At 35.5% G+C, this 72,089-nt stretch overlaps 4 protein-coding genes across 6 annotated transcripts in view; 1 reads left to right on the top strand and 3 right to left on the bottom strand.

Moving 5' to 3' along the window:
* Positions 1-20,456, bottom strand: part of LOC146160209 (arf-GAP with SH3 domain, ANK repeat and PH domain-containing protein 1-like) — a 22,375-nt gene extending 1,919 nt beyond the window's left edge. The window contains exons 1-26 of one of the 3 annotated variants that reach the window (XM_083385757.1): positions 20,259-20,456; positions 18,994-19,066; positions 17,182-17,324; positions 16,959-17,033; positions 16,707-16,756; positions 15,996-16,071; positions 15,526-15,579; positions 15,366-15,451; positions 14,837-14,912; positions 14,304-14,441; positions 13,925-14,050; positions 13,030-13,117; positions 12,894-12,942; positions 12,309-12,487; positions 11,942-12,075; positions 11,405-11,493; positions 10,363-10,546; positions 9,582-9,798; positions 9,306-9,445; positions 8,424-8,513; positions 7,027-7,276; positions 6,547-6,634; positions 5,794-5,828; positions 3,719-3,827; positions 2,702-2,843; positions 1-225 (exon numbers count right to left, since the gene is read on the bottom strand). The exon at positions 1-225 is cut by the window's left edge and continues 1,919 nt beyond it. In XM_083385757.1, coding sequence (XP_083241883.1) covers positions 151-225; positions 2,702-2,843; positions 3,719-3,827; positions 5,794-5,828; positions 6,547-6,634; positions 7,027-7,276; positions 8,424-8,513; positions 9,306-9,445; positions 9,582-9,798; positions 10,363-10,546; positions 11,405-11,493; positions 11,942-12,075; positions 12,309-12,487; positions 12,894-12,942; positions 13,030-13,117; positions 13,925-14,050; positions 14,304-14,441; positions 14,837-14,912; positions 15,366-15,451; positions 15,526-15,579; positions 15,996-16,071; positions 16,707-16,756; positions 16,959-17,033; positions 17,182-17,324; positions 18,994-19,066; positions 20,259-20,390 — 2,898 coding nt within the window. In that variant the 5' untranslated portion in view covers positions 20,391-20,456 and the 3' untranslated portion in view covers positions 1-150. Of the gene's footprint in view, positions 226-2,701; positions 2,844-3,718; positions 3,828-3,848; positions 5,079-5,154; positions 5,439-5,793; positions 5,829-6,546; positions 6,635-7,026; positions 7,277-8,423; positions 8,514-9,305; positions 9,446-9,581; positions 9,799-10,362; positions 10,547-11,404; positions 11,494-11,941; positions 12,076-12,308; positions 12,488-12,893; positions 12,943-13,029; positions 13,118-13,924; positions 14,051-14,303; positions 14,442-14,836; positions 14,913-15,365; positions 15,452-15,525; positions 15,580-15,995; positions 16,072-16,706; positions 16,757-16,958; positions 17,034-17,181; positions 17,325-18,993; positions 19,067-20,258 lie in introns of those variants that run through there. The other 2 variants (XM_083385755.1, XM_083385758.1) reach the window with 2 other exon arrangements.
* Positions 20,457-39,181: 18,725 nt separating this feature from the next.
* On the bottom strand, positions 39,182-50,858 carry LOC146160208 (serine beta-lactamase-like protein LACTB, mitochondrial). The gene is made up of 9 exons (XM_083383920.1): positions 50,445-50,858; positions 46,027-46,147; positions 43,818-44,008; positions 41,437-41,587; positions 41,100-41,265; positions 40,205-40,343; positions 39,976-40,023; positions 39,554-39,643; positions 39,182-39,474 (listed from the first exon to the last, which is right to left on the bottom strand). Exons 1-9 carry the CDS (start codon positions 50,559-50,561, stop codon positions 39,193-39,195), a joined length of 1,305 nt encoding a protein of 434 aa, XP_083240046.1. The 5' UTR covers positions 50,562-50,858; the 3' UTR covers positions 39,182-39,192.
* Positions 50,859-65,460: 14,602 nt separating this feature from the next.
* LOC146160207 (uncharacterized) lies at positions 65,461-67,837 on the bottom strand. The gene is made up of 3 exons (XM_083384371.1): positions 67,169-67,837; positions 66,323-66,487; positions 65,461-66,076 (listed from the first exon to the last, which is right to left on the bottom strand). Exons 1-3 carry the CDS (start codon positions 67,350-67,352, stop codon positions 65,907-65,909), a joined length of 519 nt encoding a protein of 172 aa, XP_083240497.1. The 5' UTR covers positions 67,353-67,837; the 3' UTR covers positions 65,461-65,906.
* A 1,199-nt stretch (positions 67,838-69,036) lies between these two features.
* Positions 69,037-71,841, top strand: LOC146160206 (uncharacterized). The gene is made up of 3 exons (XM_083384648.1): positions 69,037-69,860; positions 70,879-71,028; positions 71,247-71,841. The coding sequence occupies exons 1-3, from the start codon at positions 69,671-69,673 to the stop codon at positions 71,411-71,413; spliced, it is 507 nt and encodes a 168-aa protein (XP_083240774.1). The 5' UTR covers positions 69,037-69,670; the 3' UTR covers positions 71,414-71,841.
* Positions 71,842-72,089: the final 248 nt, after the last annotated feature.

Here is a 72,089-nt window from a genome sequence, read left to right as displayed (position 1 = left end):
AGCAACAACAACAAGAGGTGGCCGTTTCTCTTTAGTACCTCACAGAACCAGCTGTCGGGCACAGGTCGTCGACGTTTTGCTTTTTTGATATATGTTCGACGTTTCGGGTAGATGCTAGCGCCGTTTAATTCAACGACGTGAGGCTGAATGTCACTCGGACAGGATGTGAACGAAGCTGACCGGGAAAACCCCGGTTCTGTGCGGCTGGTGTTCCACGTGACCGACCTGGTAAAAATAACAAGTAAAACTCATAGTTCAAAACATGAGTAAAAACAGGATCAGACGTTTTGTTTAAAAGGAAAATATATTTCGCCAAGTGGCATCGTCAGTTCCTGTAAGAGTACAAATAAAAAATTTGGATTCTATAAAGATACACCATAATGGTGAAAATAACGTTTCGAGGGTAAAAGGCTGAAATGTGGAGACGCTATAAGACTGTGGCATTTTAAGTGCAAGCATTTTTCTAATTCAGTTACAATTACCTACTATGGAAGCGCATGTTACCAATTTCCTGGTGTGTCGTGGTGCAAGACTTCCTAAAATTATCAGCCTACGATCCCTCTTTAGTTACTTAAACGCGACCCTTAAAGCTCGACATAAAACAATTCTTGCTGCCTTGTTCTGCATAAAAGTAAAATTAATGTGCAACACGTAGGGATTGTGCATACTTTTTATATTTGCATATCAAAAGTCAGAAAATGTTCAATTCATAGAAAATGGAACCATTTGGCTGAAATTAATTTTACTCTGTCCCCTAAAAATATTGTGCGACCACCTGCAGATCTGCTGTGGTGAACACCGTGTTTCACCTTTATAATATTGTATGCAATTTCAAAATACTAGCTTCGCCTTGAGTCTAGGCCACTAATTCTCAAATGTTTTTACTTGACTAAAAATAAAAAAATATATATTCGCGGCATACTTACTACAAAACCCAAATTACCAAAATACTTAACAATCATGGCTTGGATAGATGCCTTAAAATTAACAGTTTTCTAATGGATAGCAGTCATTAAAGTCACGCATGCTTTATCGCATGCGTGATTGTAATACAAACAGGTTATTTCTAAAATAATAAAAGTTTCGCGGTAGAAAGAATCTTCACAGTTTAAGAACCACTTCCCTAGGCGGTCATTTTGTCAGTTTGAAGGTGAAACATATTGATTGAGATAAATAGTAATACGACTAAAACCTGTCAGTTTTCCTAAACTGTATAACCCAGGGATGTCCAACCTGCGGACCGCGGGCCACATTGCGGCCCGTCTAAAACTTTTGTGCGGCCCGCTAGTCATTTTTACACCCTAGTAGTATTTTAATTGTTCAATATTAGCCTAATTAAAATGTACCAGTCAGCTTTTAGGGGCGCACTAATAGTATAGTATGGGTAAAAATATATATATATATAAATCTAAAGGCCCGTTATAACCCTGAAGGCCAATACTTAATCTTGAAACTTAAAAGGTTCTGCGGCCCAATAAATTATTTCAAGTGTCAATGCGGCCCACTATAATAAAATGTTGGACATCCCTGGTATAATATCTAAAACCGCAAACAATTGTGATTTAAACCCTTTTAAAAGCTGTAGCACCACGACGACAAGTTAGGTTTTTCCTACAATTTACTTGTAAGTTTAGTTTAGGTGTAACAGGCCCATTATAGAAAAACAAGTTCATATTTTGTGCGTGCTCAAAAGTGTGTACTGACTAGATGTGTCTGATAATACCGGATCAGACCGGATGCCAAGTGGCAGTAATGGTACTAGTCCGATACTGGGGTAGTATTCGTGCCGATTCGATAACAAAGGTATGTGTATTTCAGCCCTTTACATTTCTACTTGTAAGGTAAAATAATTTGTAAATATGACTTTAAAAATCATGTCTACATAAGATTTCTGACACAAAATGAAATTTCGTTCTAATAACCACGAAAACATTATCTCGAATGTTTCAATCCGACCTATTTTGCAAATTTACTCAAGTAACGACGATGATTGGTACCGGATCGCGATTGTTTGTAGCCAGAATGTCGGGTATTGGAATAAAATATCAAGTATCGGACATCCCTAGCCCCATGCGTATAGGTTAGGGTTGTTCAAAAAGCACTTTTTTGTCGAATTTCAGTTAAGGTTGCGTCTAAAAAACCCCACATACCAAATCTGAGCACTTTTCGTCGCCCTGTAATTATTTTTTACTTTTTTTGCATTGCTTGCAGTGGGATAGCAATAAATAAGCCTGTTTTGCAGTTTAAAAGCGAATAACCATGGTATAAATGTCCCATTTTAAACATTTTCTTAGGTTGTTTTATACAAAAAAATGTTTTTTAGCATGTTTCATAAACTTTATATAAGTAATTGATATAGTTTTGTGAATACTAAATGCACTATTTTATAGATTTGGTGACATGTGTGCCGCATCTACATCATTTTAAAACTAAAAAAATATTTTCCTTAGTTGGCAGAATTTGTTGCCAATATGCTCCTTCGCTATAATCTATAAACCACTGTTGGTAGATCATCAGGCTTAATTAAGCAGCTGAATGGCAATCTTGGTAGAAAGCCTGAACATGTGAAGTTGTTCCCCATAGTTCACGTTTCCCTTTTTTGTTTTACTCAAATAAGGAAACCTTAATCTTTTAGAAAACAACTGAGTAGTATAGGCCAACAAATAATGCGTCGGAAATAAAGCGCGAAGTTGATACTCACCCACCAATCCTGATCCTCCACCCCAGTAACGATAATAATCTCGTTCTCAACGAAGGTCAGCTCGTCACCATTGTCCGCCTCGCAGTCGTAAATTGCTCGCACACGCTTGGGTTTGGAGGCAGAAGGGGGAACAGCCCCGGCTCTGGAAGGCAAAGCGGTTTTCAAACTGGGCACAGTGTTTCATGTGAATAAAACAAAAATAACGTAAATATTGCAGATGGAAGTTAGGAATTTCCAATTCAAATAAAAAATTGCAGCTCATTTAAAGAACTCATATATCTGTGTGAGGACAACTGCCTAATCCAATACACACTTTATGTGGATGAAACAAAATTAACGTAAATAATATTGCAGATGGAAGTTAGAAACGGATAGGAATTTTAGTTTATATTAATATTAAAATTTGCGAGCCAAATAAAAAGCACTCACATACCTGTGTGTGGCAACTGGCTAATCACATTAACAGAAAAACAGTGTTATCTCGAGGCGTATATTGGGTTGTCTGTTAATATTTTTTTCAGTAGTGTTATTAAAGGCCATATCTCCAGTTGTTGGTTTGTCTTACTTTGCATAAATCCGTTTTGTCAGTGCACTACTTAGCTACAAATTGACTTAGGATTTTATTTTGTTTTTGGGCGTGTCTTTGCTTTGTTCGAGCTTTTAGAAACTGAGAGCGCGCTCATCGAAGTAAATTATTTCTATTGATTTATCTAATCAACTGATTTAGTTTTACCAAATTCAGTACTTAGTTGTATCTTCGACTGTGAGGGTAACTGAGGGTGTTTCAGCAGCACTAACACGGAACTTCCGTATACTGGACAAAGACAAACAGGCCAAGGAAAAATCGACCTGGATCGAACAACATAGTTGCCACAAAACATACTGCGTTCACGTAAATCAAACTTAAGTATGTCGAAAATTCTGAGACTGTACCCTTTTTTTCAGCTAAATAGTAATTGTAACCAACAATCGGCAGCATAAACCTTTAAAGAAGAAACTAATGTGACCACAACAAACCTCGGCAGTGGAACGGGAGGAGGCGTTTCGGGCGATCCGGTAGGTGGCGCACCTCCTCGCGGCAGCGACCTGGTTCGGTCCACGATGTCGACGTTGGTCAGTTTGACACCTGAAGCGTTTCGCGACATTGCATTAAAATACAGGCCGATGGTGGAAAAACGAACCAATCAAGCAGCGCTTTTCCCAGTCATTATTTAGGTCGCGGCGTGTATTTTTATCGTGCCTTAAACCAACACAATCCACCAGTTATGTTACAACACTACAAGTAATTGCAGGCGATTGTGTGAAAAGGGATAGGGTTGTGTTACATATTGGCAGAATTAATCCCACCATCTCTTCACCAAAAAGTAAGACTAAAATGATGGCAAAATAAGCAGAAATTTAGTTAATCATGAATATAGGAGGGTGGTGGTTAGTTGTATTCGTCTTGATGTAGATGCACTATACATGGGAAATAACGAATTACGCCGGTTGCAAACAATAATTTCATCCAGACAAGCGCATTTGAAACAGACGCGTGCATGAAAAGCCAATAGGCGTGATGTGACGTGGTGCTATTCGCATGCTGCAGGCTAAATTACGTGGAAGCATGCCGACAAGTAAAATGCGACGGCGAGGAATAATGTAATCACTAATCAGCCAAACAACTTAAGCAACGAGCGCATGCCTGGCTTCAGTGTGCCGCCGATTGCGACGCGTGGACTGGATCCGAACGCGGCGTGCTGATGATGCTGCGATGACGAAATCAATGACGTAGGTCGGTCCGGGTCGACGTGGGACGGAAAGTGGGTCTGGGGGGTCGGGGGCAGGCGTGGTGAACGGGTAGGGGTTGGGTGGGGTTTAGGGGTGCTAATAGGGAGCTGGAAAACGGACAGGTTGTCGTAAGAGTCGCTGCCGGAAAGCGACTTTCGCGGAGAGCAGTCATCGGACGTGTGGAGGATCTCGTCGGACGAATGCGACTTGAGCAGCGGCTTGGGTTTCAGCGCCGGGTAACCCCCGCTCTTGCGCCGCGCAGTCGTGACGTCATTGTTGGGTAGGGTGACGGGGAAGGCAGCCGAAGCGCACCTGGCCATGGGCGAGGTCTGTTGTCGCTGTGCGTCGTTCGAAAGACTGAGACGCGCTGTTTGATGACGCAAGGCGCGTCTTGCCGTAACGAGCTCGACTTCGCTTTTTGGGAAGCCATCTTTGTTCTGGTTCCGCGCAGATGTCTGCGAGTAAGGCTTGGCCCGTTTGGGCGTCGTCTTGATTCTGTTGTTGTTGCTGTTTGTAGGCTTCCACGACAGTGTTTTGGAGCGGGGTTCGGGTGTGGGGTAAGGGTTGTTTCGCGACAGGGGACTGGCGGGTGGGTAAACGGGGGTGTCTGGAGTCAATCAAGCGCGACATGACGGCGTGCAAGTGTGACGATACATGCAAAATAATGAGAAACAGGACACCGATTAGAATCAGACGCCGCCAATTCCTGCCGAAGTGACGCGATTTACAGCAAAACACACACGGCGAGAAACTATAAATAACTAAAAACGCAGAAACGTGCAGTGAGTCTAAGCACGCAATTAGGTTTTTCCAAGCCAGCATGCACGATTGTTTCAACACAAAGCAAATGCTCTCGAGGTTTCTCTGAATAAAGGCGCTAAAGAAGCGAAACAAAATGTGATTATGACGTCACCTCTGCGTCTGGGATTACGTCGCTTAGCTCCGAACGAACCAAAGTGCTTCAAGACTGAAAAAACGTGGACGCCGCTAATTAAACACCTAAGTTTAACTCGATTGCACAAATTAAACCTCGAATTATCTAAAAATCAAGCTTTGTTAGTGTTTAGTTATTGCACACAGGATGTGAAATTTTTGCTTGTCAACATGCCGAAAAACACTAGCACCCTGTTAGTAGGTTAGTTACAAGAGAGTGCAAGTCATTCGTTGCAAGAAGAAATTGAATAGGGCGATTAAATTTGAAAAAGTTTCCTTTTCCAAAACTACAGGCAGGCATTTACAGTATACAGAACAAGTTGCACTATACAACTTAGACATGCAACAACTTTTAATCAAATAGAAGGCATATTGAAAATTCATCCTACCGCTATTCTTCGGTGGAAATTCAGGAGCGTGGTCCCTAAAACAAGATATATATTTATAAATACAGCAACAGGGTTATAAATGATGTCGGTTTACAATAAGACATTATTAATTTTGTTTTGAAATATCGAATTAAAATGTGTTTGACAATTTAATAGTAGTTTTTTAACATAAGAAATGAATGACATTTAAGAGATGCCAGATCTGTAAAAAAACTACATACTTTAGTGCATGGGGTGGGGAACCCTGTTGGCTAAAGGACTTATGAAAGCTACATAGTTTTAATTGTTTTTTTCGTGAGAGCCATATAACATTTTTCAACATGATGAAGTTAACGTTGGCACTTTTAAGAGCATATAAACAAAACCATAAAGTTGAGAAACGGTAAATTTATAAAGTTATTCTGAATGCGAATTATAGGGCTGAATACGATTTTAGTGATAGTGTTACAGACTAGTTGATACTACGTGAGGTTAAACAAGATGGTAGGTTAATCTTAATTTGGCTTTACAAAAGTATCTTAGTTCTACCAAAACAACTCTTCATTCATTGGAAACGCTTTGTTACGTTATGAAAGTTATATTACACCATCATAAAGCCACATTTGGCTCGCAACCCATAGGTTTCCGATTTCTGTTTAAGTGTCACGAAAACATAAACAACACATCTTCGTGTTATAAGGAATTTAAGCAATGACTTGGTGCACCAAATAAATATATTTCGGTATGTGTGTAATCCACAATAAATTCAATTACCTTTTTTGTTCAGATTTTGGATTGGGAGTGTTGTGCGTTGAATTTTGGATATTGGCTTGACCTCGTTGGAATGTTTTCGATGGCAAATCTTGAAGTAAAACATCATAAAACGGATTGATTTTTTAACATTTACAAGCAAATAAATCAAAACATTAATTTTTGGCAGAAATGTTTAGTTTGTTGTTTATAATTGCAGTTATTGTTACAATTATTTCAACGATTTTTCTTTGTAAAGCTGCTTTTTGGTTAAGTGGCTCGGGTTTTCCCAAAAATATGCAAATATTGTATGAAGGGCCAAAAGGAACACCGCGCCATGGAGGAGAAAAGAAAATAAACGATGCTAACTGAAACATTTAGATACATAACCGCCGCTGTTGTTGTTTATGTTTTCATAAAATAGTTTTCGGAAAGATCCACTTTGGTGCCTGGGCTAGGTCGAAACATGGCGCTATTGTAGAAAACAAAAGCAGAAAGGGCCACCTGGTTTAATGGGTAGGGGAGGCGGATGGTTGCTTAATCTCCTGCTACTGGCGTGCTCGGCCAAACTGGACATCGGTTGAACCGTGGAGCTGCGGGACCGCGACAGTGCCCCCTGGTGTGGGGGTATGGCCGGGGGGTTGGATGGAGAGACCCGTGGCGGCGGGGTAGGAGTCTGGTTGCCTGGGTCGACAAAGGCCCGGTTCCGCTCCTTGAATGAGGTCGGGCGGTTCCTGGGCATGTCCGAGTGGCTCTGCACGTGAAATTGAATAGAAAGGCCGTGATATCAATTACTGAAAGCACTACGGATTACTGATACTTGTTTTTTTGCTTGTATAGCAAATATCCGATAGTTAGGTCAAAAGAGCAGATATTGTCTTTAATGTGGTCAATTGGGGGAAAGCTAATTAAACTCAAACGTACAAAGATAATTGTTTGCAGTTGTTAATAAAAAAACTTGAATAACTCTTTTCAAAACGTTTAAAATGATACCTACATCTGTATGGGCTTTGATATTCTTATTACAATATTATTATTATTATTGTCTTACTACAACCTATAAACATTATGCTCCAAAATTTGCTTTGTTTTGTGCAATTTTAATTAAATTTAATTGCTGACTTCCTAACTTGAGTGGTTCACCGTGTTTATGTAATGCTCCTTTAAACACACATTCTCACTGAGTTGATGCATAGAATAAATCATGGCTACATAAAATCTTGCTCTTTAAGTTGATCGCGAATAAAATGCAAAATACAATACTAAGAATTTACTACTACGCGCGACAACATAGTTATGTGCAAACTAAAGTAAAAAATTGTACCAAAATTAGGAATGAATTTTAATTTCGCGCAGATTCTTTCTCGGTTTTTATTTTCTTGGGTTAGCCTAATTTATTTCTAACCAATCTCTACTGGAATAATTCTGTAGTGGGCGTGCTTTTAATTTCACTAGTTATTCATTGTAATCAGTAACTGCATAAAATGATTGTAAGTTAAATAATCCTTTTATATATATCACTCTTAGTTACAAATACTACAAATCACACAACTATTCAAGTTACAATTTGTAAGACCAAGCGCAAAAAAGGTTATTTTTTCGTCGGGAAATAGTTCGGGTTGCTATTGACTAAAGGGGCAATTAAATTTCGTTTACAAAGTGAAACAAAGTCAGCACGCAAAACAAGGTACGAATTTTTACCACAAAAATGAGAGATTTGCTTTAAACTCGGATCTCAATTGTTTTGAGATGAGCATGTATAATTCATTTAACAATGTTCAAATATTGCAATGCACACAAAAACAAACGAACACCGGAGAAGAATAAAATCGCACTTTGCTAGGCCCTGGGGTGCATATAGTTTAAAAGCGTGTATTTGAACAATTTTAAAATCGACTGACCTTTGCAGGGCTTGGAGCCGCTCCCGTATAATGGATTGTAGGAATGGGGCGATCGTCCAAATCGTCATCGCTACCAAAATCGTCTTCGTCCTATATTACAAAACAAAGAAACAAGTCGGTAAATCACGCATGCATCAACATTAAAAAACGCGATTGAATAAATAACAATAAAATATAATAGTTGAAACCGTTTAAAGAGGGATTTTCTAAAAGGGTGAGTTGGACATACAGGGGTAGAGGAACATTTGAAGTTTGCATGAGGGGATTTTGGTAAGCCAACGTAATTCAAAAATTGTTTATTGTAGTGTGTATAATGATGGTTTAAAATTAGTTTTTACGGACAAATATTTTTGAATTTGTTATTAAACAAAACGCATCCTGCGTTTTCAGTCGCATGTCGTTCCGCCAAATGTCTATGTAACGCTGTGTTTAACGCCAAGTAATACGTGTTAACGACTTTGGGAAAGCGGATTTAACCAATGTAAATTCATTAGTGATATGACAAACGCTGTGCAATTTCAAATCATCCTGTATTCAATTTTTTTAAGACATTAATCGTCTTCGTCTCAAGATATAAACCATCAAAAGTTTTTTACTCACTGGCAAACCTAAATTTTCATTTATATATTTTAAATTGTATACTATTTTAAATTGAAGATTTTTACTAATCACTAGCTGCAAATATGGGTCAACAGCATGCTAACTTAGTTCAAATAGCTTAGGTTTTATTTTGATGTAAAATTACGCTTTACAAATAAATCCATGAACACACAAAACAAAATCTTTACAAAAGAAATTTATAAATAAATTTAGTTTTAAGTGGTAGTTAGAAGTGTCCCACGGGGCATGTAACCATAACTAACACATTAAAAAAATTCTTACAAAGAAGGTGAGGTTCCATTCAATGTCGATGTGCACAATGGGTGTAAATTTGCCCGAAATTGCTTGTTCGAGAAGTTCCACGCATGCTGCGTGGCCCATGCGTTTGGCAACCATTAGGGCAGTTTCGCCGTCCGTATTTTCTTTAAAACAAAATAACTGATTAGAATGGAACTACAAGTAAGTTCTAAACAGTAAATATCTATGTTTAAACTTCTTGCTACTGACATAAGTTATGTAAAGGTTTTAAAATAGTAAAAAAATAGCTATATAGCAAACCTATATTGGTGTTTGCTTTGCTACGTAAGAGCAACTTCATACACTCGGTCCTGTTCAGCTCTGCACATATGTGCAACGCTGTGTTGCCCGTTAAAGTTTTCCTGTTTAGCCCTTGTCCGAGATTTTGCGTTAAAAAGTCGACGAGCGGCAAAACAGACGGTTGAGCCTCGTTGTAAGGCAGCGATACGGCCACGTGAATGGCGCTCTCTCCATTAGCCTGTATAAAAAAATGTAACATTTGCCAACTTGGTACGCGACCTAAATTAAACGGCCGTGTATTATGACACTTTAAAAAATTCATATAGGATGAAAATTTCCTTGTAAAAATACACTTTCTAATCCAAATAGTACAACAAGGAAATATAAGAATGTTACCGGCAACTAAATTACGACGTTTTTTGTTTCCGGTTAGTTGTAAGAAAAAACAATTTTGTCTTATTTGTATCACAACATAATTAGCATACCATTGCAGGACAGTTTGAACTGTTCGTCTAGGGATTTTCGTCTAGTTAACCAATTACAAACGCCCATCCAACCCATAAAGTTAAACATTTTGTATTGTGTTATTTGTACCACAGCATAATTACCATACCATTGCAGGACGGTTCGAACTGTACTTTTAGTTTTTTTTTTGACAAAATAATCAATATACGGTACGAACTGTACTTTTAGGTTTTTTTTGACAAATTAATCAATCACAATCGCCAACCCAACCAATAGAAAAATTTTGTGTATACTTCCATTAATTCCTATTTCAATCTTGCGACAAGAAATGACTTACATATCCCGGCAAAGGTTCGGTGAGTTCTGCGCCTTCGGCGAAGAGTTGGAGTAGCGAGGAAATTTCGCACGAGTTGATTGCCAGCTGCAGCTCGTCGGCCAACGTTTCTCGATCGTTTCCGCAAGTCCTCATAACGTAGTTGTGCGAAATGTACTTACCTCGGATGAACGACTTTCTCTCGTCCCTGGACACAGTTTAGAAATGATTACACTGTTCTTAGTTCCGTATGTTGGTCGTTTTTGTTTGGTTCTCGGTATACAGTCAGACTTGTTTAATTCGGACAACTTCGTCTAAAATAAAGATGTGTGTATGGCTTGCTATGTACGTGTTCGAACTATTTTAAAGTCATTCTGACCAACGAGTTTACTGATTTATTTACCACTTTTTTTTTTATAAAATCCGGATAACTGTAAGCCGCCCTGACCATTGCTGGCCGGATAAAAACATTTTGTAGAACTTTATTAACTTCATTTTCGTTAAACAAAGAAAATATAAATGATTACATGCAATGAAAACTGTATTGAGCCTTAAATAAATTGTTGTACTTTTTAAATTATTGTCAAAATTTAGTTTTGAAATGCACTGGACAACATTTCGGTTTAGTAAACATATCCCAATTACAGAAAGCATAAAAACACGTTTTAAAACACCGTTGAAGATGTTAAATAAGTGATACTGCAACAGGTTTGTGTGGATACCGATATTGTTTTCATCAACTGGTCACTGTACTGTACGTAGGAAAATTGTTATACGTTTTTTGCCCTTGATTTAGCACACTTGTTTCAAGAAGTTTTGTGTCCGAGTTTGAAAGGTTTTGAGAAATAAATTCCATATGTTTTGTGTCGTATATTAGACATTATTTGCGATATTAATTTAATAGGCCTGGTCGTTTATTTAGGTGCAGCTATCCAAAGCAGTTTAAACATCTGCATTATCAATTAACGTTTTAACTATAAATGTTAGTTGTAAAATGTAAGTGGAAATGCAACACAGCAATAATAATTGCCATCAAATGCATTTCTTAATAAATTGTCAAACTTACATGTCACTGCTCGGCGTTGGTTTGTCGTGAGGTTCCAGTTTCACTTCCATAATGTCGTTGAAATTTTCGTTTCCAACAGATCGCGCAAGCTGCAACGTGGACAAATAATCGCATTTTTATGCAAGGGAATCGTTAAATTAGTAGCTGTGTTAACTACATACCTCGTACCCTAAAAAAGGTCCGTTCTTAACCTGTTTGCCTACTGTTTTTATGAACACAAGGTTATTTAAGTCAATGATAAACGTTTAATAAGAATTAATAGGGGACGATACACAATTGTACACGATTTTAAAATAGAAGATGCCTAACAAACACTTACCACAACTGTTATTTAATTATTGTAGGAAATATGGGGGTCAGGTAAACAAAAACTTAAAAACTACAACAAATTACTGGAGTGCTCCCGTATATTTTATGGGTTCAAGAGCTACATAGCATGTTTCACGCCCATAGTTTAGTGGTGTTTCACCATGTCACTAAGCAACCAGTACGCCACAAGTAGTGTGAAAATAAAAATATAGAAAAAAATAGACTTACAATCAGCTCGGAAGTGCCAAGGTCATCAAGCGTAATGGATTGTATCCTGGAAACGTGAACCCCCATTTCCCTGTGAATTCCGCTGCATTCAATACATAGTAGCACTCCCAGGTTAGTGGACAGCCACGTCGGATCTGGATTGCACAAGATTCACATAAAACCAAACATAAAAACAAAAGAGTTGTTTTGCTAATGTTATGCTTGGTAGAAAAAGTTACATACACATTGAACACTTCTATATGGTTATATAAATTATACACACTGAACACCTCTATATAGTTATATAAATTGCACACATTGAACACTTCTATGTAGTTTATATACACATTAAACACTGAAAAGGTGAAGTTGAATAATGTATACATACTTTGCGCGTTGCAGTCGCAACATAAGTCGTTGCCAGGCAGGTTTCTGACTTCCACGATGATGGCCCCAGTCAGTTCACGAAGTCCGGCGTTCTCTTCTGATCCATTCTTGCCGGAGGAAGCAATCCCGAAAACCTGATTTAACGCATCTTCCTTGCTGTTCGACAACACTGAAACCCACCTTCAAAGAAACAGAAAAAATCAATTTCTGTCACATAACCATATAAAAATAAATAAATATGCTGTTGCTGCCAGGCATTGTTTCAATGGTATAATTGTTCTTCCGGCAAAACATTATTAAAGTGCTAACGTTTCGACCACCTTTTCGGGCAATCTTCTTCAGGGCAATATAATTGTAACTTATGTTTTCGCCTTTAGTTGCAATTATATTGCCCTGGAAAAGATTGCCCGAATAGGTGGTCGAAACATTGGCACTTTAATAAAGTTTTGCCGGAAGAACAATTGTACTATATAAAAACAGCTGCTAAATAAGGTATAAATGAGAAATAATTCAGTGTATATTAAGAATTACACCAGTACAAGCAAATGTTGCAGTATATAACAAATAAAATAAAAATATCACTTACGCCATGGCAGCATTCTCATCATCTGCCATAAATCTATAAGTCCGATTATCTGCATAAAACAGGATTTAAATGTTAAGAGCATAAAACTGGAACACCCAACAACTTCGTTTCTATGCAGAAACACAAAAAAACTCACGAGAAACCAAGTCGAATTGACGTTTGTCTTCTCCCACCAGCTTGAGTTGGCTTGTCAACAGATTTAGCTTTACTGGTGGTTTGCTCATCTGTTTAAAATTACAGGTAATTGGTTTAAACCAGGGGTTCTTAAACTTTTTTTTACCGCGGACCCCTTAAATTTTCTTTCACCTCGCGTGAACCACTGTAGGCAAATAAATAAAAAAACGACGTCATAAATTGACGTCACAGTACAAATAGACTTCATAAATTTGCTGATTTTGGTCCAAATATGCGAAAGTGAAATGCAGTTCGTGGTGTTTGTCCATACATTCCGGTGCAAAACCGTTTTATTTTTAATTAAATTGTTTTCTTTAATAAATTGATTACTTCTTAAATATAAACTAATATGTCAATTAGACCTTTAATGGGTCCATGAACCCCAGTTTAAGAACCCCTGGTTTAAACCCATCGCCAACTTGGATTCTTATGTACATATATACAAATACAATTACACATGTAATTCAATATTGTTTAATAGGAGTGCAAAATTTTCGGTAAATTAAACTTTTTAGCTATCCCAGTTCTTATTTAAATGCGGGTCACACCTTGGTAATGTTCCTATTGGACTTTTTTGTTGTTGCAATTACATGATGTTGGTATGATTTGTCTACGAAGGCTACAACAGGCTTAAAAAAATCTGCATGGAAAATACAAAAAAAATGCGTTGATCGAGATAAGTTTCCAAACTTCGAATACAGCCTTCAGTCAAACATTTGGGATCAGTCATGTCAGGCCCTCAATAGTTGTGACAAATGACATCACGCCCTATTACTTCCTTATGACCTAGCAAATCGGCAAAATGCAAGCTCGCATGCACTATCAACAAACATGACTTGACGGGAAAAAAAACTAACGTTGTTGTGTGACATGGTGAGAAATCCACCTTCGACAACACATTTTCTTTTCTGCCAGGCCTTGCGCAGTCCCTCGCTCTTTTTCAACAAATAGCCAGATTTCTCATTTCCTAGTTCCTTGTTGCCCTGCAGAACAGTTTGACATTGGTTATTATATCAATGATTACTACCCGAGGTAACAAGGCTACACTGACAACGATTTTTGGAAAAACATTTTTGACTGTCAATAAATTGTGAAAGTATAGTATTTTATTAGAATAAAATAAATTTAAAAATTCGTGAAAAATAATTAATTAGCTACTTCACAACTGCCATTTCTTATTTTAAGACAATAAAATTGATACTCAGTGATAAAAAAACATACAATGTTACCAGTTACCTGTATTTGGTGCAAGTTATAGACATTCTGATTTTTAGTGTTATGGGAAGAACTATCACTGTCAGCAGAAATCGATGACTTGAGCATATTGCGCAAATCCATAAGTTGGCGATGCTCTTCATCTTGTGATTGTCGTAACTGCAGTAAATACACATTACACAATTCAATAAGGTTTTAAAATACCTTTCTAGCCACTAGTTATAGGAAATCTGTATTTCAGCTAAATTATAATGAAAATATTACATAGGCCAACAAAGGTTTAGAGTGTGCTACAATTTCGTAATTCTATTACAATTTGAAATGTGTTTACCAGAATATGAATGGTTTGCTAAAAAATTTCTGACATAAACGATTTTACAAAATAAAATAAGTAATATAAAGCCATGTATTTCCTTTGAATTCTTTAAAAATGCAATACATTTTTACCAGAACAACTGTCTTTAATTTCAATTTTCCTTTCAGGGATTACACAATATATATTTATGTGCTGTCACCAACAAATAAAACAACAGAAAATATGGCTAAAAACTTACAGAATGTAGGTTTGCAGTTAACCCTTCTGTATAGGCTTGATATTGTTCAATAACTTTAAGACCTTCAGAGAAAAATCTTAAAACAACACGTAAAAATTTAATACCTTGTTTACAATTTAAATATTTTTTGTCTGCATTACGTGAGACAAAACTGTACGGAATTCCTGGTTACATCATTGTTTTATGCATAGTATGCATGTGTGTAATGCATAAACATATGTGTACGGTCAAAAAGTTATTTAATTTGGTTTACTGCAAGTTGTACAAATTATAAAGTTGGACAGGATTGAACCGAATAATAAGCAATTAAAAATACATCAATTATTCATTCAACCAATGTATTGTGATTCACCAAACAAATCCATAAGTATTTTGACATGTGGACCAAAGCACAACATAAAAGAGGTGACTAGCTAAGCATTACAATTATAACTACCTTTCCTACATTTATTCTTTAATCAATAACCATTAATTAAATATTATAACAATTTTTCACTATGTTTACTAAATTTCTCAAAATCACACTTACGTGCTTTGAGCATGGTAAAATTCGATCAAGTGCTGGAGAAGCTCAACTCCCTTTTTAGTCTTGATTTCATTGGCTTTGATAAGGTACTACATCACAGGTTGAAATATAGTTAAGAGGAGTTCTTTTTTGGGATAATCTAACTATGTTTATAAAAACTTACTTCACAAACTTGAAGTTGGAACATCCGCCTTTCCTTTTCCATTTCTTCTGCAATCTAAGTAAGGTAATTAAATATAGTTAATTATGCTAAAAACTAATAAAAAACTCATTTTAGTGAAATATATATTTAATACACCTGGTCTGCTAATGAAATAGTAATATTTATACAAAACATATATTTTTATGTTTGAATATCTAGATACTTTAACGAAGATTAAGGGTACATTTTCCCAATGTAGGCTATTACCTATTAGAGAACAGAAGAATGGCAGCTAATTGAAGTTTTGTGGCACTGACTAATATTTACACCAGGGTTCCTTAACCTATGGTTCAAAATATCTAGGAAGATAAGTTTCATTCACTGCTTCAAATATAGTATAAACCAGGTCTAATAGGGGAGAAAATAGGAATAGCCGCTAATTCTTAGAAATATAAACATGCACATAATGCTTTTTTTAACTTGCGATTTACCTCTGCACCAGTGATTTCTGTTCGTATCATGCCAGCCTCTTTTGCTAGTTGCCTTTTCTCCCTCTCCACCTGTTTACTAAAGCAAAAACATGTATTATCATTTAGAAGTTAGAATGAGCTTGAGAGTCAAAAAAACGTTTATAAAATACACAAATAAATAGTACATCACTTTTAATTTATGATCGTATAATTAAAAGATATAAAGCGCTACAACAAATATCTGTAAACAAATTGCTAAATAGTGCATTTTAGAGGGCGGCAATAAAATTGTTTTTTGCTTTTTTGTGTTGTACAAATAGCTATATTTATAGAAAGTACTTATCAAAAAATAGCAACATTGGAAGTATATATATGTGGCTAACTTAATTGTATGTTTCAGTTTATAATAAAAATAACTTTCATTCTTTTTTCCTGGCATCAACTTCCATTAAGAAATCAGTCTACTAAGTTTTAAAAAGATATACAATGGGGTAAAAGTTCACCCACGAAATACCGAACAGGTGGAAAAGGGAGTGTGAAACATGAAACAAGTAAGGAGTTTGTTGAACCACCCAACAGGAAGTGATGTACTACTGGCAAGTCATATCCGTCAAACAACACAACAGTGAATATTTGCACAAGCGATTGGCGTAACATGAAGAATTCACCCGGTCTGCACATTTGTGCTGCGACCATTGTGGGTAAGCTCTATTTGCAAAACTAAAGACATACACTTTGGTGTCATAGTCCTTCCACGATTTGTCAAACGGTCGCTTCATGTCCTGTAAGGTAACGGCAACACTGTAGCACAATAAAGCACAGCGCATGACTCAATACACGATAAAACATGGCACACATACTAGGCGTGGGACTTTTAGAAGAACAAAAATAGTTCAGAACAATCCTCTTTAGGTTTTTTAAATTATACCACAGTAAGAAAATATAATAAAACATTTTATTTTTAATTTTGTCCGAAGCACTTACCCCTTTAATGCCCTTAAGATCCCCCTTTAACAATGATTCCAATGGAAAGGTAAGTGCATTGTTGATGTTGGATATCTTAGAGGAATAAATAAAATTATATATATATGTATATAAATATATTATACTAGTATTATATAAACGGAATGAGTTGTGTATATTTTAGTATAACATAAGCACATACCAAGACACTTTTTAACAGCACTACCTAGTCAAAACATCTTACCAGGTTTTTTAACAGCGATGTTACTTCTTTTGTGAAGACTGTAAACTTCAAAAACGAACTTCCAATTTCAGAATCTTTTGCCATAGCTGCATTGCCTAGCTTCTCTAGGTTTAATGTGAAAGCCATTTCATTGCTGACATGAGCTAAATAAATATGTTATGGCATTGTTGTAATAACGTTTGACCTTAATAATTGCAATTAATTCACTTTTTTAAATACTTTAATTTCTAACCACAAAACATTGTGCTAACAGACATATTTATATAACGTGGGGTGGCATAGGTAACTAATTTGTACTAAAAGTGATATTTATAACATTTTGCATGGCTTTACACTAAATTATTTTTTAAATGAACTGACTGAAACAATAGTCATATTAAATTATTTATTTACAATGTCTGTAAAGGGTTGTGAAATACTGTTTTGGATTTAAGCTAAAAAAAATATTAAACTGAAAACTATTGTAGGTACCTATGGGCAAGTAAATGTTAGTTAACAATCTAGTGGAGTAAGATTCTAATTAATGCAGTCAATATGGATTTTTATAAACTAAACGTGATTTAACATTCATGTTAGCCAGTGGTTCTTAACCAAAAAGTTGACTTTATATGCACAATTGGTAAACTATGTTTATGAGATGTTTGATAATATAGGGGACCAGCTTGCTGATACCAAATTAATATGTATTTTAGCCATGATTGTCCATATAGTGCAAGCATTCAACGACAAAAATGTAGGTTAATAACAAAGGGTAATTAAACTTTCTTAATTCTATAACTTTCTTAACCAGATAAAATAATCTTTGAATGTTGTACTTTAATCTATTTTGTTTATTTGAGTTAAGTAATAACGTCATTTTTATCAGTTCGAATTTGTGAGAGAATTTAATCATGAAAGTTACTTTAATTGTGATTAGAGATAGCCGATTAATCGGCTTAACGGTAATATCGGCAGATATTTGGCTTTTATTGATATGTCGGTATCGGTAAATGTAGGCCGATATTTTAGTACGAAAATTAGTATAATTTTTCCTGTACAACAAACAACTCACCCATTTTTTGATAAAAAAAATTGGGTTTTAGCATCACGCCAAGTTAAAATGCAAAATAATAGTTTAATAATTCATAAAGGTATATATAATAAAAAATAATTTTTATTTTATTTTCAATTAATTCAAGTTTTGAACATTTACCAGGTATATAAGAAGAAATCGGTATCGTGTATCGGTTGACAAAATTGTAAAAAATCAGGTATCGTTATCTTTAAAGAAAGTGATACCGGTCGATCTCTAATTGTGATGCCTTGCACTTGGATCTATCCTAATAATTATTTACCCTAAAATGTACAAATACTAAATTTTCTAAATTATCTGGAACAGTGTATAAAATTTTGGTTTAAGGTTGGTGAAATAATTTTTTTAGTGTCAAAAGGTTGTGAACCACTGATGTAAAAAAACATTCAAAATATGCTAACCACTTCTGTATAGGTTTTGATATTCATTGTATGTCTAACCTACTTTTAAATTTATAAATTTGGTGGTATACTTATATATTCATACAGGAGTTACAATATAAGAATATGACATTTACCACATTATATATATTTATTCTGATTACAAGTAGTTTTATGCAATAATATTTTGTTTCTTTGCAAGACAAACCAAATAAATTAAAGCTATAAGTGACATATTTTGTTTAGGTATTTAACAAAACATTTTGTTGTTAAGTATATATATAATTAAACAACTAAAATTATTTAAGCTTAGAATATTTGTACAACATGAAGATGGGTAACAATATATATTTAACATACTTTGACCAGATCCATGTAACGCTTTGGTTGCATTTTTCATTTTCTTTAAGGCAGACCTGTCTGCATCCAAACTCTAAATAAAATTATAACAACAATTAATATATAACTGTGAAGGTGAAACAAAAATATTTCACAAAGTAAAAAGGAAATAATATACAGTAGTTTGGCAATCTAGGAACAGTTCGGCAAATATGCAGTTTAAAAGCGAACAACTGGAATAAGGTTACAGAGCTCTAAAACTGGCGTGGCTTTAATAAAAATAATGCTAAATCACAGCTGTAGAAAAGTTACATCAAATGTTTGCACAGCTTTAAATTAAACTTTGCAATCTGGTCATTGCTCTACAGTAACCTCTTTGAAAGTTATTCCATAGCCGCTTCTGAGTTACCAGATTGAAAACTTTGGATATTGAGAGGGGGAGCTAGCGTGAAGTTGCATGGATGTAATAAAGTTACTGCTAAAATTTGCGTGTCTGCAATAGTGTTGCTTTTCAAATTGCGTGACTGTATATCAATTACCAGCTAAATTGTAGCATTGCTCAAGTTTTTTTGGTTTTAAATGTCAAGTTTAGCCAGCCTAATGGATTTCACCTAGATTTTTTAGAAAATTAACAACTGCCCTGCGTGTGCAACCATGCTGGGATACATCTCCTCTGCAGGCCAAACTTTCCAACCCAGCAACGAGAGGGTTTGGGATTCAAGTTGTATTAACGTACCCGTCTGTTAATTATGGCAGATCTTGACAAAATCTTGTGGGTGCACCGCTGACAAAATTTGGGTGACTGGGTGTAACTAAGGTCAAAATTACACCCCGCCATTATAACATAAAAAACGTTTTTTATTCATTTTCTAGGGGCACAGGTCTAGTCTGTTTAAAAAAAGCAGGTACACTTGCCATACTTTCCATAGTGGTCTAAGTATTTTAAAAGAAGTTTTAGAGGCACTCGTCTAGAATCCTACAAATATTATTTTTACAGTACCGGTAACAAAACAAATTAAAAAAAAATGAAATCGCAAGGAAGAAATCAATATAGGAGAATAAATATCATAATAGTACTTGACTCACCCAAACCTAAACTCGCAAGATTCTAGACCAGTGTCGCCTTTAGTAATAATGTACTATTTATACCCTTTAACCATGTTTAAGCCAAAAAAAGACAAACAAAAATAAATAAAACTTAAAATTTAATTTTACATACAAAATGCAAAGTATCCGATGGATTCTGTAAATGCAGAGGATTTTATCAAGTGACTATAAACACTTACGTCTTCAAGAGCAGCAATTGTGGCTCGACAAAGAGACATTTTAGAAGTAAAAGTTGATGTTGTTGGTGAATTAATGTCATCTTTCGTTTCACCCAAAAACTCAATAACTGAAATATGGTCAGACATTTTCATTCAATCACAATCTTCGTACAAATCAGCAAATAGATTTACATTATATACATGGTTGATGTTCCTAAAAAATCCTGCAGATTGGCGAAAATGTTTTGATTTCAATTGTAAAAGAACAATCAGTCGGCCACATATGTATTTTTATGGTTATTTTAACGCTGTTTCCTCAATGTTGCGTTAAACAAACATTAAGATATTCATATCTTTAATATTGTTTTTCACAATAACAAAATGCTGAATACAAATTTGCGTTACAATCTGTCTTTTACTGTTTTGGTCAAATTACTCAATTTCGCCTGTCGGATGTAAATTACTTTGACACCTAAACTGTAACGCCTATTACAGGATTAAGTGAGGTTTTAAAATTCAACTCACGTTTAATTAAAAAATAACACGTGAAATACTACTATTTATTAATTTTGTCATGTCTGTAATTAATTAAAATGGTATAAATTACCATAACAGCATGCTAACGAAGTAATTAACGCCCCAGAGGCGAGCGCGAGGTCCCAAATTAGAGGTCCATCTGCAAAACCAGGGTGCGACAACTGCTTAGGCTCTTACCAATAATAATTAAATTTGTAAATATGAACCGCCATTTTTTCAAATTATATCATTGAAGCTAGTTTAAGCTTGTACATTATTTTCCCAATCAACAAAGTCGATAACTCTAATATGTTTGTTATTTGTTTTACACAAATACACTTGAACCAACTAGACAAAATGTTTGTTTTTTTCGGGACACTCGACTGACGAAAAAAGTCCACCCTAAAGCTTTTACGAAGCCAAGTGATGTTTTTTATGTATGGATTTGGACTTGGCCAACAGAACAGTATCTTTTGCAACAGGCCTTTTTACGCTACCTTTTTCTCGCCATTCATTTTTTGCATTCGTTTGTGACCATCCAGATTCCAGTGTTCGTTAAAAACTAACCCAATATTTTGGGGATTTTATCGGTGACCCTATGCTTAGGCTTGCCATACGTCCCGGTTTAGCCGGGACAGTCCCGGTTTTAAGGCCTTGTCTCGGTGTCCCGCCCGGGTAACCAATTTGTCCCGGATAACCAATTTTGTCCCGTCTTAAGACTTCTATGTTTAAAAACTTCTTGATGTCTGTTACCGCGCAAAATTTAGGTAGAGAAAATTTCGCATTAAATGCGGCGCTTTTAATAGTAACCAATTTTCAGTTTCAAACGAGATTTTACTTACGTTCGACGCAACGGTACAGGGATTAAGTACGGTATCTGTTTAAAGGTTTTACGTTTGTGAGTGCTTCCAAAATTGCTTTTTGGTTACAAAATAAAAATTTGTTGCATTGTATACAAATATTTAATAGCAATTACCTGTGTGGAAACAAAACATAAATTACGTATATTGCCCTGATTAAAATTAATTACTTTTAGGTTGACGCAAAGTACAATCTAATTTGTAATAGTTTTAAGAGGCCAGCTTGATGGAATCTTACATTTTGTTTAACCTATGCTTGAGAATGATTTTCTCCGGGGAATACGACTTTGTTATGGACACAGCACCTTTGCCAACACATGTACGGCCCAATATTGTCGCTGCTTTCAAAAGAGCCGCATCCTACTTCAATTGTAGAAAGTAATTACCAGACTCATTTTTTTCGCAATACAGAACATTACTTTAGGTTACAATTGAAATTACTTAGACAAACCGCCCTTGAAAATAGGGCCCTGAAAAATACCCCCTGATAAAATATAAAACCGCAACCCCGTTAAGTTGATTAGTTGCATTAAATTGTTTGTATTACGTCTACATTAAGTTTATTTGCAGGTTTCAATATTCCTAATAAGTAAGTGGTAAATATTCGTATCGTAATTTTAATTTAAATTCGGTCTAAATATATTTCCACTAATTAAATTTTGTGACCGGTAATTTCGGAAAGAGCTACCTAAAATTGCCGCCGACGATTAGTGGAAATACGATTAGTGGAAATAAGTCATTTACAGTACAAGAGTAACAGAAAAGAGTGCACTGTGACGTTTGTTTCTGTGACTTATTACCAAACAAGTTGGCCTCACATGATATAGGCTAAAGTATATAGTAACAACGTAAAATATATGACATTTTTACAAACGACAAATATTAATGTCCGAGTGATTAATTCATTGATATTGATATTTTGGTTTCCCTATTTATGTCGTTATTAAAAAAATAATAGTAATATTATATTTCGAGCGTCCCAGGATATTTAAAGGAGTGGCAATATAAATTTTGTTGCCATCACAATTTTATCTTCGTGTTTTATGTTGTTTTAACGTGTTTCGCTTAAAAGAAAGAAAAAATTTCTTCCTACTTTAACTATATTGGGGCTTGTATTTTCCTAACTTTTGTCAATTTTTGTTGAAACGAAATATGTCTCGTCATTACCGAAAACTTTCGTTGCTACCTTACAAAATGTACTGTTGCGTTTGTTTTTATTTAGATATACTGGCGATGCCTTAGTTTGCGAAATATATATACATCTTTTAAGATCTGGTTAATGTGTCTGACCTGAATTGCTAGAATATTTTGCTGTTACCTAACAAAAATCTTTAATCCAGCATTTGTTAGCCCGAATGAGGAATCCCACAACAAGGCTTCTATTTCACGTCACTATTACCACATGTAAATCGGGTTAACACCAGAAGGCCATTGTGGTCATAATGCCTGTGCGGTTTACCTGATGATTATTTCAGTGCATTGAAACAAATGGTTAACGCGGTTTTCTTTAACAACCAGCGATGCTTTCTGAAGTCTAAATTGAAACCTAAACCAAAAATAAATTTCTGTATAACGGTTACGCAGAGCTAGAACAAACCTAAACCTTACCGCATGAAAATTTGTCGGATAATTCAGTTTAAGTTATTTCGAATTTAAAAAAATAATAAATTTTAAACGTTTAAAATGAGTGGTAGACGTAAATGCTTACTGTCAACGCAACTATTTTCGAGATTTTATACATTTGTGACCTAATGCCAAAAAAAGAAATTTCATGTTTATTTTATCTCGTTTTTAACGAAATTAAGATTCTGAGGTTGTTAAGAATTGTAAATTTTAATAATATGGTCTTAGCTAGTTGCAAATAAAAATGTCAGGTTACTGTAAAAGTAGTTTTTCTTCAGTTCATCTGTATATTTGAAATACGTAGCTTTTAAAAGAAACCAACAGCTACCGCCACGTGTCACCTTGAATAACTACTTCCATTTTGTTTCAGGGAGGTTCAACAGTCATGACATGTCTTATTATTTCAACTGCGTGCTTATCAGCAATAACATTTTATGTTTTTTTGTGTGTAGCCCTGAGGCTCAAACTTTGGATTGCAACTCTCAGAGAAAGGTCAGTGACTTTAAAAGAATGGTTAGAAAAATTAAAATCAGAAATTGCAAAATATAAAAGATCTAGAAATGATTATAAAACCTTAAAGGTTAAGTGCAGTTAAGTCGCGTTTTTTAAAATGGCTTGATTTGACTTAAGACAAATGACCCTAATTGAAATAGATCGTTTTCTTTAACCATATAAAATTGGTTTGTTTAACTTATTTTTGCACCTAAAATAATTTGCTTGCAGTATGTTGAGTTTTGGTAACTAATGACTCGGGTGGGACTGGACTTGTTATTCATTCAAAAATATTTGATTATAGGACTTTAGTTATTTTACAAATGACTTGACTGGAACTTAAGTCATTTCAATATGACTTGTTTACAACACTGTTGCAATCTGAAAATTTTAGAACTTATTTGTTACATATACTACAACAGGAGTCGGGAACCTTTTCAGCTAAGGGAACCATAAAAGCCAAATAGTCTTGGTTGTATTTCCATGAGGGCCATATAATACTTTTTAACAACTAGTTATAGGTTGGCAAAAAATGGTAAATTGAGCACGGCGTTTATTTTGTTCTCATTTATAGGACAGAACACGCTATACATCAAAAATGAATTAGCTAAGTTTGCACAACTTTGATTACGGAGTTCCGATGAAAAAATAGGGCTGTTTGGATATTAAGAGATTCCCTCAAACAGGGTAACAGTCTCGAAAAACAAATAGAATTCGCGCGAAGCGCCCAAATTTGCTAGTATTTGTAATAATGTTGAAAAATGATAGCTTAGATTTTTCAGCAAAGGAAATTCTTTAGTCAAAAAAGTCATGTGGCGTCACAAAAAGAGCCATAGCCTTTATGGCCCGCGAGCCATAGGTTCCTGACCCCTGCACTACAACAATGTCACATTTAGGTACAAAATTACGAATTGTTAACGACTTATTGGCAGTTCAGTTTTGGCTGATTTTTTTCTAGTTGGCGTGTAACAGTTTTTTTTTCGTAATTAAATAAAGTCCGAGGTTTGTCACCATAGAAGTATTGAGTAATCTTCGGAAACTTAAAACAACCAAATTACTAGATCAGGAAAAAATGTTAGCCCTTTTAGCCACTTTTAGGTTGACCGTATTACTACATTAACGGAAGGTTTATATAAAATGGCGCTTCGTCCCCACGAAGGCAAACCGTGGTACCTCAATATGCGACCAGGGGTGGGCACTTTAGAGGTACCTGTAGCAAAACGGGTTGAGGAACGCCTCAAGAATAATGCTGTTTTACTAATATGTTTGAGTTTGTGTGCTGACGAGATATTGCAAGTGAACAAAGGCTAAACACATCAATTCACAAAGGTTAAATATATAGAAAGCCATTAGGTTATTTCGCAAGTTGCTCATAGTCCTATATACATTCTATCCAGTATAAGCCATATTGACTCAGTGCTAACGATAGAACATGCAAGTTTCACCATGCGAATATAAAAGTAAAAAGATTTGCTACCAGGGGTTTAGTTTTACTAACGATTAGCGAAATAATATTCCCCAAAGTTTTACTATGCAGTTATTGGTTTGCTTAACGTTCCTTTGTTGGCATATTAAATTATTTTAACAGCACAAAACCAGACCGTAAGTCGCTAATGGAGCACACCATGTCAGCATCAGAAATGGCTGAAACACGCAGGAAACGTGGTAAGTTGCGGCATGAATTAAAAACTTTATAGCGGCTATTTAAGGCAAAAATTCCTCCATTCCTTATAGTCTTATGTCAAGCCTAACAATCGCTATATTAATTGCTTTTGCGAGTTAAGCGACTGTTTGACGTCTTTTTGTAATAATTAATACCTCGGGGACCAACGATACGAATATTTTTTTGCAGATTTTGGAAAAACCTTGTTGATTTTAATAGTATTTGTAGCGTATATAAGTTGAATCTTAAACCTGAAAATATTGAATTTTTGTGAGCACGTTTATACCCTAAATTTAGACTTTCTTATTTGCTTTGATGGCTTATTTTGTTAATAGATTTAATATGTAGAAATACTTCAATTTAAGGTTAGAACAATCGCAATAACGGGAGGAAACAGCAAATTAGTCAATACCAGCAGCGTAAGCCTAAATTAATAACCAAGTGGCAAAAAGTTTTGTTCACTTAATTAACTTTGGTTCACCTGCTCTGGTGCGCACATGCGGTGCAGACACCAAAGCTGTACGTCGACCTATGATACACGGGCTTGTTGGTTATGCCGACAGATTACTTAAAATAGTGTAAATGAACGAATTCTTGCCAACCCTACCGAAAGAGGAATACCCGTGTACTGGTACGACAAAGTGCTTCAGCAGTTTCACAAGGGCTTGAGACAAAAAAGTACCAAATAAGTTACATAAACACGACCCTTATTGTAATAGTTGGGAGGCGCACTGCTTAGAACTATAATTTCAGTCAGCAAGGTATAAAACGTTGAGTACAACTATGCATTTCGCCATTTAAATAAATGCGATCATCAGGTTATCTGTAGGCCTACAAATAAATAGTAAAAAATTTTAAACTTTTTAAAATGTAAACAAATAAAATACAACAAGACTAACACGGACTCAGTCAAGCTGCGTTTAAGGCTAGCCACTAAAGAGTCAAATGGAATAAGAAGCATGATGCTTTGCATGGGTAATATTTTCGCTATTGTTTGTTGTGTATGGAAAAAAGGAAAAAAACAACAACAAAAGATCGCACTTACAAAAATGAAAAATTTCTATAGTTGCACCGGAGTTTGTCTTAATCAAATTTATGCTCATTTAAAAAAATACGATTTGTCCATTTTGACTCCTTATTTCAGCGGAAGCCGAGCACTTAGTGGCGCGATCTTGCGTGTTTCAGTACGTCTTGTGCACCTGGCTTGTGTCGTGCCTTACTTGCCGCTGTGCCTCATACGTCGCAGCGCTCATTCTCGGATCGCTTTCTACTCAACATTCGTGCGACTTGATTCTGCAAATTCTCCGCCTGTTGGAGGGAGTCTGGTAAGTGCTGATCTTCAAAAAGCAAAAATAATTTCTGATCAAAAGCAGCTAACTTGTTGTAGTTCTACCTGTACCCCGCGTTCTTTAAACTTAGCCGTGCATGCAAAATGTAAAATTACAAATCTGATTCACTATACTCTACCTAGAATCAGTGACTTTTTCCCATGTTAAAATTAATAAAGAGTTATTCGAAACGTTTAAAATGCTATTTTCAAGGTTTTAATGACTAAAGTCAATATCTTGACTAAGTGCACTGTTTTCAAATGATTTGACTTGACTTCAGTCATTTCGGTAAAAAGGCTCGACTTAAGTTCTTTGGACAAATGACTTGACTTTACTCAAGTCGTTTCGGTAAAATGGCCTGACTTGACTTAAATACTTTGAACAAATGGCTTGACTTTGATTTAAGTCATTGAGCCAAATCAAATTTATGTTGAAAAAAAAATTAAAATTGAATTTGATCTTTAGTTGAAATTAAGTGCTTTCATTTAACATTTTGCTATAAAATTGAGATAAATAAGATCACTATAATTTTAATTACGTTTTTGCTTACGTTTCATAATTATAATCGGACAAGTTTACACAGTTTTAAAGTTTAATGTTTTATTTTTAAATCGGTTGTTTAACTTGCTCAATGACTTGACTGGGCCTTTCCTTGGGCAACTATTGACTTGAACTTGGTCTGCGACTTGACTTGTTATTTTTTGAAAAGACCTGGACTTGGACTGCAGTCACTTAAAAATGACTTGTTTACAACATTTGGCGATTTTCCGCGCGAATCAATTTGTTGCATTGCAACGGTAGCCGCATTTTCAACGAACGACAAGCCACTGTTACGCTTATTTAAACGGCAATGTGTGCTTTTATGCCGCCATCTCTTATGACTTTAATTCGCTGGTCGACAAGTGCTACAAAACAGTAGGACACCTATTTGGCTAAACGCCCCTAACCACGACCGATTGAACCTCGCACTACACCCAATGTTTATTTGAAATGTTTGTTTTTATCGACTTGTCAAAAAAAGTCAAAGTTTTGTCAAAATTTACACGTTAGGTCAAAATTTGTCAAAATTTTTTCAAGTCAAAATGGAATAAAAATGCACATAAATCGCTTAAAAAAAAAAAAAAAACTAAAGTCAGCTTTTTGAAAATGGTCGTTCAGTTATTTTGAAATTTATCGTTCATTCTATCAAAAATTTAGTTTTGATATATGTTAAAGTTATTTTTACCGTATTATATCTATATTAGAGCAATATACGGTATAAAAAAAAAACGCGTGATTAGCGACGCTAGGTCATTTAAATCAATGTATTTTTAACAGGTCAAAATTTTGTCAAAATAAATTATTTTCAGGTCAAAATTTCCTATTTTTTAGGTCAAAAAATAATCGCCCGTATTATAATACGTCAACACAGCGAAAATACCTGTCATTTTTAACTTGCTATATAGGCTTCCATTCCCAATTTATTTGGTATTTTGTTCGGGTTCACAATATATATTATTTCTGTGTTTAACACGCTCGTCGCTCACCAAATTCATTTAACATTTAACACTAAAATAATTAATAGTAGATGGAAGATACCAGGAGTCGCTCAGGTTAATACGGCTACTACCAGCTTTATTACCAGGAATACGGAGCCATACTCGGGACTTAATTGACGGAGTCCCACGAGTAAGGGACACGTGTAAGACTACGTAGGATTACACCAGCCCTGAGTCCGACGTGCATGCGCAATACCAAATTTCGAAACTGATAATGTTGAAAACCGTTAGTAGTAAAAATAGAATAGCATGTGATGTAATTGTCAACCACAAGTTTGAGTAAGGGGGTGATTTATATGCACCCTTATCAGTGGATTGCTGTATGTACAACCTATTTTGGTTTCGTAAATGAGTAAAACACAAGGCGGTGAAGTAAAGGCCGGACTCGGTACTCGTGAGTCGAACTTTGGTTCAATTTTTTGGCCAGAGTCGACTCCGCAATATTGTATGTCGTAACTAACGTTGGGCCGGCGATGTAAGGTAATTAAATTATACGGCTGAAACAAAAGTAATATTTTGCGTTAACCTTTTTACAGTAAAAGGCAGATAGTGGTGTCTGAATGTGTGCTACACATGTATACATTTAAAGGGGTATGTGTCACCTAAAGCATAAATAATTTTTAAAGGGGGCTTTTTCCCGTGGTTACAGACAAATTGTATATTTTAATACAGAAATGACAAACATAAAAAAGATACACAAAACGGAAAAAAATATAAGAAAAACGAGGGAAAAAAGATATTCTTAAACATTTCAATACATTTTTATTTAAGCTATCGTCTTTCGCGATTTAACACTTTGCACAACTTTAACCAGAAGTTGCAAGTGTGCAATGGCGACTTAACTCATCTATGTGTCAATCTTCACTGAAATCTGCAGTTATATAACAACTTATTGACAAATACAAAATTAGTACGCGAGCTTAAAACTTTGACAACTACTGCTTTATATTGTGAACTCTTTTAGCGAACTTCTAGTCTACATCATGATCTGGCGCCGTCAACGCCACTTGTACATCCGATTGGGATGGTACCCGAAAGAAATTCGCGCATGGAGTTGGTCGGCAATTGTTGCCATGATTCTTTTTTCGATGGTGAGTGGCACGGTTTTTCTTGAGAAGTAAGGGTAACCTTGGTTATTACCCTAAGGGAACCTACTTGTCATGTAGTTAAGTAGATAGTTTTTTGTCCTATTTTCATTCTGTTGAAACAATCAGTAATGATGATTTAAGGGCTAAGTTAGTAGCTTTAGGCTAAGTTACAAGCTTTCCCAAGGTCAAAACTATAAAACTATACTGCTTAGTTAGGGTGTTAATCAAGGCAAACATAACCACAGTGTTTAAATTATTTAATTTTTTGACATAGTTGCGCTTCAACATTGAGTTCGGCTCATGGAGATACGGTAACCAGTACAGGAGCACAGTCAAAGGTTGCGTGACAATGGACTACGACCGCGAGCTTAACCTGACCCGCTTGGAGTGGGAATTGCCCGACCTGTACAAGCTTGCTGGGGAAATTTTTATTCTTTTTTATGGCTTTGGTCTGTTTGTGGTGCTGCTGGTCAAAGCGTTTTCCATGACAGGTAAGCCTAGTCTATTCCACGTCATCGCAATCATTTTAGAGAAATCAGGTTAGATTGTCACTCAAAAAACACAGTTTTTAAGATATGTTATTGATTTTGGCAAATACACAGCTGCTCATCTAAAGGAAACGGTATAAGTATATCATCCATTCCAAGTGGCAAGAATAAAATATTTTTTAGTCAGAACGGATGGGCATGAAAAATTGTTTTTCAAAATGACATCATAAGTTTGCGTCATAAAACAAGCAACAATAAGAAACTTTTTTTGCTGCTTTCGAAACCATGCGTACAGTGCGCGCGTTATCTTGATAAACGTTTGAAAAGGTTTTTAAAATACAATGGCCATATTAGATTCACAAGGCGCCATAAAATGCTATTAAATTTCTTAGTTGTTTTTGTTCTGTTTTTAGTCCGATGCATGTTTATTTACGTCAGATTTTTTTAGAATTGTTGGAGCTCTTTTTGTGTTGATTCAGTAACGGTTTGTTTGGTAAAAAACGCAATAAATGTGTTCTGCCGACTGCATCTAAGTTAACACATAACAAATTTCCTTTAAAACTGGACCTGTATGCTTAAATAACGTACTTCTATGGACTCAAAAAGTTTTAACTTGCAGCTGGACGCGATGGATGTACAGCAAACCCAATTTATCTGGCGTCGGTGCAACAAAAGGTGGTGGGAGTCAGCGTTTGTGCTCTGCTCAGCTTCGTCATTCCTATAGCGTGCGCTCTCATATCGTTTCTACGGGCCTTTCCGGCGGGAACCACAGCTATTATGGTGTTCCAAGTTTACGACGCCGGACTGGTAATCCAGGTACAGATGTTTTAACACAATTGTGTTTGTACCATACGTGGCAAGATGATCAACCGCCGTGTTGTTTAATACGGTGCGCAAGATAGTGCTTTTTGATTAACTGTGTAAGCTAGAAGATCTAGTCTGCAAAATTAATTAAATGAGCGTATTTTTAGCGAAAAAGTGACGGTATTATATATACCATAACGGGTAAGAGTTGCGGGCAGAAAATTTTGATAAAATTCTGGAAGGCGGAGACATAATTTCTCCTATTGTAAACGCAATGACGTCAAGCCACATGCAGCCCACAAGCCGCATTTATGCCGGCTTTAGTGTTGGCAGCTTCCATTTTGTTACAATCGGATTGTGTCTGTGTGCGGTATAAAATTTTTTTTAGCACAAAAAGAAAAAAATCGAATTTGTTCCAAAGTATTTCGTGGATCCTCTTAACCCTGTAGTTTTCAAGCCCCCTTTCTTCAATGTTTATCTCCTGAAATCCTCACAAAAATTAAATCCTTAAGACAAACTTATCACACCTGTTTTTTTCTCTTTTTCAAAAGTTTTTGCGAAAGTAAAGAGAGGAACCGAACTGCAACAAGGTACAGCGAAACAAAAATAATAAAAAACTATTGATTTTAGGCCAGTGAGAGAGATGTGGTTGCTTTGTACCGACAGTTCTAAAGTTTTGGTAAAGTCTCTAAAGTGGCAACAAGCATATGCAATCTTTAAAAGCTAATCGCAAAATAAATGAAACCCACCTGTTTGATTGTTCTAATTGACGTGGTTTAAAAAAGCTACCTGTAACTATTATAGGCTAGTAGACAGCAGTGTTGTAAACAAGTCATTTTAAAATGACTTAAGTCTCAGTCAAGTCATTTGTAAAATAACTTAAGTCCAAGTCAAGTCTTTTTTAAATAAATGAAGTCAAGTCCCAGTCAAATCATAAATAGAGCAAGTCAACTTCCAGTCATGTCCTTGTCCTAAAAATAAAACGTTAAACTATTAGAATTTTAAACTATTACGATAATAAACAATAACTGAACTAAAAAATATAAAAAATGGAACATTTAGCAAGAAATTTATTTTATGTGCAAAAATTAGGATAAATAGTTTGATTTTATAAAAAAAAAACTTTAAAAAACAGTTTATTTTAACCCAAGTCCTTTGTACAAAAGACTTCAGTCAAGTCGGTCGTGTTAGTTTTATCCAAATAAGCACATTTAGGGTTACTATATGGCAAGAGTTTCCATGACATGTCAGGGAATTTAGTGTTGAAATCTGTGTCAGAAAGAAACGCTAAAATATGCTTAAAAATATATTACCCAGCAATAACTCCAAACAAAGGCAAGCAGACCGGTGTATTCAAGACTGATACTATAAATCAGTGGTTCTCCACCTTTCATTAGTATGGTGTCCCATTGTTATGGCCCCCAACGCTTTGTAGCCTCGCAGTTTACGTTTACCGAATGTAAGAATTGCAGCTATTTTAAACAAAGTTGGGGCTACGACTATTGTGGGAACACCGCTTCGAGAGCTAGTGTCTCATTCCAAAAAGATTTCTATTCGATGTCAAAAGATTAGTCACAATGTAAAATTTTGACCTGGCTGTCAGCTAAACTGTCCTGAAATCTTCAAGCCTACTTGCCATAATAAACATTTTCTAAAGATACACGCCGAATTGGTGTTATAAAGTTTAACCTTATTATGGCCAGTTGCTAATGTTTTTACTTTAGGATATGACAAGACACGAACTCAGGGGTTTCGTAAAACAAGTTGAATAATATAACGAATTAAAGTATAGTCTATAAGTACCGTACAAGTAAACATTACATCAACATAATAAAAGTCCTCAGTCTGTGTCGCGGAAATTATCACTTTTTCGTCCTCAACATGGTTGTGTAAGACATATACCCTTACATTACCATGGGTATTATAGTGTTGCCAATAATGCTTTCTGCAAGTGCATTTTACAGTTGTTCAATTATTTCGTTATGTGAAAAGACTATTTGCTCCTTCGAAAACCCGTTGGGTGTGATACATAATGTTCCAATGCCTTGTCCCAAACAATTTTGTAACGCCCATTTGACGAATGTCACAATATACGACTTTTGATGATATAAATTGCCTAATCTGTTATGTTGTAAATGGGAATTTTGACGATTTTCCAACAAACTATCCACTAATGTTAATGTACGTTTTTGAAATATACGATTTTGTGTTCCGTGGCCATCCAGTGATCCAATATGGTATCTGTTGGTGAATATCTACAATGTGATAAAGAATAGTTTTCTTGAAATTTGAAAACTATCATTGCAAACATTACAATCCAAATTGAATCATTAAGTCTACCAGAAACGAGAAACACGTTAATGGCAAATCTGTTTCGAATTAAACGTGTTATAGCTCAGTGTTTCTTAAACAGGTGAATGGTTCACCCCAGGGTGAATAAAATATTTGCAGGGGTGAACCAACCACAAGGGGTGAACCGTCAAAAAAGGGTGATAACTTGCGAACAAGGCAGGTATTCCGGGTGTTCAACCTGTTCAGTAAACAGGTGGGAATTTTCCAAAAACAAAATCAAGTTTTTGATTTTTTATGAGACAAAGGTGAATGAAATCTGAAGATATAGATGCTAGGGGTGAACAAAACTAAAAAAGTTTAAGAAGCATTGTTATAGCTTCTACTTAAACAACCTAATTTTGTAAAAAAAATCAAGCGACATACTGATACACCATGGATAAATCAGTTAGCAATATCAACCGATTTAGTTTAACTAATATTTCTTGCAGCAGCTGATAACCACGCTTCTTCGATTTACTTTTTGGTTTTCAAGGATGTTTTGAAATACGGTAATTGTTTCCATAAAAGTTTACAACATTTACTCTTAGTTTTACATTCTTCCTGGGTATTTTCCGTAAGCTTGTTTCTTGTATGTTTGTTTTGCTGATTACAATGTCACAAACCCTTAATCGACCAAAATTTCACACTACCGTACTTGTTTAGTAATATTAAGCGTTTGTTGCAGGTAAACTATAAACGTTCTATAGCTCTTTAGGCATGAGCCCTATTGACTTTTCAACTGTTAGTGTTGTTACCTCAAAATATGACAGTGCTTTACCTATTGTTTTTTATTTACTGTATTCTCACCAAAAAACTAAAATCTGTGGAAAACTGAAACCAACAGTCAGAAACTTGGTGATTCCTCGTGGTCTGCCGTGGGACGATCGCTTTCAAACTATTTTTCGGTCAACTTAAAATACATTAATGCTACAAAATATGGGGCACAAAGTGTTTATAGTTAACACCCATAAAAAGGAGGTTAACACCCATGAAAGGTTGAGAACCATTGGCATAGGCAATTATGATTCTCTCTGAAGAGGCGACAAAAAATCACCTCTTTCATTCGTGCGAAATTAATGGCGTACTCAAACCGAACGTATTTACATTCGATTTTTGCGTATTAGTACATGATGACAACTATAGGTGGAGCAAGTTTATTGATATACCTGTTTTGTGACATTTTTTGGTATTATGTCATTATGGCGTCATAATGGTACCCAATTCAGAGGTTTTAGCCTTCCGCTTCTGATTCAACATGACTCCCGATAAAATATCCCATATCCCATGACACTTGCATTCGAAGTTATTGTGCAAGAAAAATGAACCAATTGATAATAATTTTCAGATCAACAAAAGAAGAATAGATAAAAAAAGGAAAATTCCTTTCGTTGGGTGCATTGCCAACAAACTTTTATCAAAATCAAAAATTTTTTTGAAAAATAGTCTGTGGCGAACTGTTTTGTACAACGAACCTTTTGTATAATAGTTGCAAGAATTTATAAAGATTGGCCTATATTGGCATGTCTAAACTCTAAAGGCCTTTATTCGCATAGATCTATACTGGCTTACAATTAATTTTGTAAAATATAGTTGCTTAAAAACTAAACATCGTACAGTATAAAGTTAAGAATTAATGCTTAGTAAATTTACAGTCAAAGTAAGTCAAGTTCCCCCGGTGGAGACGCGTGGTGACTTGTCTGCACTAGCGATCATAGGCATATGTTTTTTCAAGAGCCTTGCCAGCCCATTAAGACGCCGGTTTGGCAACTATAGAAAAAATGACGCGGGTTCGGTCGCGCGACAATAAGACAACCATGTCTGTGCGGTTTTTATTGAACAGTTTTAATGCCTGCAATTTATCCGAAGCGAAACAATCAAGCCAATCCTTGCGCTCGTTTTTCTTGGTTATGCGGTTGTGGACGGCATTTCAATATTACGGCCAATCAGTAGAAATATATGTTTTTATTGACTTAGATTATTATTAATATCAATTCGCTGTTTGAAGCATTTATTTAAAAGAAGTGGTCAAACGAGGTAAAACCCCGACCTGCAAAGAAACTCTTGCAAGAAGTGTTTAAAAAATACGTTATTACTTAATTTTGCTCCAGGTCTTTGCTGTCCTATTTTCAATGGACGACTGGACCGAGACTTTGCGCCTGAAAAAAACAACACGACCACCAACAGTGCACAACTATCGAACACCGACTGTCTGATGTTCCTCGACATAAAATTTCGTCGAGCGAATGGCGTCGCCATACGACGGTAACGACGACAACTGGATGAAGAACGCGATGCTTACTGCCGTAATCGATATGCGCCGTTGTTGCTTGTTATTTGGCGTATTTCGCAGTACGTTTAAATGAATAACAGGAATATTCAAATTTTGTCAAAAGCAGTGCTCTTCAACCGGGTATGCTGTTAACTCAATGCGTGCCGGACCGAACTTAGGCATAAAAAAGGTACACAGGTTAGGTCAGTTTAAGTCAGGGGTCATGAGGCACGCGTGCCAAATGTGGGACGCGATCTATCAAAAAAATTGCACGCAAGCCCCCCAAAATACAGCCAATCATCAAAAAAGGTAAATTTGTTATACTGCCAGCAATTGTCATTGTTTATTCACAATACAAAACAATCCCAGAAATTACGACAACAAACAATTACTTCTGATATTATAACACTATACAGTTTTTATTTTTTGTATAAAAGCGCTTTTAATATTAGAAAAAAATAGTTGCTAAACTTTGACACGGTAAAAAGTTATAAGATAGAACTTGGCACGTCGGCATGTTTGAGTTGGACACCACAGGTTAGGGCTTTTCAGTAAAGAATAAGCTTAAAGAATACTTTCTGTGTTTTTATATCCAATTATATAAACCAATATGATCACTTTACTAAACAACTTATTAGTTGTTTTCAACGTCTTGTGCACGGGCGAATACAGGGAATCACGAATACATGTTTTTCCAAGCTATAATGTTTTTCTGTTTAAATTACTTAAATAAAATCAACTTTTCGCGTTTTGCGAGAATCTTCTATATGGCTTATAATTATATGTTTAAACGAATTGAAAGTACCTTTTCAGCCCAAAGGCGTTGTGCGTACCATAAATGGTACTCTCTAACATTTCTTTTCAATTTGGACTGTAGTGATTATAACGCCCATAGGCCCACAACCCAAAGGTCAGATTTTTGCGCTTAGAATAAAACAAATGTATGCAATGTTTTTGGTGGAACTATAGAGCTGTCTCAAAACTTTCCTTATGATCAATATTTACGGCTCCTCCTAATATAAAGTTAGCCAATTTACACCTATAATTAAAGCCAAAAAATACGCTTTCTTTCTGAGATGTATTTAGAGTCCATTTCTGTAGCGCGCACAGCGCTAATGTTTACTTGTTTTTCAGTAGCATATTTAGAATTATCTGTTTGAGAGAATGGGGGCAGTAGTATGAAACGTATTGCAACGGGAAATGCGCAACCTGGAGGTAGACTGCGTTGAACTTTCTGTTGGCGCCGCGAAAGCCCTTACTGTCACTGTAAGTAACGCTAATAGGCCTAAAGGTAGCTTAAATGTCTAATTTTTTCAAGCATTCATAATTGCGTCGTCGCAATTCAATTTAATGTCGCTGTAAATAAATAAAAAGGTAAGGCCATTCAATCGAAGCTCACTCGCAGGCTAGTAGAACGAATATAATTCCTAATGTGTAAACAGGGCAGTAAAGTTTTGTGATCAATCTCGGCCTATAGTAAGTTGTTGGAGACCGCCCCTAGTGGCAGTGTTTCTTAAACAGGTGAATGGTTCAACCCAGGGTGAATACAATTTTTGCATGGGTGAACCAATCAAAAGGGTAAATAAGGGTGAACCGTCAGAAATGGATGATAGCTCTGCAGTAAATCGACTACTTAACTGTTGTTTTTTGGTGACTGTGTTTTGTGCTTTTGTAGCCTTATATCTCTGGACTCGAGAAATTGTAGATTTTCAATGGTAAAACTTAGTTTGAGTTATCTTATAAAAAACCGAAACAGCCTTAATCATTTTGTGCTGTTATATATAGACAGACGAGGTATCATGCGACAAGGTGAATGAAATCTGGAGATAGATGCTATAGGGGTGAACAAAACTAAATAAGTTTAAGAAGCACTGGACTACAGCCTACGTAGGATATAATTTTCAAATCGTCAGATATGGGAGGGATTTCCGATAACTGAAATTTTATTCCGACAGCGATACCCGATATTTTGGACAAATAGGATCGCGATCCGATGCGATACCAAATGACGGCTTAACTACTCTTAAACAGGCCGTATAGATAAGAATAAAAAGTTCTTTAAAAAAAATATCGCCTCTGGAATAAAACATAACCAGAAACCAATGTGAGATTCCGTCGTGCAAAAATAATTCGTCGCTATTACGGTGATGGCCGATAATATAGAATCAAAGCCGATACCGGATACCAAATACGAGTAGGCCTATCGCTACTCGTTCGATACTAGGGTGGCATCGGTGCAGATCCGATGTCAAATAACATTATGCATAAGCCTATAGTTTTTTAATCTAAAAGCCAATTTATTAGAAATGTTTTCAATGAAGATCAAAGATAAATAAGCCTACTATTGCAAAAAATTGTTGGCTTGATAGCCAGAAAACATTAGTTTTGCACGCTTCAATTTGAAAATTTTAACATATTTGAGCATAGTAATGGCGCAATTCAGTGTGTCCTGTAACGCGAAATTTGGTCCGAGACCCAAACTAATCCGATCGGATCAATTTTGGCGTTGGAACAGCCGCTAAAACAGGTCCGGCTTTAAAATCGTTTAATTATTTTTAAAAATGTCTAACCCTAACCCTGTTAGGCCGGACCAATTTTGGCGCATGATTACAACCAAAATCGATCCGATTTTGACGTGACAGTCCAACCACAGGCCCGCGGGCCAAAAGCGATTGTTTCAAAAACGGGACGACTCTAAAGAATGCATGAATTATAACGAAATTGAGACGTTATATGTCCCCCGACCACTAAAATTCGGTTATAATACTTTGGCCCGCCATATGCAACGAATTGCTTATGTTGGCCCGCGATAAAATATAGTTGGACCACGCTGGCGTAATTTATAGGATAGGATTGCGATACTTTTTCCCCAAAATTTTGGGTTGCGGTATCAGACATTCCTAGTCGCTGCACATAAATTTTTGACCCTCTATTTTACGATCCCTGGTCTTAAGGAAACACAAACTGTTTTACGAAAGAATTATTCCTACAACTGGAAGACTGTAATCTTTAATTTCAACCTAAACCTTTGTGCTAGCTGGCTGAACTTTTATGGCCTCTAAGGTACATTTTGCAGTGTACATTCGTTTTTTTACGTATCTTGTTTCACAAAAAAAAAAGAACATATGTCAGAAGACTATGCACAGAATATATTGTCTTTTTTCGTATGCGCGAAATTTTTAATATTGCCGCCATATTTAGAGATAATTGCCCGGCAAAACAATTAGGCAAGTACAAAAAGCACGCCTAAAAAATAATATTCGGAAAGCAGATTGCGGTTTCGCCAGATCAAAGGGCCTGAGAGTCGGGTGTAGACATATTGACTACAGTTTATAATAATGGAAGCGTGTAATTTTATAAACACCTAGAATTGGCACCTAATAGTTGTATAATATTACGTTTTAACTCAATTTTTCCTTGTTAAATATCATACAAATAAGCATAAAAAATAAACGGGTTGCAAGTATTCTACGTTTTGCAAACACAGTGCTTGGATAAGACGGTTAAATTTTGATCATAAGGCTAAATGCTTCTCCAACTTTTTATTTTTATACCTTATTTCCTAACATGTTAAATATAACAAGTGGTAAAAAAACAAAAAGACATGCTAAAAAAATTGCGCTAAATAGTAGGTCCACATGTGATATTCAGTCGGTAGTATTAAATAATTATAATAATAATAATCAATATTATTAATTGACCGAATCTGGGTAGAAATATTACGTTTAGGCAAAAGGCAGTCGAATGCTTTAGCCTTGAAATTTTTAGAAAAAATGTATTAGCACATCTTATGGTGCATCTGCATGCTTTAGAATTCCAGCTGACGATGTCAGTAACCCCAATGCCGTTGTCCACAGTTTAATCGAAATCGCAAGTAATATACGTATTAAAAACATTTACAGTAATAACAAAAAAAATGGTGAAAATTAGACTGCCACAAAAAAAAAAACAGGCGTTAAACACCGACCGAAACCGAACGTTTGTTGGGCGCTAGATTATGGTTAAACCCCTCGCTCGTAAACTCGCGGGCAATTTGTCGAGCTAGTGGCGTCAGGTCGACATTTCCGATGTTAGTGACAACGGCAACACAAATCCCTCGGACTTCAAAGTTGGAATGATTTTGGTCCGCTGGCGACAATTCTTCCCCTGGAATAATGAGCAAAATGCTGGAAGCCCCAACTGCGCCTCCAGTATGCGACACTTCAAAATTTGATGGAGGACAATAACCGATTGTTTCCTATTGCAAGAAAATAAATACATTTTTTAACACCTGAGCATTTTTAGATCTTATTTTCTATTGCTTTATAATTTCTCACCTTTTGTGGACAAACATACCAACCCATTCCGTATTTATTGTCACCATTTTCACTGCTAGATACAGCAGCTACCCTCCACAAATCCTTTACCTATTAAAATGGGAAGAAATCGGTTTCTTACATACATGTTTTTTGTTAGTTTTATTATATACAAAGCTAGCAAAAGTGTCGTTTATTAAACTTGCAGTATTTTCCTTTCAGAAAGATTGAAGGGTAAATTTTAAATTACCTACTGCTTAGGCAAAATTAAACCACTTAATGCAATACAACCATTCTCCACTTTGTTGAAATTTACTGATTTCTTGTAAAATAATGAACAATATTTGATGGCAATTGGAGTGCAATGGATTAATAGAAAAACTCGTTTGATACCAATCTAAGCGGTACAAAAAATAAGTATTTTTCATTTTTAAATTACTTACTGTCTGTCTTTTGAGCAAGCCGTTGACGGTATCATGGCAACTCCGTTTCTTAATAACAACATTAGGAATCATTACTTAAAACGTTTAATATTTTCAAACACTGTCATAGTGTTTTTAAAAAATCTAAAAAGGTGACAAAACAATAATGTAATTTTGTTTTTAGAATTTTGTTGAATTATTCACATGAATAAAATGTAAATTAATATTATTGTTCTAAACAAATCAACACCTGATAGCTGTACATCATTATATCACCAAATCGAACGAGGTCAATAACAGTTGAAAGAAAACCTCCACCGGCCCACTTGTAGGAACAGTTAACATAGGGTGCATTTTCTAGTATTCCTTTTTTATTTCTAACGTAATACCTAAAAACAGGAAGAAAAATACCTGTAGTGTAAATGGCAATACAGTTGTTTAAACTAGGAAACAATTATCTTCTTGAATTAGACTATTTTGATGCCTTAACACAGTGGTTCTCAAACTGGGGTCCGCGAGACAATTTTCTGGGACCGCGAAGCATCTAACAAAAAATCAAAACGACGCTCCTAAAGAAGAAAACCTCTTGTGCAAAAAAAAATGGAAAACCTACTTTTCCAAAAGCAAACTGATTAGTTGTTCATTCACGTTATTGTACGCTTTGAGTTGAATTGTCTATTGTGACGTCATAGTATTGCATTGTGCTGATGAGAGTTACGTTTTTACAGCTTGCTGCGCAGTCACTGTGAGCTGTACGGTCACGGTTTTAAAACTGTTCGTGATTGCTTCACTCAAATTGAGTGATTCGTTAGAGTTAACATAGCCGAGCTGATAGCAAAGAAGCAAGTGCACCCAGCCCATTGATACCATTAAAAACAAATGTTATTTTGTGTATATTTTTAAGGGACCGTGGGCAATTTAAAAAGTTGCTGAGGGACCGTTGGGCAATTTTTTTAAAAAAGTTTGAGAACCACTGCTTTAACAAATAATCCTATTTCTCAGTTTGAAAAAGTTTTGTGAATTCTGTGGCCCTAATACTATAGATTTAAACATAATTCTGCTCCAAATCAGATATTGTATTTTTACTATTTTATTTATGTTATTGTGTGTTAACATTTGTAAGCAACTTTATGTGTTGCGAATACCTCGACCTCCCATATATTATATCATGGTTGGTATCTGGAACTGTTGATGTCATTCCAGATTCCAGGAAAAATTGTTTCATTAATGAAAGAAACTTTTTCCCTGAAGCCTTTTCCATCGCAGCACTGATCAGTGTGTAGCCATGAGTGGTGTACAAAAATTGGTCTCCTTTGATGGAAATTTTAAGTGAAATTCTACAATAAACAATTGAAGACAGACCATAAAACTTTAAACACTAAGATTAACAATGATTTATTTATCTATAACAAATTTTAGTAGTTTAATATTTAGTAGATTTCAAAACAGTGATTATACAATCCTTTTATAAAACTAGTTTACCTGGTTTATGAAGTAATTCATCATCTTTAAACATATCTAATGAATCAGTTAAAGCTTTATAATGCTTTGTTGAATAAAATTCAGCTCTGTCCTTTTTGTAATGTCTGATGCCAGATAAATGTGATAAAAGTAAACGAAGTGTAATTTCCACCTAAACAGAAAAGTTAAATACTTACATCCTATTATATTATTTACTAAGCAACAGAAGAAAAAATCAGCCTAAAAATAAATATATATTGTTTTAAATAAGGCTCCAACAATCCACATAATAAAACAATGTAATAAGTTTTCATTTTTATAGACAGAATAATTTACACATTTATGCAAAAGGAAGAACAATGAGGTTAATAACAGGGGTGTATCCAGAAACTCAAAAAGAAGGAGTCCCGAAATTTCAATTTAGAGAATTTCCCTATTTTCTGTCTGACGTTAATGAATAATGACGTCATGAAATTGTGACGGTGTGACATCATAAAATAGTGATTGTAATGACGTCATAAAAAATAATCAGATACATCCAATTACTGTCCAGCAAAAGCAAACCATTAATACACAAAGTGAACGTGTGAAAAACCATTAGTGTGCAGAAAAACTAAACATAAAGACTTTTTGGTAGACAATGTTTAGACCAGTGGTTATTAACCTTTTTTCAGCCGTGACCCCCTTTGGTAATTTTCTCATGCCTTGCGCTCCCCTATGAAAATATTTCGACATTTTGCAATTAAATATCACTAAGAAAACAGCGAAGGGTGTTGTTGGGAGTGCAAAGCGCGAAAAATTTTGAGTTTTATTTGGTCGAATTGGCTAAACTGCAACCGAAGAGGCGTTTTGCATTGGGCACACAACAAATTGCGCGAGCTCGACACATTGATTTTATCAAGCTGATTTTGACGAACGTGTTGCGAGGGCATTTACTCCACATTTGTAAGAGTTGTATGATGTCGAGCGCAAAAAATGTCAAGCGCAAATATTAAACATTGCGTTATCGTGTTTCAAAAGATGTAACGACACACAATACAACGGCAATATTGCAAAAACAATATATATAGTTTCGCGCAAAAAAAGTTTGACTCCCCCTGTTGCTATAGCCTGTTATCATAAAATATGGATGAAAAATAGTCCGAAAGGGCGATAGCTTTTATCGTTTATCTATAAGGCGGTGATACAGTGGATTTTCTAAAAAGGAATTAGAAGATTCGCGCGCGAAATTTTTTTGCAGTTTTAATGTTAAAGTTGGCAAAAAACAGAGTTTGTATGTAGGAATTATGCCTAACCCTAACGAAACCATTAAAATCACTGCAAAAAGTTAAAATATTGAAGTCGAGCTCGCGCCCCCCTTAGAATTGCTTGGCGCCCCCCCCCCCCCGGTTAAGAACCACTGGTTTAGACTATAAGCAGCACAGTTTCCTAACCTCTGTGTATGGGACTACGCTAAATTACAAGCACTGAGCGCAATTTGCCACCCGCAATACTAAACTAACAATCATTTTTCCTGGGTTTTACTAGACAAAATAAGTTTTGTCAATTGCACACTAACCACATGGTCTTAGGATATGCTTATAGAGAATAATTATACAGTAACATCATTACATAAAAGGCGACTTTGAACAGTCACAGTAAGCCATTCTTTAAGAGAATAAAAAAACAGCCAATGTTGCTACACCAACATTGGCGTTTTGCGTTTGAATTTGTTTTCGCATTAGTTTAAGACGCGTGACTCATTTACATTGAAAACATTGCAGCTTCGGACAGTGAGTTAAACCCTGACAAAAACGATTAAAAATAGATAATATTACTTACGAATTGGGCGTAAAACAAAGAAATTAAAAAAAACGTTTTTATAGTATGTTATAAGTTATACAAAATATTATCTGAGCAGAACAATAAGATTAGAACTCATGCTTTTCTAAATAGGTATTATTAACGTTTAAAATAATAATATATAAGCGTTATACCCCCTATATGTTGCACTGAACATGTGAAAAATAGAAATCACCTTGACCCCTGCAAGATAAATGTCGACCTTAATTCCTGATCAGTAACAACATTAAGATCTGGTTACTGTGTATGACCTGAATTGCTAGCTTTGCTAGATTATTTTGCTGATACCCCCCTGGATACGACACTGGTAAATAATGTGACATACACATATAATTATAAATTACTACGTAAATAGAATTCCGTAAAAAAAAGAATAACTCACGCTATTGTGGTGATAAAATATTTTGATAAAAGAAAAACTTCACTGTATAACAAACTTTAAAAATAGGTTTTACTTCTACACAACAATTGTTTTCAGTTTGTAAAAATAATTTAATAAACAAAACTAGGGTAGAAAGTAAACCTGCATGTAATTTTCACTTATTTAGTATAAGGAATACCTTTTTCCCCTCAAAATTCTTTTCTGGAAAATCGTTAACATATGCTTGAATCGGTTGGTCTAAATCCACAATATTGTTTTCCACCATTTTTCCGAGTACCGCAGTAGTAAAAGACTTGCTAATACTGGCAACACGTAACAGTGTGTTAGGGTGCATTGGAACCTCATTTTCAACATCAGAAAATCCAAATCCTGCAGATCAGAAGGAAAATAATTAATCATTATACTATAGGATAATTACATGAAAAGCTGGTGTTGTAAACAAGTCAATTCCAAGACATGTCATTGACATAAAAGTAAACTGTTAAACATTAAAAATCGGTAAACTCGTCCGATTATGTGCAACAATTTACCTAATAACTAACCCAAACGCAATATACTAGAGATAGACTGATATATTGGGTTACCCATAATATCAGCCGATATTTGGCTTCTATGGATATATCGGTATCAGTGAATGTAGGCAGATACTTTGGCTGATATTTTAGTACAAAAATATGATATAATTTTTCCTGTACAAGAAACAACTTATCTATTTAAACTATTTTTAACAAAAAAATTGGGTTTAAGCATTACGACAAGTTAATATGCAAAATAACAGTTTTAAATAAAAGTATATAAATAAAAATGTTATTTGGGATTTATTTTTAATAAAATCTATCGGAATCGTTTGACAAAATTGTAAAAAAAACGGATATCATATTGATAAAAAAAACGATAGCAGTCGATCTCTACAATATACAGCAATAAAATTGTTTAATGTGCACAACTTGATATACATTTTAATGAAAAACATTTAATTTAATCCCAAGATATTTGACAAAAATGACTTGAGCCAAGTCAAGTCCATTCAAGTCAAAAGACTTTTAAAGTCAAGTCAAGTCATTTGAAAACAGTGACTTAAGTCCATTAAGTCAAGTCAATAACAACACTGTGGAAAGGTGCTGTGTTGCATACTTTTGAATAACTCCATAACAGTGTGTTGTTAATTTCCTAGAAAATTAATATTTTGGGTCTCACTAATCAGGGTTAATACTTGGATAGGCATGAATCCCTCCTAAAACCTAGACCAGGGGTCTGCAACCTTTTGTATGGAGTGTGCCAGTTTAAGAATGATTTTAAAATATCAACAACTCGCATGCCAAACATTTTTCTATGTTTGGTTCTGTACTGGCAGCAGGGCTCCGGAGTCGGTTGAAAATACCCTAGTCTTACTCCGGCCAAATGTGCAATTTCAGTTTAGAATTTTGGTACTGCTCATGCGCACATGCCAAATTTAGTGTCAGATCATTCCCTAATTTAGGAATGATCTGACATCTAATTTTGGGCCCCTAAACCGGCTGAAAAACAACAACATAATACTGTGCCCACTATTTATTTAGAAGACAGAAGTGTTAACTATCAGTTTCGCTTTTAGCTTGGTTTCTCAGTCGCACAAAATCACATGTTCTTACTTTTAATTTAGAATGCCCTGCTTTAACGCAGTAAACATCACACCAATTTTAGGGCATTGTGACGTTATACGAATGGTTAGTCGTTATTAGTCGTAAGCAACAAGCTTAACGCCCACAAAAATATTGTTAAATACAATAGATAGGACACTATAATTTGTGGCACGAACTGGAAATTTGTGTAAACATTTAGTTAGCGCTAGTGTTGGCAATGTAATTTAATGTTAATGATGAGGTGGTTGATGTAATGCACTTTCTTAAGGTGGTATAACGTGCATGTTAAATCAATTGGCGTGCCCTGAAAAATCATATCGCATTCCAGTTTTGGCACGCGTGCCAGTTGCCGACCCCTGACCCAGACCATAATTAAACTGACTAAATTGTGGCAATAGGGAAAATGATACATCACTTCACTGTATTCATTTAGAGACAGTATGGGTAATTTTGTTATCTTATTTCTAGATAGAACGATTGGTATTGTATTGTGTCTAAATGACAAATATTATGAAAAAATATCTCTTATTTTGGTGCTTTATAAACACTAAAAATGAACATTTAATTTTTTTCCTTGTTTTAACAAAATCAGTGTTTTAAGTTGATTTCACAATAAAAGATTTACTACAAAATTACACCAGAATAGACATTTAACTAGTAAGGTAAACTGCATCATAGTTTGTTTTGTCATGCAAACAAGAAAACAAAATAACAGTAGGTTTATATGAAGATAAATTTGACTGATTGATCGAGTCATTCTCCCACCTTCGCTCCATACATTTTTGCCATTTTTGCTGACTGCCACAACCATCCCTGGGGCTCCAATCTCTTGAATCTTTCGAACAACCAACTTTCTGCAGTGCTCTTTAGCAGTGCTAAATGTTTTCTGTAATTTTAAAACAAAAAGTTTATACAAGTGTTTTTTAACCTTTTTAGGCATAACTAAAAGTCTTATCTGTGGAAACAGTGGTGATAAAAGTGGTAACCTCATAGTAATTAAGAAAGAACATTTTCAGAAATAATGCCAAAGTTAAATCATGATATAAGGTTATGAGAAAAGTAACATAAAACTAGATGAGGTTGCCACTGTGGTATATTTTGTCAGGGTATACTCAAGTGTTACATTTGCATGGGTATTATGTGAGGAAGTATTTTGTATGAGTTTATTAGCGTTAGTGGGTCGTTATAAATAGCTTTATTTACCGGGTAAAATTTTAAATTTTCGGTCAAGTGGTCCAACTGAAAATTGAGTCTAAATACATAAGGAGAAGGCGGTTAAATAATTTTGGCTATTCCCTCTAGAAGGTTTATAGCATTGCTAATATTACTTGGTTAGGGCATGAGTTAGTAATTGGGCTCTATAGCTACGATTAGGGATGTCCGATACTACGGCACTTTAATCCGATACCGATACCAGATATTTTTGACAAAAAGTATTGGGAACCCATCCCAGTCAAGTCTTCATTTCAAGGCACTTCACACCAAAATCTTTGGTGTCTACAACCAAATTTTGGGATGTGCAGGTGTGCAATTATGTTTTTGCATACCTTAGTTGGAAATTTTACCTAAACTTAGATTTATATTTAAGTGCACAAAAAAACAATTAAGGTGTGCACACAAATATCTTTAGAAAAATATCAGATGTGCACCTGCCACAAAATGCCTGGATACCAATGACAGCATAACTATGTTTAAAAAAACAAGTAGTTCAAATTTATGTGAACAGAGATATTTTTTCAGGTTATTAGGACAAAATTTGCTACAGATTTAAAAAGTTTCATTCATTAGTAATCTACCTTTTTTAAAAGATTGATAAATTTCAATTTATTTCAGAACAATGGTGACATGCCAAAAATTGAAATAAAAAAGGATCGTCCATAGTTGCCCGGCACAAGACTGTTAGGTCATCTAAACAGCTGCTCCCTGGCTGTGATTCAACTTGCCAGAATTTTACCAAAAAAAGGTGAAACACGATGTATTACAAATATAATTATTCGCAAAAGCATGACAAACAAAAAATACAAAACAAAATACATAATATTAAAAACAAAAATTAGCGTTGATTTTGAAACATGATAACACTTTTCTGCTAAGCCAAAACCCCATTGCGAATAAATTGTATGCTTTAAAATAATCATTGAAATGCAGAACTGATTGCACTCAGTGTTTTTTTTTTTCTTATCAAAAAGTTCAACAAGTTTGTGTTATTTTCTTATCTAAAATACTTTATTATTATACCTGTTTCGCAGATAACCTAATGAACCATTTTAACTGCCAGGGTTTGTTTTGATTTTGTGTTCACGTTCCCTTGTGTTAAGAGTTCAATAACATTAGTTTAATTGCCCTAATAAAAGACTTACTATGGTAATAATTTTGTTTTATCTCCAAATTTTCCTAATGTTTACTACCTTAAAATTATATTACAAAAACATTAGGGTTGGGCATTTGACCAGTCAAACAAAATCCGGTCAATTGACTGGTCAAATACTTGTCAAATGGGTGAAATAATATACATACTAACAAAATTTAATTCAAGTTGAAAATAAACCTTGATTTTAACTTTAAATAAAATATATAAACGTTTTAACTCCAGTGGTTTGTAAAACAAAAACAATTATTATTTAAACAGCAATAAGAATCTTTGCAAAACCATGCCCATCTTGCAAGCAATACACTAGCAGTTCCTGTAGTAATTTTTACCACTACTTGTCATGTCACGCTTACGTCATGCTGCACATAATACACATACGGGTCGGCTACTGTGTAAAAAAGGGTTTTCAAAATTTAAAAACACGTAAATGTATCAGTAAAAAATTAATTTTACTCCTCATTACAACTTTTGTCACTATCTAAATCAGTGGTTCTTAACCGCAAGTCCGTGTCAACTTTCCTGCCGGTCCGCCAAATATATTACAATTTTATATCTCAATTGCAAAATGCAAGATGTTGAAGGCTTGTCTATCAAATTTAGAACTTTTTTTCAGTTCCGTAATTTGCAGTATTGTGACATAACATAGAGTTGATGTTCTACTTTAGACTTTATCAAACGTGCTACAATGCTGCAAGTGTTGTGCCCAACTGTTTAAAAGTGGGTTACAGCCTGTTAAAGACTTAAAATTTAAGACCAGTTTTATGTAAAAGCTAAGAAAACTTTTAGTTGAATACTTTCATCGTAATTACATTTTGGTTTGGTCCACCGGTCCGTAAGTTAAAAAGGTTGAGAACCACTGATCTAAATCATCGCAGTTATCACCAGTATCTGATTTAGTATCCACTGAAGACAAGGGATTTGGTTTTTTGAAATTTCTAAGTAGCTTGAGATTGTGGTATACACTCTGACTGCATTCCATAATTTGTGGCTGCCAAAGATTTACGAAAAAAATTTTTTCGGTGAAAAGTAGGACGATATATATGCCAAAAACGACAATTCCGGTCAGATATAATGCCAAATAATGTTGCTGTATTGATTTTGGGCAGGCATTCCACGCCAAACATCTCTGGCGGGAAGGCAGTGGAATGCAATCAAGGTATACACCAATGAGTAATTTCCATTTATGACAAACACAATTTTATCATATACGATTGTGATGTCACACTAAAAAAAGCCAATGAGTTTATACTGTGTGGTGCAACTCATACAAGTGAAAAACAGACTGGGGGACTCAATTTAGGTGAAATGCATTTATTCTAAATCAAACAAAACAAATCTACTTTGCTCTTACAAACACTTAGTTATTACCACAGAACATGTTTTGCATCAGGTAAACCCTACCATTTTTTTTTACGTGTTGGCAGTTTTACTTTGAATTGGCAAGTACTTCTATATTGAGTTGAATTTCCCATTACTGTTAATTGTACAGGTATAACATTCGTATCAGCATATTAAGGATGTACCAGGCTATGCTTCTCCACCTAAGGCATAAAGTATATTATTGGTTGTTTAATTACCCAAATGCAAAAAATTTTCGCGCTTCGCGCAACCTTTGCCCTGATTTTGCTAACTTTATGTGTCTTTGTTTTAAACAAATCTATCCCAACAGGTAATATGTATACTGTGGGACATGTTGCACTGTGACTGTGACAATTTCTATTCAATTTTATTATAAATATTATTATTTCGAGGCTTCGAGCAATATAAATTGGAAATTTATACCAAGAATATTTTTTCGTGCTTTTCAATCTGGTTTTGAGCAGCACGTTTTCACACAAGTTTGCCTTGAAATATATATGTAACACTTTTAAAGCAAGAAAAGCAGACATGTACGTACACCCCCAGGACCCAGGTTGTACCTTCACATGTCCCTTATGTATTCGTTAATGACTTAATATTACAAAAATGTTTGCGCCTATGGCGCGACCAAAAACCGAACAATTTTCGCCAAAAATGCTTGTCACCAGAAGGCTGGCAAGATTCTGCCAGCCCGGCACAGATACAACCCTAGTATCAGAGGAGAGCCGATAACTACCAATTGGCATCAGTAACAATATCATCGGACATCCCAAGTTACAATGTAGCCATTCAGCTGAGTTTGAAGAATTGCCAAAAAACTGCTTCAATACATTTAACAAAAATGAGAAAAATTTACCACTTTTGAACACATATTGAAATTGGCATTACTAACAGTGTCTCTGCAAAAGAACATGAGAAAGAGCAAACAAAAACACACTTAAGTTATTAGCTAGCGTATAGTTAGGATTAGGGTTCCTCTCCGGGAATGTTTTGACTGAAAATTTCCGGGATTTCCCGCGAATTAACGATCCCAAATCCCGGGAATTTTTTTTTAATCCCGCTTATTCGGCAACATAGCAAGTCAAAAAAATTGTTGTTTTTGACTGATATAAAGAAAAAAACCCTGTTTAAGTCGTTGCCTGAGTTGCTTTATTTGCGTTTACTTGCGGTAAAACTTTAAAATTAAATTTATTCAATAAATTTCTTCTACCAAAAAATTGAGCTTTTTTAAAATAAAAAACAAATAAGGGTGCCGACTGTAATACGAGAAGGTCTTGTAAGATTGATAAAATAATTTTCAACGTCATAATAACGTAATTTTAGGTATAATTTTTTGCCGGGCATCCCGGGATCCCCGGGAATTTGCATTTTTAAATCCCGTTTCCCGGAAGTGAAAAAATCCGGGAAAAAAAGGAACCCTAGTTAGCATAGTTACGATAAACCTACGACTTACCTGGTAACTTTGAGAAATGGAATCATCATTCGGTTGACTAGGTACTGCATTCAAATTAGAATGGCCTATTGAAACTACACCGAGGAGGCGTGCCGAAAATTGCCACAACTTTACCATTTTAGACAACCGTTACAAGGTAAGGCCCGTTTACACTACAGCTGCAGTGAGCTGCGCTGGGCGTAAAAATCGCGACAAAACGTAATGTTTTTCTATAGCTGCACTGGGCTTGAGTTTAGCAAAGCGTGAAAATCACCCCGAAGCGTATTTTTTTCCAGCTGCACGGGGCTTGAGTTCAGCAAAGCGTAACTTTAAGCTAGCTGCAGCTGCTGCACGGGGATTGAGTTTAGCAAAGCGTGAAACGCTCGCCACAATAGAATTTAAATGCAAATAAACATCCTGGCAGGATTTTTTCATTTTTTGTGTTTTTTAAATGGTTTTTTCGTTTAAATGATTCCAAATATATTTGAAAAAATTAAATATGATGTAATAAAAACAATACAAAATTTTACTTAAACCAATATTTTTTTTACATAAACCAATTTAATGATGTATCATATAAAAATTATATGGAATATTTCTAAATCATGCAGTTTTTTTAAGTTTCGGCATCGCTAGTAGGCATTCTCAACGTTTGTTCGGGACATACTTCGTAGTTTTGCAAGAAACGATTTTTAGGAAAAAAATAGAAATACAACACTTTCCCAACAATAGTTTTTTTCAAACTTTCGACATTTCTAGAAGAAATGTTCGTTAATCAAACAACAAAGTGAAAAAAGTGACCCCATAGCTGGTTAACCCAACATAACGATTTATAAGAGGCCAATTTCCGCTTTTTTCATATTACGAGTTTTTTAAGCGTAAAAAGAAGGCTATTTTAATTTTAAACTTTCCGAACAATACAGTTTTTTTCAAACTTTTAGTAGTTCTAGAAGAAATGTTCGTTATTCAAACGACAAAGTCAAAAAAGTGACCCCATACCAGGCTACCCCAACATAATAAATTGTTCGGGGCCTATTTTCGCCTTTTTCATGATATGAGTTTTAGACGTAAGCTAAACAGAAGGCAATTTTTAAAAACTTTCCGAACAATAGATTTTTTTCAAACCTTCGGCATTTGCAGACGAAATGTTCTTTATTCAAACAACAAAATCAAAAAAGTGACCCCATACCTGGTTACCCCAACATAACGAATGAAATAAACTAAAATAAGAACTTTCTATGCATAAAAATGGAAATATTTATTTTTCTTTAAAAAAATGCTTATAAACGCTTTATGTGGTATCCGTATCAAAAATCAATTTAAAAATAGGCAAAATTTGAGCGAAATAAATTCTAAAAAAATCCTGCCAGAATGACAATGGTGTATAATTTATATACTAATCATAATTGATTCATAACCTCCATAAGTAGACTAATACATATTACACCTATAAACAATAATAGTCGCCTTTAGAAATTCCAGAGGAGGCAAGTGCCCCCCCCCCACACATTGGCTCTCTGTGGGGGCCGTGCCGGATTAACTAAGTGCGGGGCCTGTGTTAGATTGATCTGATCACCGGGAGTAATTAAATATTTTATGAATTTAATCTACATTCCACAACAAAAATGTCCAATGTAATGCTTTATTTGCAACAAATATAAAAGTTCAACAATATTATTTAAATGTCTTTTCGACGCATTTTGATTTCTGCAATTTTGGCAATCATTTCGGATGAGTTTAGTGACTTTAGAACGTCATTTTCAATATTCAAAATAGTTAAATAGTGTAGTTGCTCTTTCCCCATTTGTGTTTCCCTATTTTCAGATGGTTTTTTAATTAACTTTAATTTTGAAAACGATCTCTCTCCAGTATAATTAGTTACCATCATACATAGATAAATACGTAACAAATTGTCAATGTTAGGAAACGTGTTGTCAATATTGTTTTCTTTGGTCAAAGCGTCTTCGATTTTGGAAGACGCTTTGACCAAAATCGCGTCTTCGATTTTGGACAATTCTTCTTGTTCTTGTTGTTTGGTAGTCTGGCACTTGAGTCAGCTTCGCCTGCGCCTCTGACTCAAACATCGCGTCTTCGATTTTGGACAATTCTTCTTGTTCTTGTTGTTTGGTAGTCTGGCACTTGAGTCAGCTTCGCCTGCGCCTCTCACTCAAACTTAGCGAATTGTTCTCTAAAAGTCTGTAGGTATTCTGCCAAAGAGGCACACAATGCTAAGGCAATGTTGAGGTTTTGCTGCTTTGATTGAAGAGAAGCTTGAGTTTCCTGAAAGCGCTCGAGTACGCTATTCCAAAAAAACAATAAAATTCCAGTTTCGAGCAACTCCATTTTATCGAGAGTCCATTTGCCTGTTGTCGACATTCTGGCTGTTTCTCTTGGTCTTTCGCAAGTTTCTCCAATGCTTCCTTTATAAAAGGATAATGTTCTTTAATAACCTTAATGGCATCAGCTCTTGCGGACCATCGTGTTGCAGAGAGCCTCTTTGGCACTCAACCACCTGAACGCTCCAGAACGGACCACCGGTGTGTTGAAGCAGCAAAGAATACATATATATTTTCAACGAAGTCAAAAAACTGAACTGTTTCTGGACACGATTGTGCAGCGCATACACCAACTAAATTCAACGAATGAGCATAGCATGGAACATATTCTGTAACAGCACTAAATTTTCTTTTGACAAGTTCCTGTACCCCGTTATATTTCCCGCTCATGTTGGACGCATTGTCATAACTCTGTCCACGGCAATCGGCAAGATTGATACCCTTCTCACTGGTGTACAGCACCAGGCTGTCGAAAATCTCCTGAGCAGTATGGCCCTCCATTGGCAGAAATGCAAGAAACCTTTCCACGGGCCATGTTGGCTTGACATATCGTACTGTGAAACAAAGCTGGTCCGTGTGAGCAATGTGCGGGTTGAATCTAGTGATATGGAAAAGTATTTAGCTTCCTTCAGTTCCCTGACGATTATATCTTCAGCTGCTTTTCCCAATGTCTCGACTACCTCTTCGCAAATAGTCTTTGATAAGTAGGAAGTGTGTCCTTTTCCACGATTGGCATGCATCTTGATGTGTTGGCACAAGAATGGATCTACAGTTGCAATGAGCTCCAACAGTCCAAAATAGTTTCCGTTGTTAGGAGATCCTACTGTTTAATCTGTTCCTCTGAAGGCCAAACCTACTTTCACATAAGAACTTCATGACATTAATGATCCTCTCCAGTAGGGAACCCCAGTGTTTCTTCTCGTCCTCAAGTTGTTTCGTCAGGGCGGCATCAATTTTTCTCCATCTTTTCTGAGATTGGTCGGGTAAAGGACCCCAGCTTTGTGCATCGAACTTGTCTCGTGTCTCTGTATCAGCTGCTGTGCATGCTTCCAGGCATTAAAACCTTCACAAAATACGTTCAATTCAGTGTTGGATAAGGCTGCTAGTTTGCAGGTAAAACAATACAGATTGCCTTTGGTCTCGCTGTAGCATAACCACTCCCTTAGCCGCTTTTCACTTGTAGATTTATGCACATGTGTAAAATATTGCTTTTTATAAAATCTATTGTAACCCTCAGCCTCATAGAATCTCATTGATTTGGTAAAGTCACTGTTCATTTGCTGACATTCTGAACTGCCCCTTGCTGCCAATTTCTTTTTTTATTCATATTCAAGAACTAAAGGCCACTCCCCCAAGTCATTGGATTGAGCTGCCAGATGTAGAACCTTAGATGTTGGTAAGTAGGAAGGCTGTTGAGTTTCCATTTCCTTGGTTGGTTCCTGTTGTTCTTGCTCGGTAGTACCTGAGCTTGAGCAAGGCTGAAGTTCCAGCATGCTAGCATCCTTATGAAAAGTTGAGCTCACAGCAGATGGTAACGGAGAAGAAAAAAAGATGTGAGTTTTGGCAATTTTTGCAGAAATTTATGTGGCCGTTCTGATGCCTCTCTTTTTCTTTTATCTTTCTCTGCCCGGAAAGATATTTCCTTCCCATATCTCTGTCTCGTGAAGTCATTTGTGAAGTAGTCTCATAAGAGTTAGCAGTAATCTACTTAACAAAAATTTCACTGAATCTACTAATACGATCAGTTTACAGTTAGCCTGACAACATAAACTTAAAGTACAGCAGACCATAGGAATTACTGTAGCCCTTCGGCTGACACCCAACCATTCAATCAGCTGGCCAAGTTTAATACAAAAGGTGCTATAGTTGTCTCAATGTTGCACTGAATATGTGAATAATAGAAATCACCTTGACCCTTGCAAGATAAATGTCGACCTTAATTCCTGATCAGTAACAGCAAAATAATCTAGCAAAGCTAGCAATTCAGGTCAGACACATTAACCAGATCTTAAAAAGATATATATATATTTCGCCAACTAAGGCATCGTCAGTATATCTTATTCAAATAGAATCTCTATTTGAATAAGATATACTGACGATGCCTTAGTTGGCGAAATATATATATATCTTTTTAAGATCTGGTTAATGTGTCTGACCTGAATTGCTAGCTTTGCTAGATTATTTTGCTGTTAGTTGTCTCAATTACGAAATAGCTAGTACTTACTTACAATTTTATCTCAGAAGCAATAGGCTAAATACCGTTTAAATCAAATGCGAAGCTGCCATCCCCTCGAATATTCTCTTAAACAACTAGGACTAGTATCGTGGCCCTTGTCACAATTAGTACCTAACAGTGGTATTTAACATTCTTTTCAGATAAAAAATACCATATTAAACTTGTTTACGACTAAAACCGTTCGTGTTACGTCACAATGCCTCAAAAGTGGCATGATGTTTACTGCGTTAAAGCAGAGCAGTTCGATGTAAAAAAATGCGAGCTAACATGAGTGTTTTTTGTGCGATTGGGAAACCAAGCTGAAAGCGAAACTAATAGTTGACACTTCTATACAGGCTTGAAAAGTGTCGAAGTATTTCCAAAGTAGCGGTCACATTATTGTGTCCGTAAAAGCACTCGATCAAGGCAGTTGCCCCCAGTGGAAATTACTGTTTTTAAAGTTTACAATAATTAGGAATGGACTATATTTTGGGCCTAGTAATTTAAACTTACAAGTTACAACCATAATATTAAAAAAAAAAAAAAATTCTTACCAACTATGTTCGACATTTTTTGCCAAAAAAAAAGATTTGCTCACCAAGCGCGGGGCCTTGTGAAGCGCGGGGCCCGTAGCAGCTGCCACATCTGCCACTATGTTAATCCGGCCCTGGCTGTTAGAACACGCAACCTTTCAATCAACCTGAAATCATCCTTAACAAACGATCTCGGATTCAAATTATAGCAGTCACCTGCATCTGCCCCCAACAAATCTGTTTAGCCCTGCACAGGTAAGCAATCCAGGATTTTGTCTGGTCATATAGGTATGGAAATTTTGACGTCACAACCCATATAAAATAAGTAAATTTGGGAAATAAGCTGTGCACAAATGACTTAGTGCGTACAAAAACAATTAAAATTAAATTTATCGAAAAGTTGCCTTTCTTTTGTTCAAATTAAGTAAAATGTGATTCAGAAGGAAAAGAAGGCATACTTTACTCTTAATCATTTGTTTTGTAGCATTTATGAGCAGTACCACAAAACAGACTTGGACAACTAGATTTATTTTAGCTTTTAAAAATTAAATCAGGATTAAAATTAGAGCATTTTAGTTTTTCTAAATTAGATTAGAATTAGAATTAGGTCGTTTTGAGTTTTCTCAAATTAGATTAGAATTTGAATTACCGAATTCCTTAAATATGAAGTTTCAACTAGAATTTGAACTAGAATTACATTTAATTATTTACAAACAATTTAATTTAATTGCAATTTATTCTTATAAGACCGTGAATGGTAGTTATGTGTGTGCTAATTTGTATGCCTTTTATTGTTTTTTAGACTGTAAAAATACATACAAGACGTTCCAACCAAAAAATTATAATTGAAATTCTGTGTTTAAGCTGAGAAACTAAAAATGCCGTTGGACAAAGTAGCATTTTTGGTAAAATCCGAATTAGATTAGAATTAGACCATTTAAGCAAATCACATACTAGATTAGATTTAGAATTAGCCGCATTTTGCTCTAATTTAATGAATTAGAAAACTAGAATTATCTAGTTGTCCAAGTCTTCCACAAAAGTCGATCACAGGCATGCCACACCTTCAATTGTCATGCATTGTTACGTCACAAACGATGTAGTTAACATAACGTTTGCTATACAATAATGTAGTTTTACTACTTTTAGACAGTTTTTGCTCGAAACGGTTCGCTAGCATTGTTATTTGTGTTCGTTACGGCAGTTAATACAATGACAAAAGCTAAACAAAAAATTCCAACTTTTTTGCCCCTCAAAAATTTTCGGCTGGCTACGCCACTGGCCCAGATGCCCATTCATTGAAAAAATACTAACTCAATTAAACAGTGGCATATAGTAGCCCTATAAGTGTTATTAAGCAAGTTGTCTAGGCCAGTGGCTCTCAACCTTTTTAGCTTGCGGACCGGCAAAATTTTAAAACAAATTTTGCGGACCGGTGGACCTTCAAAAATAAAAATCAAACAAAAAATTAATTACGACAAGACTATGCAACTTAAAAGCAAAGAATGGAAACTTTGATTCAATGAGCAATTTCCTGCTGTTTTTTATAACACGCGTGTTATACGCGTTTCTATTGAAGTCTTTTTTACATACAACTGGTCCAAGTTGACTTTAATCAGCCATTAACTCTATGTTACGTCACAATGCTGCAAATTACGCAACTGGCGAAGTTCTAAAGTTGATGCAAGCCTTCAACATCTTCCATTTTGCCATTGAGATATAAAATTCTATTATATTTGGCGGACCGGCAGGAAAGTTGACGCGAACCGGCGGTTGAGAACCACTGGTCTAGGGCTCTAGGCCATTAACTTGACAACTGTTTAGCAAAACAGATTCCACAGCGTGTTTCAACACTAAGTCAAGGATGGCAAGAATAGTCTGGTGTACCCAGGAACCTTAGTGTGCCTAACATGGTGACCAGTGATATTATTCATTGAAGTTCTTAAATAAGTTTGTACAATACAAAATAATTGTTAGGTAGCGTTTGGCGCGTGATAAGTTAGTCATTTTACAGTGACCTTAAAATCAACTTTTGTTGTGCTATGGATTTTTAATTTTTCCTTTACCATTTTGACGTCATAGGCTTTAAATAGCATACTTGACTCATAACATGACCATGATTATCTGCGGATAAGCAGAATTGATAGACAAAAAAAGGTAATATTAATATCGATGCTTTTAGCGGATGGAGGATTGTTCCAGCCCATGCAGCATACTAACGATAAGGATCTTCATCAAAAACTTCTTCATCAAAAACAAATTTAACTTCAACATAAGACAACCAAGGAAATTTATTAAATGACACCACATAGCGTATGACATTTAATTGACGTCATGTCTTGTCTAAAATAGTCCTCCTTATCGTTATGCTTATTTACAGTAGCCTATAGTTGTTTTTTGAGTTGATAGCTACAGATGCTTTTATAATTACTTTATCTTTAAAAAATAGCATTGACATCACTTGACTTTGGCGATAAGAAACTGCCTCATGTGATGTTTAAACTTTTTTTTCATAAAATTTTATGGCGAATAATGGGGTATAGGAGGCACGAGGTCATGTATACTTTTTGGAATATTTACGTAGATAACAAAAAAAAAACAATTTCGCACGAATATCCTTTCGTAGACTTCGCACGCAATGTGATTTAGCTCGTTTGTTGTAATTTTTTCAGAACAACTGCAATTTTTTAGCGCTTTTTGCGCTAATTTTTACTGTTGTTTCTAAATATAAACATACCATCTGTAGACTAGAGTATAGGCGCCAAAAACATTTAGTAAAGAGACAAAATTGGGTTTAAAAAATGTTCGCGGACAATAATATAGCAGGCCACAGGTCGATATAATTCTATTATGAAAAGCTTGCTTTGTTTCTCATTCATACACATCAATGCCAAACTTTATTACAAAGTCTTCCGCAAAAAAATCTTTAAATTGTCAAACGACGTAGACTCTGTAGAGCAGACCTGGGCAAACTTCGGCCCTCGGACCGGCCCGTCAAGCAATATACTCCGGCCCTTATTTAACATTTTTTTATTTTATAATATTTTAACGAATACAATACTTGTAAGGCATCCTTACTTATTTCCAATCATACCAGCTTGCCAAAACAATGGTATTTAAAGATTCTTTTGAAACAAATCACACGTTGTAGGCTACTATATTTGTAGTCGAGATCTTCATTTTTGGCACGGCCCGCCAAGACATTTTCTGAAAAAAATACTGGGCTGCAGTGAGGTTCGAACTCACGACATCCGGTCAAGCCGGGACCGTCGCTCTACCAACTGAGCTATGCAGGCTCAGAGAGGAGCGAGTCGAAAAACAACCATGCGCCAATACTTGCACATTCTGTTAGTACAAGCAACTTCACATTGGGGGATGATCGGTCCGTATCAATCAATGAAAGACACACACATATGTGTTTAATAACAACTGTGATCTAGCCCCTCGGAAGCTGCTTTATGACCAACGATTACGGCTTCCGTATCAGTAGTACACCGAAAAGCCATCGCAGACTCGCCGAATCTGTCGATCTATGATGCAAGCAGAGCAAGCCAGAAAAACAACTGGCCTGCTGTGAGGTTCGAACTCACGACCTCCGATCAAGCCGGGACCGTCGCTTTACCAACTGAGCTATGCAGGCTCAGAGAGGAGTGAGTCGAGAAACAACCATGCGCCAATACTTGCAAATTATGTTAGTTTCCGAACAATAGTTTGTTTTCAAACTTTCGGCAGTTCTAGAAAAAATGTTTGTTGATCAAACAGCAAAGTCAAAAAAGTGACCCCATACCTGGTTACCGCAACATAACGATTTATAGGGGGCCTATTTTCGCCTTTTTAATGATACGAGTTTTAAGCGTAAAAAGAAGGCAATTTTTGAAAAACTTTCCGAAAAATAGATTTTTTTCAAACTTTCGGCAGTTCTAGAAGACATGTTCGTTAATCAAACGACAAAGTTAAAAAAGTGACCCCATAGCCGGTTAACCCAACATAACGATTTACAAGGGGCTTATTTCCGCTTTTTTCATATTACGAGTTTTAAGCGTGAAAAGAAGGCAATTTTTAAAAACTTTCCGAACAATAGATTTTTTTCAAACTTTCGTCAGTTCTATGAAGAAATGTTCCTTATTCAAACGACAAAGTCAAAAAAGTAACCCCATAGCTGGCTACCCCAACATAACAATTTATAGGGGGCATATTTCCGCTTTTTTTATAATACGAGTTTTAAGCGTAAAAAGAAGGCAATTTTTCAAACTCTGTTTTTATTTATCATTTTTCTCACTTACGACTTGGCACTAGTTTTAAATGCTTTTATAATGGTAATTTACAAAAAATAAACGTTTTTAATAATTATTTGATTTTGTATTTTTTCACAACAAGGAAATTCCCGATTAATTAATAATTTTTCTACTTAACTTTAAGCGCGACAAATAAAGAGAAATTGCATTATTACTTTTGTTATATTAAAACATGCTAAGGAGTTAAAATTAAAACACTCAAACGGATTAATATTTTTGCCTAATTTATTTGCAATCCTTTTTACTACTATACGAATCACAAAGGAAACTTCGGAAAGCGCAACTCGTGAAGTGTCTATATGACCTAATTAAGCCTGATTTTTTGCCGTGCTGTAAAATACCCTTTTTCATATGGTGTTCTCATTCAATCGTGTTTTTATTTGCAACTAACAATGTGCATACTATTTAACAAAACATATGCCATAGAAACGTGCATTATAAATTAAAATGTTTAGTTTGGCCATGTTTCTTTGAAAATGATAGCAACCAGTTGCTTTGATTTTGCGGGGAACAACTGGTCGCATAAGTCATGAGTTGGTATTGAACCCGCAGGCTCCGCTGACCAAACTCAAAACCCGCACAAAAAGAAACACCAGCTTGGTTCATAGAACATTTCCGGTGATCTTTCAGCAGACTCAAATGTCTCATGGACTGTCCTGATTGCCGCCGATCCATTGTAATGTGAAGGTGGGTGTTCTTAGATAGTTGACGGCGCGCGTAGTAATTCTTTTAAGACAGGTAGCTTGGTATGTACGTTGTTATTGGTTGAAGCAAGTAGCGATGTTTAGGGGTTGCTGTCAGGAAACATCTAACACTGTGTTCAACTTTTTTGTCATCAGTTCTTAAGCTACAAAAGCAATTTTTACTCGAAAATTAGATTTAGCGTCAGTTTTTAAAATGTACGTTGTTATTTTGTAAGTTTGATTCTTACGATGCTAAAAAAATTAGAAAACTCTATGGATTGAAAAGTTCTTAAAACCGTCGTTGATTTGACCCTCTAAAACGCTGTTTCGAAAAGTGATAAAACAGGTCAAGCTTAAATCGTTCAGCTGGGCGTTCTAGCTATGGGGTCATCAAAATGACTTTACAGCATTGTTAAATAAGATGTATTCTGCCAATATTGAATAATTAAAAACAATCTATTGTCCGGAAAGGTATTTTATTTGTGTTTACTTTTATGCTGTAGAACCAAGTTATGCCAGAAAATATTATTTTAAATCACAGAAAAATCCTTCCTTGTTTTCCTCTGTAAATATAACCATTACTACATGCTAACATTAAATTCTGGTCGTGCTGCTTTTGAGCAAACAAATAACTTAACTTCAAATGAACTATGCTGATCTACGTCGCTGTCGTTGAATAATAATACAAGCCGCGTAATGCGAGCGGTGGTTACCCCTATGACAAAGCGTCTCGGCGGCGTGTGGCCCAGCGGGATGTGTGCATAGAAAATTCCTAGCGAAGCGCCTTGTTACATTCCTTCAACAATATAGAACTAAGTTTCGCTAATGTATAAAATAGGCCACCCTTAGACCGTTCAGCTGGGCGTTCTAGCTATTGGGTCATCAAAAAGACTTTACAGCATTTTTGACTAAGATGTATTTTAGCAATACTGAATAGTTGAGCGGTGGTTACTCCTATGACAAAGCGTCTCGGCGGCGTGTTGCGCAGCGGGATATGCTCGTAGAAAATAACTAGTGGAAGAGCCTTGTTGTATTAGGAATGAAACCAAACAAAAATAAAAAACATAAAAACTTGCATCAGGCAACCTGTCAATAAATCAATATCGCTACTATGGTGTAAACGAAATTATAAATCGGCTGTTCGGCTGTAATATTGCAGCACCTAATCACTAAAAATAGTGAAAACAAGAATACGTTAACCAGCTTATATAATTGTGAAATAGTTAAATAAAAAAGACTGTGGATTAGAGATGGAACCAATTGTTGAAGTATAAGATAATCTGTGGCGCGACGAATTTCGAACAGTAAGGTGTTATCAGTCAGCTACAGCGACGTGTAGATAGCCGGAATCAGTTATCCGGTTTTTGATTATGTCACCGACCCTGAACCGTTTTACAAAACCACAAAAGATGTTATCACAAACTACATTTTTAAAGTTAAGTTTTATTGTCCAATTTTGGCACCGTTTGCAAAAAAGGTTTTTTTGGCGACATAAATATTTTATCATGCTGGTAAGTTATTCAATAAATTTGAAGCCAAAAAAATAAATATTATCAGATATAAGCTGAAGAAAGAGATATCGTTTTCTTTATATAGAAATAAAAATTGCGCGTTAAGTAATAAAGGTTTTATAATAGGTGGATAAAATAAAATCAAACAAACCAAATTAAGGATTTTCTATACATCAAATTAGAAATATTTTTTTCTTTAAAAAAATGCTTATAAATACTTTATGTGGTATGCGCATCAAAAATTAATTTTAAAATAGGAAAAATTTGAGCGAAATAAATTCTAAAAAAATCCTGCCAGAATGAGAATGGTCATTAACTAGCAAGCCTAAAGTGAAAGGAAATACACTAAGATTTACTTTTGTAACGCATCGCTGATTTTACATAGGTGTAATGCTTGTGTAACAGCACAAAATAACAAGTTCAAGCAACGACACAGAAACGATAAATGTTGTTGGTTCAAGTCAAAGAGATTATAACCTCTTTGGTTCAAGTCATGTGCACCAAAATAAAATGTTAAGTTTTTTTTGGTAAACAGCAATAGCCTTAACGACTGATTATTTTACATTATGTCGTGTCTATTTTATTTGAGACAAGCACAGAAACACCGTTAACTTCAACGAAGGGCCAGATCACGCCATACTTTAAGGTCCGTTTACACTACAGCTGCACTGGGCTGAGCAAGGCTTAATTTAAAACACCTAGATTTATATTGTGGCGAGCCTTTCAAGCTTTGCTAAACTCAAGCCCCGTGCATCTAAAAATATACGCTTTCGAGCGATTTTCACGCTTTGCTAAACTCAAGCCCAGTGCAGCTATAGAAAAACGTTACGTTTTGAAGCGATTTTTACGCCCAGCTCAGCTCAGCGCAGGTGTAGTGAAAACAATTTCACGTCCAGCTCAGCTCAGTGCTGCTGTAGTGTAAACGGGCCTTTATGGCATATGCTTTAAAGTTTTAGAAAAAGGTGAGATTTCATATTGGGGGACGAAAGTAAATTTGGAAGTGCTCAAAGAAAAGGTAGGGAGGTGCCTTTGGGTAGTTTCCGAGTTGAAGCACGTCCAAATCCGCTTGTGCCTAACTGTGCCGTGTAGTTGTAGAATATGCGAGGCCGAAAACGGTGACGGCGCCCTGTTAAACCTTATAGGCACCTCATTGAAACCAATTTCGATTGCGTTTGCAAACTTCGTGGCTGACAAACATTACATCGGGAATATAAGTATTAATTTATCAACAACAAAGTTAATTTTTCAACAACAAAGTTTGTTTTCTAATAAAATGGCAATTTTTATCTACGGTACATTTGAGTTTTCTTTACATTACTTAATTCTTATCGAATTAAATGCACGTAAACGATTTTTTACGAAAATTGCTTTAATTGAGATATGGCTCATACGCTTGTCAGTTTACCAAACTGAACAGTTTAACCTTTTATTTTTATATTAATATCTTTGCTTGAAGTTGACTTGCTCTAATAAATCACCGGGACTTAGGCAATTGATGTCTTTAACTGGGACTTGAGTCATTTAAAAATGACTTGTTTCAACAATGTCAAAACGCTTTGACATCCATTTTATGTTTCACAGATATTGTATGCGTCAACATACGAAGATCGCGTTGGAGAATTAGGCAGCTATCCAGGATTGTTTACTGGAACGGGCCGTGAAGTATTCGATCGCCTATACTTCCAGTAATAATGCTGCCATGCCTTGCGTAATATTACGAAATCTGAATGGGGTATGACTGAGGTCCACTGATATGGGAGCGACGCCCACAGCAGACAGATGTCTCTGCTACTTATTCACTTATGCGATTTTGCGCTAGAAGGAATCCCCGTTTTGACCTGTCGTGTGCGCTGATATATAATTGTGAATATCCCAATAGGTGAATTAATTGTCAAGGTCTAGACTCTAGATCAGGGTGGTCCAAGGTTGACAGCATCGCGGGCCATAAAATTTCTTGCATATTCTTTGCGGTCCACAAAAAGTGCTATATGCGTGCCATTAATAAATTTCGTTTGGTCGGGGCATGAAATGTTTAAATATGGCGCCGCGATGCATCGCATCGCCAAAGTAATGCATCGCCAAAAGTAACGTTGAAAGAAATATAGGCTTCATAAACTTGCTGCTCTCATCGAACATGTAGGCTACGCAAATAAAATTGAGTGATATTGAGACCGGCAAAATGTTGTAGATCAACTTTGCTGAAATTGGATCATGGAAAGGGTCAGTTCATCGTTCACTTACTTTAAAGTTGCTAAAATTGTCATTTATATAGGGTGGAACTTTATATGTTATGTTCGTATTAAAAGACGAAAAACAAAACGCAAATATAGGCTAATTTTAGGCAGCGTTACGGAGTCGGTTAAAAATAACCAGAGTCCGACTCCGGTCAAATGTGCGATTTCGTCGATTCCCGAGTCACTCACAATACATGGTTGGAAAAGGTTCCACAATTTCCAGTTGACGGCCACATCAGTTTTAAAATTTGCTACTGCGGATGTCGGACTCGGGTAGTTTTATGTCATATTCATGTCTTGAGTCCGACTCCGCAGCCATGCTTATAAGTTCGCAAAACAGCCATTTTGAAATGTTTTATATAGGACGTACTGCGACTTTCAAACCTTAGCCACATGTCGCCCGCGGGCCTAGGTTTGGACCACCCTGGTCTAGATCTTGAGTTGAACAAGTTGTGCAAAGACGAGTTAATTAGCAGCTCCGCTGTCACAGCTTCGGAGGGTCAGTCGTTATGGTGGCTAACATAGAGCTAAAGTTGGTTTTCCGCTAAGAACAATCGCCAAGGTGATAATATAGAAAGAAGCCATTATTATTTACCCAAATAACCTTTCTCTGTTATATCTCATAATAAACAAATTAACTTTCTTTCAACTCTTGGCTTGATGCATGAGTTGACTTCTTTCCAAAAAAATAGGCACTTGTTTTTCAAATGAAGATGGCGGTTATTGCTTTTATGCTGCTCCAATGGCCCTATAACAACCAACTTTAACTCGTCCTTTATGAAACAGTGTTTTTCAACGTTTTCAAGCCACGGAACGATATGCATAAAAATAATTTGGCTGAAAAATGTTTCGGATAATAATCCATTAAAATAAACAAAAACAACTTTTTTCCCCAATGCGAAATCTGGACTTTGGTTAAACAATAAATAAAAAAAACGTATTGCGATTATAACTCTATTATTCCACATAACACACGAAGCAAGCTGCCAGATAAACTCAAATTGTTGATATTGAATAACTACAAGGGAGTCAAACTGAACCCTAACCTTTACGGAGCCGAACGGGTAAATTTTTTATGTCCAAATATTAGGGTAAATTACCAATTTTATAAAAAAAAGGTTGTCCAAAAGACTTAAGTCAAGTCAAGTCATTTGAAAACATAACTTTAGTTTTATTACACTTAAATCAAGTCATTTAACTTTCGTTATTAACACTGAATAAGCATAGCTGTGTAGTGCATTGATTTTATTCGCTCGAAGTTCAGAATATTTGGCCTATAGCTACAATTCAACGGTTGGTAAAAGCAATTAGCATTGAACATTACACAAGAAAAGCATTGTACACTTGTAAAAACGAAAGGCGGCAAGTAAACGTTTGTTGACTTTTAGCTCAGTTTAAGATATGACTTCAACATAAAGTTACCTTGAAAAAGAGCTCGATTATCTATGAATTTAAATCAGATTTACGTTTGGCACAGTTCACTCTTTAGATCTAGAAAACGATCAAATTGCCTCATATATTAGAAAATATGTCATTGGCAATCTTGAAATGACAAACGCTGCATAGCGGACTTTTAAAGAGACATCCGGCAATGCGTTTTATAAGTAAGCTGTTATGCAATGGTAACAAATCGTTAAAAGCGATTTATAGTTCAAGGATTGGTAAATGGCTGGATCTTACGCAAAACTGTTACTAGCCGTTTTCGTTCCAGCGATGATGATCAGTATTCCGGCAAGCAGGTAAAGAGCTCCTGAAACCCAACCGAGATAAAAAGAATAGTAGAATTCGAAGCTGTCGTCCCAACTAAGGCCAGTAAATGCCGCGCAACCAGCAAGGATCACAAGTGCTAAAAATGTAAACAATCAATTTATGAAAAAATGTCTTTCTGGTTGAATCTTTTTTTATATCATTTTATATATATTTCATAGTTTTCAAATTGCACAAGTCTAGTCACTAACTATGGAGAAATGTGCGACCTCTATTGCTGTTTTATTTGCCTATGCTATAGGTGACGTGATGTCTGGCCAACAAACGCATCCCCAGCGGTTGGCCGAAAACCAAATATATTGCACGCTTTACAAAACTATAATACCTCCAGACAGTATCAAGACACCCTCAGTTATAATGGGGCAAGCTGCTTTGCGACACAAGCCTAATAATCCAATCAGTGTTCCAATAGCAATGAATCCCGCTCCAACCAGTAAAGTGATGCGAGGAATGAAAACTTTAAGAACACCCTGATCATCTGGGTTCCATCCTGGTACAGAAATAAAAAAGAGAAGTGCTAAACGATGCACTGGCTTCTTAGAATAGAGTAAAAGGGAAAATAAGAATTTGAAATTCCGAACATTGACTCACCACAACTTTAGTTTGAAAAACACGTATCCCAAAAATAGAAACATTTACATCACCATGAAAACAAAAGCAAAATTAAACCAACGATAGATTAATGTTTAATCCTTGACATAATCATTTCCATGTGTATCGTCTTATAATTTCTATCTCTACTGATATAAACATGTTATTTCGGTGATATTGGTCATATTTCACTAAATTTAGGCCATATGGGTTCTTATAAGCAATGTTCTGTGGTCTGAAGGTTTTATGAACACTTAATAGGGTACTATCGAATTACAGTAATTTGATAGTTTCCTGTTCTGTGTTCATAAATCCTTTTTTTCTTTACTGTCATCCAACATGGCGATAAACAAACAAAACAAAGGAAAAATGAATTTAGCGATTGATTCAGCAAACGGCACGAAAAACAAAAGGTCAAGAAACGCTGGGCTATATGAATTTTTTTAAACTTCCTTGGATTTCTTTTAATTGATTTACTTAACGTAGGTTTTATTACATAGAAGTTTTAAAATATATTAAACACCCGTTTAGGTTTTCTTGCTATTCCGCAATAATGTCGTCACTTCGTTAAACGACTTACCAAACTTGGAGCAAGGAAACAGGTCAGAAGATAAACAAATATCAAACAGGTTGTAGTGTCCAGCGACACCAAATAGGACAACTCTTTGTTTCCAATATTTCGTCAACATCGATGTTACAAAAGCGGCTGTTGCAAGAATCCATAAGACCAGTCCAGCAATCAAAGTACCGTTTCTTTTACACATATTAATTATTGTACTATGGTATAAGTTTCTGTTCTAATCTCTAAATCACGCTAGGAAAAATGTGTAACAGGCCACTTCGTCTTTGGCAAGCTAAAATAGAAATATGACACAAAGAAACATGACATAGTAACATGCGATGTGACTTTGGGACTTTTTACTGTTTTTGTACTCTAGCGGCGTGGTGTATTCACTACTAATCATTTCGACTAACTGTGCACTTTTTCATATATTTCATGTCGTTGTATCAAACCTAACATTTACATTTCAGTGAATCTGAACTGTTGTTAACATTAGGCTACGTCCTTGAAAACGACAAAATCATTTAAGTCTCAAAAGTTGCGGTATCTGGTAAATTAAAACCACGTTTCGCCACCTTTTTGTTTGCGTTTGGACGCAAAGGTCGAAATACCTAACAAATTGTTGAATAATGTTAACGTAAAACACTAACAAATTCTAAGCTAACGACTTGCACATCGGGGAGCCAAAACCTTTCAACTTGATAAGCGTGTGCTTGCGATATAGCACTTATACGTGTTTGCAATGGCAGTGATTGCCTGAGGCAAGGTTCTATATTGAAGCAACGATAATGTTCTGTTAGTCACGAGGGGCACGTCATAGTCTTTGTTGTTATGTCATAAGCACGAGACAAAACAGGAACACAACAGTAAACACTCTGAAAAAATAATTTGCAAATGTTATTATAAAAAAGCAGAAATACGCGATCTGGTATATATTTTTCGTAGTTTTAAAAGATGAAATCAAAAGAAAATCTAACTTTTTTTGTTGTCAACGCAAGGAAGACAAAAGTTACTTACTGTTGAAAAACGCAGTGTTTTAACATGAGCCTGCTGGCGGCGGGATTCGGAGTTGCAAGAGAACGCACAAATATATTTTTGGTGTGCTCTTGAGGTTTTTAACATCAAATTTAAAGTAAGAGTCTCTGGGTGGTGTCAAAAGTTTGTATTATATCACACTTTACACAAGAAAATAAAAACTTGCAACATCGGTAAAATGTCGTGTTGGAAAGTTAGGTCTGACCAATAGACAAGAAGTAAAGTTGGATAAATTCTTTGCAGACAAAGGGGAAAGGTCATTAGCGGCGCTGTGCTTGGCACGTATCCAATTGTTTTTCTTAACCACCCTAAAATCTTTTAGTAAAACAAAAACAAAAAACGCATTTGTTAAAAGTGTGTAGTACAATGCTTTTATTTTTTTTCTGTTTTACTTTATTGGGTGGTGTGGGCGCAGTATTATATATTCTGTAATTAGGTAGTAGTAATTAAGTTATTAACCCCTTACAAAGATGTCTTCAAAATTGAAATTGCGATACAACATTTCAACATAAGTGCCTGTAGACCTGTTAATACAACCAGCCATATTATTTGCCAAGAAAACGTCAGTCACTTAGTCTGATTATAAAAAAACGTTAACTCTGGTATGGCGGTGTTGCTCAATTTTTTTTTTTTTTTGCAAACTTGTGAAAATCTCTTTTTGCCTTATGTCTATGAAATAACAAAGCTAGTGATGACGCAAACCTGGTGACCTTCAAAAAAAACACAATCGCTGCCTCTATCTGTATTGCGTGGCCCCAGGCAATCACTGTAATGCAAACACGTATAAGTCATATATCTTAAGCGTAAATTTGGCAATTTGAAAGGTCGTATAGTGGCGTGGCATTGTATCGTGTTATCGTTGTGTTAGGTACGGTACAGATAAGTTGTGCACGGGTCAATTTAAAATAGCAACTTCTTCTGAATGAGCGTCGCTTTTCGGCCAAACAATAGCAGAAAAAGTAAAATGCGTATGCGTTTTGCTTGATGTGACCCCAATCGTTCGCCGTATAAAAGATTTTGATAAAGACGGTTTTAATTTTGATTACTGTCGTTTGCCACTTATGCAATCGTGATGCAAGTTGTTGCGAAAGTTATGTTTAAACTGCTGTCAATGGCCGGAAATTACGCACTTGGTCGACATGACAACGTATTCGCTTGTGTCTCGTGATTGAAGTTGCAGTAAAATCAACACGAGTTCAAAAAGAACAGTAATGCTTTCGAAAGATGGGCCACAGGCAGTGGTGGTTTGCCGATAGATAAATGGTTCGCTTTACAGCACATTAAATACGTTTTTCATAATTAAAAATGTTTAAGCTTGAGAACATACACGGATTTTTATTTTTGTCAAATTAGGTGTCATTTTGGCTTTAAAGAACACGATCAAATTGCCTTTGTGTTTTTAACCAATTGACGAACCGAATGTGTTTGCTGTGTGTAATGTTATTTTTTGACAGGAGTGAACGCGCGAAATAGTGTGCGATAAAAATGTGCAGAAAGAACGGAACCTTGATCGTTGGAACGGTCATATGGATCTTTGCTACGGCGGCTTTTATTGCATCGATGTTGACGAAGTATTGGAAACAAAAAAATAATGTCGTTGGAGGGCTCGGTGATAGATACTACAATCTATTTGAACACTGCTTTGTTTCTAGCATTTATCCTTGTTTCACGCATGGTAAGTAAGCTAATTTAGCTTATAAACCTGTGGTATGGTTCAGGTTTGATTTCATCTATTCCAGTTTCTCGAGTGGTGATTTGGCGGGGCTACTTAGAAATTGGTCCTACAAATTTTAAATTTATTAACTTTTTCACAACATGCGGAACTTTTATTGCTACCAAATTTAGGAAACGGCTATCTTATATTGGTTAACAGTTACTCTCACGTTAATGAATAACAAAATGGCGATAAAAAAATTAAAGTGCTTTAAGATAGCTATTCTTGGTATTTTATTTTATTTCTGTACTGTACATTTCTTAATACTATTAAGAGGGTTTTCTTTTTATGACGTCTGCACCAGGAGCGATGCAGTATGTTACGTCATAACGTGACGTGTAAAACTAAACTAGTGGCGAAGTAGGTAAAAGGTTAAGAACTTTCTTTGACGGTTTGACGTATTGTACCAATGGAGTTCGTATTCATACTGTTTTTTAGTTGTTAGTCGAATTTAGTCTACTTCTATATTTAAGCTGAAACACTTTAGAAAGTAAGGTTTTTCCCGCAGACAATAAAATGTAAAAGAAAGATTCTTGCTTTCGCATCTCATGCTCTTAAGACTGTTTATGAAAACAGGTATAAAACATAAAATCATTTGTTAAAATTTTGCAGAAATTTATACATCGTCATTTTTCTTATTCAAATAGAATAACATATCAAGTTTCATTCAGACGTTGTCTGTTTCTATGTTTAGTTTGTTAAAACTGGTACTTCAAAATGCTGTATAGAAGTCAAACATAATTAGGAAATGTCAGCAAAAGGTTTTTGTCTAAACGTTGTACTTCCCGACATTTGTAGTAGAATTTTTTACTTTAATTTTACAGCAAGAAAGATCTGGTAAAACTCACTCTGAGGTGTTTGAGCATAGCCTACCTAGTGGAAAAAAAAACTACTTTAAAATAAAAGCATTTGCGTTGTATATTATTTGCACTGAAATAGCGCTAAACGTGTATTTTTTCCCTGACATGATGGAACCCAGATGTTGAGTATCCCCATGCATTCATTCCTCGAATTATATTGCTGGTTGGCGCAGGCTTCATTGCTCTTGGAACGGTGGTTGGATTCTTTGGCATGTGTCTTAAATCAGGCTGTCCTCTCATAACGGAGGGTGCTTTGGTTGTTGTTGGAGGTATTTATCGTTTCAATAAATTATTTCAACCTAATTTTGGCTTGCAATCTTAAACTGTAAGCTTTATTTGCCAAGATACAGTACAAAACTGCAAACAGATTTTTATCTATAGGCAGATATTCATATTGGGTCGAAATGTAAGAAATCACTCTTGAAGCGACGATTTTAACCCTAAAAATGTTCCTTGACAACCTTATGTTTAACGTCTAACTTTTTAGGTATTGTGATCCTTGCCGGTTGCGCAACTTTCACTGGTCTCAGTTGGAACGACGGTTACTACTTCTACTATTCCTTTTATCTCGGTTGGGTTTCAGGAGCTCTTTTCCTGCTGGCCGGAATACTGATCATCATCGCTGGAAGTCAAAGAGCCCATCGTCTTGCTTAAGATTTATCCATTAAAACATGCAATGAATCGATTTTACTTCGGTTGTGCATTGCTTAAACTAACGACGTAGAATAAAAAGTTTTGTATATGCTTGGCTTTTACCGATGTAACGTAAAAATCGTGTTTAATTAATATTCACCCTAACAAAATTGCCTACGACATCGATGTTGCATGAGGCAGTTTTAGTGTATTTGACTTGTGTCCCAGTTTGATGGCGCAATAACACTTCTAATTTTGAAAAATTTCTAGAGCCATACGTCAACACATATATAAAGGTTTTTATTTTTGTTTATTATTCATATTTAACTTCTTTTTTTTGTGATTTATGACCTGATAGTTTAAGAAAATTGTGTACTATAATATACTATTCTGTTTTTTAAAGGATTCGTACGCGCTGCTTATCGCTAAAATAAATGTTTTTACTTTCACCGTGCAACATTGTATGTACAAAGAACACTTATAATTTTCAAAAGGAAATTTTAAAAACACTGTAGTTAGGCTTGCGACGTATTGTCAAGCAAACATGACTCGGACTAATAAACCTCATCCATCTATAAGTCCATCAACGGTTCGCAAACTTTTTTTAGCTATGTATTTCTTTCCTGAATCTGACATACTCTTTATTAAAAAAAGTGAACCCTACTCTATGCAATACAAAAACAAATTGTCATTTAAT

This window comes from Ascidiella aspersa, chromosome 3 (assembly GCF_963924565.1).
Source record: "Ascidiella aspersa chromosome 3, kaAscAspe10.2, whole genome shotgun sequence".
NCBI lineage: Eukaryota > Metazoa > Chordata > Ascidiacea > Phlebobranchia > Ascidiidae > Ascidiella > Ascidiella aspersa.
Note: the sequence above shows the minus strand (reverse complement) of the source record. Positions and strands in the feature narration are given on the sequence as shown.

Bases quoted from the DNA above. Each gene is read 5' to 3' on its own strand.
- LOC146160208 (XM_083383920.1), bottom strand. From the start codon at position 50,561: ATGGTAAAGTTGTGGCAATTTTCGGCACGCCTCCTCGGTGTAGTTTCA. The intron at 40,344-41,099 runs GTATTCGCAACA...TCCTGTTTTTAG, and splicing joins ATAATATATGGGAGGTCGAG to GTATTACGTTAGAAATAAAA. The intron at 39,644-39,975 runs GTAAGTAATTTA...CCATTTTAATAG, and splicing joins GCTTGCTCAAAAGACAGACA to GTAAAGGATTTGTGGAGGGT.
- LOC146160207 (XM_083384371.1), bottom strand. From the start codon at position 67,352: ATGTGTAAAAGAAACGGTACTTTGATTGCTGGACTGGTCTTATGGATT. The intron at 66,488-67,168 runs GTAAGTCGTTTA...TTTCTGTACCAG, and splicing joins GTTTCCTTGCTCCAAGTTTG to GATGGAACCCAGATGATCAG. The intron at 66,077-66,322 runs GTATTATAGTTT...TTACATTTTTAG, and splicing joins TGTCTTGATACTGTCTGGAG to CACTTGTGATCCTTGCTGGT.
- LOC146160206 (XM_083384648.1), top strand. From the start codon at position 69,671: ATGTGCAGAAAGAACGGAACCTTGATCGTTGGAACGGTCATATGGATC. The intron at 69,861-70,878 runs GTAAGTAAGCTA...GATGGAACCCAG, and splicing joins TTATCCTTGTTTCACGCATG to ATGTTGAGTATCCCCATGCA. The intron at 71,029-71,246 runs GTATTTATCGTT...CTAACTTTTTAG, and splicing joins TGCTTTGGTTGTTGTTGGAG to GTATTGTGATCCTTGCCGGT.